We start from the raw sequence: 67,240 nt of genomic DNA, 5'->3' as shown, positions 1-67,240 counted from the left end.
AAAAAGTATATTATAAATATGCATTTAAGTATATTGAATAAAAATCATTATTATGATCTCATGAATGTTTATCGAAATACAACATATATATTAAATATAATTATAAAGAAATTTATACAAATAAATAAAAAAAATCTCAAAGTTGGAGCAATAAACACATTTTATTTATTTTGAAATACTCGTACTATCTGTACAAGGATGAAGTAGAAAGTTACCGTGAATAAGTAATACGGAAAAAATTACTTGAGATCTTGAAGAAATGAAAGAAAAAAGGATAAAATGGACTCGCTCATGTATTAGCTGCTGGAGTAGATATACATTTTAAGAACTTCTCTTTCTCATAGCGGCTTTCATCGGCAACTCTGTTGAAATGTGGTCTACTCTAACATTGGCTATTTAATATATAGCACTGGTGGATATCGCCGACAGATGTACAGTACTGTATGTATCACTGCAAAGGCCGCTATAAAGTTTAGAGAAGTTGAGTATATGAAGGAGTTCAGACAGGCTTATGCTCAAAGTAAATCAAGAAGTGTCTTTTCTCACTATAAATAGCATCATTCCAATTAATCATAGGACTCGTTAGGGTGTCTGGTCACTGCAGAATCGCTAAGAACTGCAAAGCCAATGAGCTAGCAAGACAGAGCACCATACTCACATCGGAGTAGGAAGGAGCCGGTTCGCCGTAGCAACGTACGAGTATGTAATGAACGTAAGAAATGTGCTTAACTGTTAGACTTAGCAAAGTTCATCTTGCAGCAGTCTTAGGAGGATTTCCTCAACATTGTCCAATAGGAATAAGTGCTGTAATACTAAAAATTAAGGCTAATGAAAATGATCAAATTTGCATGGAAAAAGATGAGGTGGAAACATCCAAGCAGTTTCCACGCCATTATCCAGCCTTTGCAAAACTGAGGCGAAAAGAACTCGGCTGTCATACCTTCGGCGAACCAGCAGACATAGCCGAAATGGTCATTGGCAACCTCTTCCAAATTTGGTTCAAAGCGCTTTGTTTATTTATGAGTGCTTATGACAAATTTTTATAGGAGTTCTAGTTACCACAAAGGACCGGCGTTATAATCTGTCCAATTTGACTTAAAATAATCTCTTTATCATAACGGATATTGTCAACAAGCTTATATGGATATAAAGGAATATGTGAGCAGAAAACTCATCGAGTTATCACCACTATAATGAGCCGTATCATTCTAACATAATTTTGTCTGCCTTTATGGCCGAAAACAAACAAGAGTCATCGCTCAGACACGAATTGTCAGATTTAGCTTACTATTTTTTGAAATTGAAAAATCAATTGAAGCATTTAAAAGTGATTCACTGACGGCGCTAAAAGTCATCTTACCTCGGGATTTTAATTAGAATTGTTATTTTGAAGGCTCAAACACGGTATTTACACTTTAATTCAAAATTCTTACCGGCACTACATAAGTATATCAATTTTCGTAATTAAGAACTTGTGTAGCCTAGAAAACTCTGGTACATATGTAATATTCCATATTCCCGTCACTTAACTCCGTCTGCATCAAATATGGCGAAAATAGTCTACATAACCTATTAATGGCTAAGTCTATAACAGGAGTCAAGAGATACTGCTAAAATTTCTAAGAAATCCACTCGAAACACTTGGGTTAGTCATCGGGTTATAAACTAAGACTCCAATGTACTGAAATATTTTATCTTTTTTTTAAGATCGATCTCAATAAAGCAGATGCTTACCAACAGAATAGAACCTAAAGTCACCGCTCAGCCTATAAATACATTTGATTTTGTAATCTGTAACATCATTTGTTCGAATAAATCAAATATCCGAAACTCCATGTAAAGTCATCTATAGGCGATGGAAAATTGATCAATTTGTGGCTTGTTTCTATTGTGTGGACGGCATGCTAAATGCGAGTATTTGGCTTAACCTTTGAGTTTTTCGTGAAAATATCAAGCAAGTCAAGGATTGTACTAAGTCTTAAAATTCTTTCGAAAAAGTGATGACTTTTATGAGAAAACTTTTCTATATAAAATGATAACCAGAGTACTAACATTGTCTGCTAGAGAACACCAATTATTAGAAAAATAATTTTCTACGCTTTATATTTGTTCTCCAATCTTCAATTCAGATCTTTTTAATATTTAGGCACTCAACCTATCTGATCACCAACCAAATAATTACAACAATAACAGATTAACCGAAACTTGAAGATATTTATGAAAATAGTATAAAAGCAGAAAATTGGTGAACCAAAATTTATAGAAAACCAATTAAGTGAGCATTTTCAGTACCGGAAAATGATGTGGAAACATGCAATGGGTTAACACGAGCGCTTCGCACAAGTGCATGTTAACACGAAAATATTACACGAATACGAATAAAATAAACCAAATGTTGTAGAACACAAATTGGGCAATTATGGCACAAAATCGTAAGTGGCAAAAGGACACGACAAGCGAAAGAAATAATAGTGCACAGTACAGGGATTAGATGTGCCGAAATCGCTATGGCTTGCATGCCGTGACTTATTACGTTTGCGTTTGCGGAGTTATGATTTTCCAGCAGCAATTATGCGCACACAAAACATAAATAGAGTTGAGGAAAGTAAAAAAAGTATTAAAAATGCCAGCAAAAGTATAATGGGCAGGCTAAAGGTCTACACCTAGAAGCCTAAGGCCATGAATAGAAGGCGAAAGTGTAATATGAGTCGCAACCCGCTGTCAAAGGATATGCAATGCACACACACACACGCACACATGCATATTACAAGAGTTAGGGGTGAGCAGGCCGGTAGCTCCTTCAGCCGTGTTGTGTTGTTATATTTTTTCTCAACTAGCAAAGGAAATGCCGGCGTTACCTTGCGTTATTAGCGCAAATTATGCCGTGATTATGTTAGCGCTTCGTGCTATTTACCGTTATGCTGCCCTCGAGCATTGTGTGTGATCTGGCAGCATATGTAAGTGGTTATTATTAAGATTTGTATTCTTTGTGCGCTTGTGCTTTTCGGCTTTGACGTATTTGCGGTCGCTGCGCTGATTAAATTGTCATAATTGCCTTTTTGCGGAAATTGTAGCGTGAACACGCGTACGCCCTCACCCTCTTCCGCACTAAACGGATGTCATGTGATATGAATTTCATGGCATTTTATTTTGCTAAGGCTTAAGTTCGCACAAAAAACATATAAATGGTGTGGTGTTTTGCTGTGTGGCATAGAATTTCAATCGAATTGTGGTTAGTTGTCAAACAATAATTTCATATTTCTTACTATTCAGGGTTTAAGCGGGTGCTGCAATTAAATTAACCCATCAAACGCGTGCGTTCTCGCGTCTCATTATTGTATATATAGTTACCATAAGTATACTTATCTAAATACCATTTTTGGCTGTACGAGGGTGCAATAAAAAGTAGTCGAATTCGGAATTTCTCTTATGAAAGTGAGGTATTTACATGTTTTATGAAATTTATGTAACCACAACATCACTTCTAAACGCATAAACTGAAATGAGATTAATAAAGTGATTTATATTATGGGAAATTTAATATAAACTCGAGCAAAAATGCGTTATGAAAGTGAAGGAACAAAAATTTGTGAACAAAACTCTAAATATATTTGTTAATTTTCAAATTTTTAAATCACTTGTTGGTCTCTTTCTTTCTTTCCTCTCCGATTCGTTGAATACCAGACGAGGTTTTAGACAGAGTGCTCCCCTCACCATAATGCTAGAAAAAGTGTTTCGCACCGCTATTCTGAACCGCAGTACCACTGTCCATTCTAACAGTACGAGTATAATGAAACTGAGGTACGCAGATCACATTGACATCGTAGGCCTTAATAACAGAGCCGTCATCACAGCTTATTCCTAAAAATTCATCAAATGCACTGGTTAGATGATGCTACAGCTACAGGAAAGCTCTTTCGATTGGAGATCCATACTTGAACATTGAAGGCAGGGCGCCCATGCATACAATAGAAATAGTCGCTGTCTGACGTTAAAGAAGAAGGAAAAGTTATGTGTTACAGGCCTAGATCAACACACTATTAGAAAGTAAAAAAGAAAGAAAAGGTTGGTCGGTTTGAAAGTACAATAGATGTGATTTGGGTGTAGTCAATGAAATCTAAATTACTCTTCTTGGGAGATATTTCGTATATAGAGACGAAAACTGACATAGAAAATTCCACTAGAAGGCGCAAATAATATAATATTGGTTAGAATTCTCTTAAGAGGCTATACCAGCATAACGCATGAAAAATTAAGGGGGTATTCTACTCTAGAATTTTGAAAAATTCGATTTTTTTTCATATATTTAAAGTTTAGACCCTTAAGAACATATCCTCCAAAGGATTTTTAAAAATTAAAATTATTTTAAGAGCTACAGTTACTTTAGTGACGCAGTACCTAGCCCGGTAGGTAGGTAGACTCACTTTTTTAAACGCGTTTTTCTCGAAACTACTTTTTTCCACACGGTACCGGCATTATCTCAAGTTCTATACAACCGATTTACTTGAAATTTTGTGTGAACCTTCTTTATCCTTTGTTTTTAATATTAAAAAAAATTCAGGAATTTCAAAAAAAAGCGTAAAAAATGATTTTTATTTTCAGGCAGTCGCCATTTTTCAAAAAAAAAATTTTCGTGTTCCCTGAGGTAGGGACTATAACAGCATCCTTACTGATTAAGAATTTCTTTTGATTTTTTTTTTCAGACCACCAGGAGAGTCAGGATCAATGTCACCAGGATGCGCCATTTTTTTACACCTTTCTCTCCCCACATCACCACCCTCTAATTATTTTAATTTTTAATATTTTTTGTAAAATTTTTTTTCTGTTTTCTTAAGATATTAACAAAAATACCAAAAAAATGGATAGTAAAAATATTTTTTGGTTTTCTTTTCTAAATAAAATTCAAAAAACTGCCCAAAACTGGATTTCTAGACTAGAATACCCCCTTAAGGTGGAAGTATGGTAGGGAAAAGCACTCAAAACCAAGCGATATCATGCTAATTTATGGAATACATATAATTAAAACAGCTGGTTGAAATAACAAGTGGTGTAAAATATGGAAAATATTACAAACATTTGTATAATTTTAAAAAATCAAGAAACCTTAACCAGCTTATTTCAGCTTAGCTTTACAAATTTTTTTGCTCATAGCATGATTCTTTTAACTCACCCTAGTCAAAGCCTCTTCAAAAGACCTGCTGTAATCATTTAACCGCAAAATGCGTGAAATATGCTTGATAGACAGTTACTGGTCCAGTTAGATATAATAATAATAATCGCATATACTTAAGTTATAGACGGATTTTGGTTTCTTTAAACCGACGCGTGTCACCACAGTGCGCTGTCAAATTTTTACAATTTAAGCGTGCCTAGCTGTCAATCAACTGTCTGATAGAAAATAAAAAATAATTCGAACCAAATCAAGAAAAAGGTGTGTGTAAGCAGCGAAATACAACAGCAGCAAATACTGCTTGAAAATCAAAGCACAAAAGAAGAAAATATCAACCACCCCCACTAACATTTGCATACCACACAAATTCCCAACACTTGATCGCGCATTGCCTAAACGTCCTTTCAAACTACTTTAGTAGATTTTCTTCAGAGTTATGCTTGACAACCGTGTCGTATTTGCCATAGGACACGCCTGCAGCCACCAGTAATTTGAATGCTCTGCTAATCTCTAATAACAAGTTTCGATTTATTATTTTATTCGTGTAGCCCGCAGCCGCTGTATTATTGAATCAAATCCTTTTGAGTATCTATTACTAATATTCATAATTCTCTTTGGGTGACACACTTCGGGTAAAGAATTTGATTTGACGATTTAGCAATATTTGTGGGTATTAATACAAAGAGGGTAGCATAATTTGCACTTCGTCATGTCAAATGTGACACTTAGACAATGGTAAATTGTGACACGCGTCCACGGCTGTCATGGTTGTTAATGATATCGTATTTAGAAAGGATTTAAGTGCAGTGAGTTGGGAAAAAACTTAAAAAGCGCAAATTTGCTGATGATCGATATAAAATTACGAGTTCTTGAAAGAGTGTGAAAAAAAGTCTCGTCATGACCGTTTCGAGAAAAACGCGTTTAAGTCCGCTTGATCCGATCTAGTTGCCAGGACACTTTAAAAATAATTTAAATTCGGGAAAACTAATTGATGGGAATATTATTTTTGGAATATCTGAAATATCCAAATTGAGAGAAAAAATCGGTTTTATCAAGTTTGAAGACTAAGATGCGTCCTTATAGGCCTGTGCTGGAGCACCAAAACTAAAAAAAAAAATTATTGTCGGTTGGAACCCATTGGAAAAGATAAAATAAGTGAAATGAAAGGAATAAGGTAAAAGAACTTAGTGCGGTCTATGGTTGGGAAGAGGAAGAAGGGGTTAGTGGTTAACATTTTAAATATTTTATTAACTTTTTTGAAAATGTTCTCTTTTAGAAATTTCCGATGCAAAAAATTTCATTTGTGTTAATGGTGAGTTTAAATATTGCTCAAATTCCCATCCTCCACAGCCCTTTCTAAATCAAGTCCTTTCACCACAGCGGGTATTCCGCCACCGATTAAAAAAAGCGACCAAATTACCACATTGCAACAACAACAAACAACAAATTAGCATGCTGACAGTTGCGCTAATGGGCTGCGTTGGAGGCTTAAGCTGCCGATCAGCATGCAAATCAGCTAAGCAAGTTACCAAATGAATGGAAAAAGATTTAAGCACCAACAACCAGAGGATTAGAGGTACGAAGGAGTAAATGTCATGCTTTAATAAGCAAATCACTTTGTAATGAATGCGCTTGTATTTATAGAAACAATTGGTATTTATATAACCGCAAAATAAACAAATAAGACTTAAGACGATAAAAACAAGCAACGAAAATAAATGAGAGCAACAACAATGGACACAACATGTCGCCGTTTAATTTTCTTCAACGTCGAAAAAATCTGTCGCTAAACGGATTAGCAACACCTGACAAATGCCGTCAAGTGGAAAATAATGTGCACAACTGTTGTAAATTTCTCTCCTAAAAATGAACATTAGTCACTTATACACGCATACATATATGATATGTACATATTAATTTATGTGTTGTTATCTATCAGGTGCAAGGCATGTCACGCATTTTTAAGCTCGTCTGCTTACTTGCTTTTGCACTTTCAACTTGATCGGTTTGAGTATTTGTGTAACAACAGCGCAACATTGTCGTGGCTTTAATTAATATGTTGCAATTTTTTTCCTAAATTTTTCTTATGTGTTACTTTACATGCTTCCGTTTCCGTTTTATAACGCAATGAGCTTATTGTCAAACCGCAAGCTTTTCATGTGCGTGAATATGTAGCTTTCACTCAATAAACCCAATAAGCACAAATTGAACAAAAAAAGTTGTGACGAATGTTGAAGTTTTTTGATTTTTAATATGAAAGGTTTCTCAGAAACAAGTAATACAAAGCTGTACATTCGAGTAAAAAAAAGGTTGGGGAACTAAAAGTTTCCATTGATATACCTATAGCGCTTGTGTAGTGCCTTAGCCTCAACAGTTGTAAGCACCATTTAAGTTAACCCTTATAATTATTCAGCTTAAAAGTTTGAGCAAGGCTATGTATTATTACTAAACTAAAAAATCAAAAGTTCCGGTTGACTGATATTTTCGTTTCTAATTATTAACACTAACAAGATGTGTAGTGCAAGTTGCCTCCCAGTTGGGACATCATCACTTAAGACAGAAACCTCACACGGTAAAATGCGGCGTACGAGAATTGCAACAATAGGAAGGTTGATGCAATGAATCGTAGATGAAGGTAGCTACAGCCATTACCATCGTCTTTATAAGGGTAGTCAGAAGGACCAACTCTTAGATGAAGATGTGCTGGGTTGCATCATGGGCTGCACAAGTTCGTAAGGGGTGCCGATGAGCGATCGCAGTAATCTTGTATGCCGAACTTTTCTCCTTGGACGCCAGTATGCCTATGCAAACCTTTTGAATGGCCTCTACGTCTGCTTCCTTTCATGGTCAAATGCATTTTTCCGAAAAGGAAGAAGTCGCACGATGCCATATCAGGTGAATACGAGGAGTGGTTAATGGTTAAAATGTGGTTTTTGGTCAAATAATCGGTCATAAGCGTCGATCGATGAGACGGCGCATAATCGTGCAACAAATGTCAACTTTCATCTTCGCGATATTCGAGCCGAACACGTCGAATACGTCGCACCAAACGCTTCAAAACTCCAAGGTAGTATACCGCATTAAGGTTTTGGCCGTTTCTTTGTGGACAATACCATTGGAATTATAAAAACAAATCAGCATTCTCTTCACTTTTGACTTCTCCATGCGCCATTTTTTGGGCTTCGGTTCGTCCCTTGGCTTCCATTCAACACTCTGGCGTTTCGTTTCGGGATCATATTAAAAACACCACGTTTTCTAATGAACCATCGTTTCGTAGATAGCAGTAAAGCCTTTTTGTAGATTTTTATCATTTTCTCGGCATTTAGGTTGTCAGTAAAGAGATACAAAGTGCCGAATCCCTGCTTTGAGAAGCAGCCCCAAAGATGCACCTTTATTCCATGTTTTACGGTCCGCTGAACAAACCTATTGGTGGAAGTTGACCAGGCTCGCGTGAGGACAGAACGTGCCCATATAGAACATTCATCAGTAAAAATTACATTTTCAAAATCTCTATCAATATTCTCATGCGCCCAAGCGAGTCGCTTTGTCACAAGTTTTTCAGTCAACAGAGGCTTCTTCATTGTGTTGCGCCATTTCAGATCATGAGTATGAAGAAGGGTTCGGATAGTTTCGTAGGATATATCTAAACCTTTTGCCATTAATTTTGCTTGTCCTTGCCGCAGTGTTAAAGCAGGATTCCGCGAAAGCAGATTCACTATTATTTTTTCATCTTTTTTGTTCACTTTTCCTATCGAACCACGTTCTGGTAAATCATCGACATTTTTAGCCACTATATATCGCTGTATCCACTTCTGTACAAATGTCTTCGACTTTCTCATATATTTAGCAGCCGCTAAACGCGACATTTTGGGACCTTTCGGGTGGATGCAAAAGAACACAGCTTCGTAGCGCGACGCGTACTTAGCACTTATGGCGTTTAACGTGATTCTCTTTCAAAAGATCAACGACAACTGGACTTTTGTTGACAATGCATCAAGGACAAAGCTTCATATCCTATCTATCCGCTCGCGAAGGAATTTGAGCGAAACCTTTCATTAACTGTCAGTAAAGTCGATCGCGCTCTTACTTGGCAGACTGTATGATTTTTCAAATTCTCTAGCAAACGCCGTCAGCCTCTGTATTACTGTATTATATGACATATTTAAATATTTGCAAGCAATATAATTATATTCATGCAAAATAACCTCATTAACAGCTATCAACTCTTCCTTGGTTTTATCAACACGCTGATATTAAAATTAGTTGTTTACTGATTTACGCCCCGAAAACACAAACTCTCCACAACACACCTCTGCAAATGAAAATTGTATAATTCATATGTAAAGGGTAATTTTTTAAGAGCTTGATAACTTTTTTAAAAAAAAAAACGCATAAAATTTGCAAAATCTCATCGGTTCTTTATTTGAAACGTTAGATTGGTTCATGACATTTACTTTTTGAAGATAATTTCATTTAAATGTTGACCGCGGCTGCGTCTTAGGTGGTCCATTCGGAAAGTCCAATTTTGGGCAACTTTTTCGAGCATTTCGGCCGGAATAGCCCGAATTTCTTCGGAAATGTTGTCTTCCAAAGCTGGAATAGTTGCTGGCTTATTTCTGTAGACTTTAGACTTGACGTAGCCCCACAAAAAATAGTCTAAAGGCGTTAAATCGCATGATCTTGGTGGCCAACTTACGGGTCCATTTCTTGAGATGAATTGTTGTCCGAAGTTTTCCCTCAAAATGGCCATAGAATCGCGAGCTGTGTGGCATGTAGCGCCATCTTGTTGAAACCACATGTCAACCAAGTTCAGTTCTTCCATTTTTGGCAACAAAAAGTTTGTTAGCATCGAACGATAGCGATCGCCATTCACCGTAACGTTGCGTCCAACAGCATCTTTGAAAAAATACGGTCCAATGATTCCACCAGCGTACAAACCACACCAAACAGTGCATTTTTCGGGATGCATGGGCAGTTCTTGAACGGCTTCTGGTTGCTCTTCACCCCAAATGCGGCAATTTTGCTTATTTACGTAGCAAAATTTGTCGATAAAAAAGCGCGAAACACATTTCGAACCGAACACTGATTTTGGTAATAAAATTCAATGATTTGCAAGCGTTGCTCGTTAGTAAGTCTATTCATGATGAAATGTCAAAGCATACTGAGCATCTTTCTCTTTGACACCATGTCTGAAATCCCACGTGATCTGTCAAATACTAATGCATGAAAATCCTAACCTCAAAAAAATCACCCGTTACATATATGACATATTTAAATATTTGCAAGCAATATAATTATATTCACTGGGAGATCGCCGCCTTCTACTGCAACCAAAATAACCTCATTAACAGCTATCAACTCTTCCTTGGTTTTATCAACACGCTGATATTAAAACTAGTTGTTTACTGATTTACGCCCCGAAAACACAAACTCTCCACAACACACCTCTGCAAATTCAAAGCATCTCTGTGGTTTTTACGCCACAACGCGGCGATAAATATTTACTATCTACTTACGTGTATATTCATGTATGTAGCTTATAAATACGGTCATTTAGTAAATGTAGATTATGTCGACATGACTGCGCAACCACAACAGTTAACCTCACAACAGTACCTTAACTCTCCACCTTCAAGATTCGGAGATTTAATTATTTTAAATTTTGTAAATTATGCAAACGAGCCGAGCTAATGATGTCGTACAAGCCACCCACCTGCTGTGTGGTGAAAATTGTATACTTACATACGCACGCACATATAAATTTAATCCATATATAATTCATTTAGTATATATAAATAAATATATACAGTACCGTAGTACTGAGTACAAAAGCATCATGCTACCCTTTAGTGCCATTTCTTCGCCCTTTTTTTGTATCTCTCTCTATCTCTCTCAGCCATATTAAGCTTCAACGCGAAACTAATTTCATTAACAGTTATTTTACATAGTTTGTTGCATATAAATATGTATGTATGTATATGGTTATACGTATATTTACATACGACGTGTGTTCAAAAAGTATCGCGAATTTTGTGTTTTTTGAAAAATTATTTATTTATTCATGAATATCTATTTTGTCCCCTTCAAAGTAATCCCCATGAGATATTATACACTTGTGCCAACGGTTCTTCCAATCTTCGAAGCACTTCAAAAAATCATTTTTTTTTGTCTTCTTCAGCTCCTCCTTCGATGCCGTCTTTACCTCGTTAAGAGAAGCGTAACGTCGTCTTTTCATGGGCCTCTTCCGTTTAGGGAACAAGAAAAAGTCACAGGGGGCCAGATCTGGGGAATACGGTGGCTACGGCATCATTAGTGTGTTGTTTTTGGCCAAAAAGTCGCGCACAAGCAACGATGTGTGAGCAGGGGCGTTATCGTGCTGCAATTTTTTTGATAGGTAAAAATCGAAGACGATCCAAACACGTGCAACCAAAGGAACTGTCAACAATTAAATGAACATTCAAAATGGCCGAGCTTGTCGGCATAAGTGAGAGACATGAGTACCAACATAACGCCACAAAAAATTCGAAATTCGAATATACGTAACCCGTGAAAATTCAAAATTTCGCGATACTTTTTGAACACACCTCGTACATTGATTTTTAAAGCTTCATGATTTGTAAGCATAATCATATAAAATATATACATACATATGTATATTAAATACTAGGGTTAGCCGAAACCCAAAACGAATTTATCGCTTAAAATGAGCTTATGGTATATATAAAAAAATATCTCTGCATGCCTAATGCTTCTATTATACGAGGTTTGGAATTTAAAAAATTTCCCTGTCATAGATTTTTTAGGAAATTTCATTCTCTACACGAATTAGTTTTTAAAGTTACGTATTTTTAATGAAAACAAAGTTCTGAGGTAGATTTTTTAGAAAATTTAGTGCTCTAGAAAAATTCGCAACTTTTCAATTAATTTTGAATGTAAAAAATGTTTACATGTTATTTATATGGGAAATTTTGAATGTTCACCGATATCATTTAAAACTAAGATAGACATAGTACTGTTCGAGGGTAGAAGAGTGGAAATGCACCTGACCGGAGAAACAAGCTTGCAAATATAAAATTTTTTATTTTAAAAAATCGGTAGTTTTTTAGGGAAATTTTTTATTCTACAAAAAAACTGTTACTTAAATGAGAAGGCATTCAAAGGCTCAACAACATTTTTAAAACAAAACTAAAACCACCTGCTTTCGAGTAATTTTTTTTCTGTTTTGTATACAAAAAATTCACCTGAGGGAGATTTTTTGGAAATTTCATGCTCTACAGGAAGCTGATTAAAAAATTATGTTTCTGTTTAATGACAAATATGAAGACAAATTTTAAATACAGCTAAATATCCTGTCTTCCAGGGATATTTCCACCCGTATATAGGTTAATTCTAACCGACAAATACACTAGCTTAGTTTTTTGGCTCACCCTAATATATAAATACATGTATAAGTTGTAACACATTGCCTTTATTGCGTGTTTATTTATTGGCCTCTAATGTCTATTTGCATAGATTTGCCGCTGGTGAGCAGTTAATATGGCACAAACTAAATTCTGTTGACCGCAAAAACTCATTTACATTTTTTTAGCGCTCAAAACTTTTATTTTAATATTATTATTTTTGTTTAATCTATTTTGCAGCATGCTAATCATTTACTGTGCAGTAATTAGCTGCAGTCAATTCATGCTACTTTTTCACACACATACATACAAGCATATGTAAATACATATTTATTTATTTTTTACTCTTTTGATAATCACCTTTTGACCCTCTTTTGCAGGTTGCTGGCGGTGTCGGTGTCGTAGTTCGAGTTGAATTGTCATTGCTTTTCACTAAATAAATTTTATTCTCTATGATTACGTTGGTTTTTGTTGTTCTTTTCTCACTGCAGCTGTGATTTTAATTTGCTTGCTAATTTTTAATTTGCATATTTATTGTTATAGCAATCTGGCAACGCTGTTTATGTGTTAATAAACTTATTCAATAATGGCTAATTCGGAGTTTATTTATACTCAACTATTTAATTAGCATTTCAATAAAACGCGCGATTACAACAAGCGCATTCATATGTGTATGTTTTTGTATATATGTATGTATGTATATTGTATGGAGTATATCAAAAACAGCTAAAATTTTAATAAACGCATGAGCTGCATTTGACTATTTAGTAATATCTCGTTGCATTAATATTTAATTTGCACAGATTTTTCGTCTCTAAATTCAATAAAAATATTTTGAGATTTTAGTGTTAAATTAAAAATTATCCACAGCAAAAAACAACATAATATAAATAAAATTTTGGTTGCTTAATAAAATATGACTATATTTACTCGTAGTTCAAGTAAATGTTTTTAAAAAATTTTCTTATTTTACACTCTTGCAACATGTTGTTACAGAGTATAACAGTGTTGCTCATCGGTGGTACGTATCATCTAAAACTAAGCGAGATAGATAAAGAGTTATTTATATGTATATATATATATATGTTTAAATGATCATGATGTCGAGAGAAATGGGTCAAATCGGTTCAATACTTCCCTGAGCTATGTACCTATATACCTAATATAAAGATTTTCGCACTTCCGAATGACTTTGTACAGCACATATCGGCCAATATCTGAGTTGTCTCAATGAAAATTAGAAAGTGTTTTATACTCATAACAGAGTATCTTAGTGCCTAAAATAGACAAATTTGAGCGAAAACTTGACCTAGCCACATATAACTAACATCAGGATTTTTGAACAACTGGGAGACTTTACTCTATATGATTAATTTTTGTTAATTGAAAAATATTTAAATCAAAAGTATTTTCTTAGATTTTATAATGCCTATCGATGGCCGACAGTTAACATTTTTTTATTTATTTAGAACTCACGTTTGGACGCCGTTTTTTGGCTCTAGAATTGCTGTAACTGCAGCTAATTTAACAAGGATGTGCCACTTCTCACTAAAATTAATATAAAATTGCTATAAAGACACAAAATTTCAGTCTTCTGATTTAGAACATTTTCATAAACACACATAGTGCCACAATGAAAATGAGTGCGCCTGTAACTATCCTGTAGAATCACTAAGTAAATTCCAACTGAGAAGATGTCCTCACCTATAATTGAACACCGATTAAAAAGCGCTAACGTACAAAAGCTCGTTTGTTCTAATATCTAGTTCATAAATTAATGGCTTGAGCCACAATGCGTCAGATATATCTTTTTCTCCCTCGTTGACGTTGCTAATGGATAGTAGGATGGGTGCAGTTTGAAATATGCATTGCAGATAATTTCATGATCACTTAATATTATATTGCATTTATAAGAGATAAAATGTTTCCGCGGAAATTCCAGATACTACTAGCTATGATCGCTGTAGGCATTTTCAGAGTTGGAGTGTCCTTACTCGTTAAGTAATGCTCAAGTCAGCTTTTAAAGTCACGATGAAACACTAATATACAAGTTTTATTATATTTTATACATACATATATTAACTTTGTTGTTTCGAAGCAAACCTTTGGTATGAGCTGTGTTAGGCTCTGATTTTCTACCTTAATGAAAAAATATTTTCTTATACCATCTGATCAAATTTGTCTCGGCCTGACAAAAAAAACTAAATTTTCATGCATTTTGATACACTCTGTATGATATTATCACTTTTAGCCAATATAGGCATTCCGATACTTAAATCAATTTTCCATAAGGTTGTTAAAAGCCCTAGTTGATATGACTGTCAGTTCTTCCGGATAACTTTGGTTTTCTCAATTTCGGCTTCTTTTGCTCTAGATTGTTGGACAATTTTGGCATCATAGTCATAAACATCAGCACCAGTAATGAAACTTTGATGAATGTAGCACCGTTACTCGACGCCGTTTTATAAAACATTCAAGTATTTTGGTACGAGAGAAGCAATGACATGCTTCATACCCAAAACGGTAAGCAATATGTGATAAATCGATCCATAACAGATGTAGAAATCATATGCTATTTCTTTGAAGGCAACATGACGATTTTAAAACACTTCATTCGAACATTAAAAGTTTTTGCCAATCTAGGAAATGTTTATCGATTTGGCTTGCGCAAGCAGTCTGGATCAAAGGACATAATCTTCCTCGAATAATTCACACATAGATATATAAATAATATATCAGATAATATTTTCTAAAGCTTTGCGTTGTGTGTTTTAACTTAATTATACGACTGATAATCCCTCCGTCAGGAAAAAAGCAAAGTTTCGAACAATAGTTACTTTAAGGTGTGAATACCCTCTAGACGTGACTGAAGGAGAGGATTAATAGGGGAGTAGGATGCTATTTTAACACCGACGGGTTCAAAATGGAGTAGGGAGAGGATATTCTCCGAAGATCTTGATATCTCTCTCTCTCAATCCACTTACCAAACTCAGATAGCATCTTCAAAGCGGAAGTACTAGGAGTATAAAAGGCCTGTCGGTTTCTAATTAATAACAACGGGTGGATATAGAAAGCTACAATATAGACACATAGCCAGGCGGCACTGCTAGTAATTTCATCGCCAAAGGTTAGTTCAAGAGCAAACGAAAAATGTAGGCTTTGATCTCACTGGCAGCTCGACATATTGGAATGCATCGGGTGCCACACTTTACATATATATCTACAAGTAGTAGATTTTAATAAGCTTGGAGCTGAACTTTATTTATTAATAAAAATGATTGCGAAGAAAAGAAAATGGAATAGTGATGTTGCAAATGTGAACTAGTATTCAATTTATTGTTATACCTCATCTTTCTCCTTAGCGAAAAAAACCTATAAAATTCCGAAATAATTTAAACCAAATATTTGTATAATATTTAGTATTTTGAATATATTCCTCTCTACTAAGTAAAAGTGCTTAAACTCTTCAATTTGATAACTTTAACTTCAAATTTCTTCTAACTCAAACACACTTTCCACTCTTCTCAACACTCCCATAAAAAAATATTTATACCAATGTCCTTTTTGAGACCTTTAAGTGCGCGCATTCTGCATCGGCAATCAAATCTGCAAGCAAACAATCAAATTCTGAATCATGACAGCATTAGACATACCAAAAAACTGCAGAACATACATAACAGCAGTGACATTAACAAGCAAATTCCAGCAGCAGCAACATAAAAGAAGAAGCCATTGAGTCCGTACTCTTAGCTCGAGCACCGCCTTTATTGACGACTGCGGAGCACTATACAATAAAAATTTCTACACCAAATGTAAGCGCCAGCAAATATAAGCTGGCAGCATCGGCTGCTTGAGGGAGGGGTGCGGGTTAAGGAATGGATTGAATGAATGGATGATAGATGAATGGCTTCGAAGGTATGGCAGCAGGGTCGATAGTCTGTCAAGCGAGCGAGCGACCCACCATAAAGCATATATTAAAATTCGGTTGCGCTGATATGAAGGTGATCAAGCTTCGTACCAACTGCAATTACAATCATGTAAGGATAGTCATGTACTGTTAGTACCTTCCAAAGCATCCCATGTAGTTGTTGCGTGTCGTTGTTGTAACTGCTATTTGATATGTATTCAAAAGGACATTATGGCACGATATGAGTAATTTGCTTTTGGCCTTAACGGTCAAGCGTAACTAAGATGATACAGGAGCTTGTGCCACAACCAACCAAAGTTGTGCAACAAAATTAGATGGTTTTGCAGGGCAGAGAACCCACTGCACAATGGCAGTGATGAGCAATTGGCAGTTGGCTGTTATGCCTTTATGACGTTGTTGATGTCCGTGCTGATGGGTGTCCACTTGCCATGTTATGAAGCTGTAGAAGTGTTGAGTACATGGTGGAATACAAAAGCAACGGCAAGCAAGGTGACAGTGTAGTCGGTAGCAGGACATGTGCAGGACATAAAAATTTCGCTGAAGTGACCCATATAAGAAATTATGTTGCTAGGAAGTTGCTGTAGAACGACTTTTTTGGAACTTTTATTCCACGTTTTCTTGGAATTTCGACAATGGTTTGATATATTTTCACTTAAAGTTAACAATACCAATAATTTTGTGTGAAAGAAAATATTTCTTCGTGCCAGTAAGACAAAGGAGCTACCGCATCTTAAGAAAGACCCAAATCAGTGTCTTACACGTCGTTCTCAAGCGGTGGGCATCTCTGTGACGTCGTTTTGGCAAATTTTGCGAAAAGAGCTTGACCTAAATCCCTTTAAGAACAAATTGACACAGGAACTGAAGCCGCTTGTCCACCAGAATCGTCGTATGTTCGTGTATTGCGCTGAGCAAAACTTGAAAATGATCCGGATTTTCATCGAAAAATCATCTGCTGCGACAGTGCTCATTTCTGGCTGAATGGCTTCGTCAATAAGCAAAATATTCGTTATTGGTCAGGCAGCAATCTACTCGTACTCTACGTTTCACCATTGTATCACAGAAAAATTACGGTTTGGTGCGGTTAATGGTCCTGCAACGTTTTTGGACTGTACTTCTTCCGTGACGATCAAGATCGGCATGTTATTGTTAACGGGAATTGCTACCGCTCAATGATAAACGAATATCATTGGCTCGATTTGGAAACTATGAGCTTGAACAATATGTGATTCCAACAAGACGGTGCCACAAGTCACACAGCGAATGTCACAATCGCTTTATTGAAAACCAAGTTTGGTGAACATGTTATCTCACGAAATGTCCCAGTCAATTGGCCGCCCGGTCGTGCGATGTGCGATTTGAAGCCGTTAGACTATTTCCTGTGCAGCCTATGACTTATGCTAAAAAACCAGTAACCATTGATGAACTTCGTACGAAAATCGAACATGAAATTGCAGCAGTATCGGTACTCTTGGTACAACTCACTGAGGAACTCAAAGACAGTTTTAACCTCTCTTTGCTTTACAGCCTAAAAGCATTATTTGACTACCTTAAAAAACTTAGTGTCCTATCAAATATCATTTTCTTCAATCAAGAGCAGGGTTTACCTACAGGGTTTTGTACATTTGATTCATACATTCGCTTAGGTACACCTTGGAGCCAAAAACAGAAACGTACGCTTGTATTTGTCTGTTGCTGTGTCGCCAAAGGATGCCTGCAATCTGTCATTACGCCAAAGCGAAAAGTAATAAATTCCTGCACAGAAACATAAAAGGATATTTCCACCATATATGTGGGTATATGCGCAGCTAAAAATGTTTGTATGTGTATGTAGCTGACCATTCATCAGGCGCTTAATATTGTATGTGCCTTCACTATTATATACGGCAATAATTTATTTATATAACATTGCCATACACACAAAGATAGTAAAGTATTTGGCAGGACAACATCAACGTTATAATCATCTAATAACGGAAATATCATGTGCGTTATAAAGGATTTTTGTGCGCTCTTATATGTATTATAGGCGTATGTATGTGATACTCATACAAATACTTCTTATTTTTGTATTATTGCATTTTCACTTATATAAAGCATAAAGCAAAAGTGATTCAACAGCCCATAATGTGGTCATATGTCCTGTTTATACCCTGAACAGGATGTGTTAAGTTTCCCACGAAGTTGTAACATCCATAAGAAAACTATGAAGTGTATATTTGAATGATCAGCATGTCGAGCTGATTTAGCGACATCCGTCGGTATATACGCGAACTAGAACATCAGATTTTGAAATATCGATCGGAAATTTTGCGAACCTTCCTTCTTTCCAAGAAACTGCTCATATCTTGACACTGATACCGCTCATAATCAAATATTTGTATGGAAACTTTTTTATTTGGTAAGATATCTTCACGAAATTCGGCTTGGCTTATTATCGAAGAATAAATGTTTGGGGTCGGACTACAGTAGCGTCTAGCTACCATACAAACTGTTCGAAAAACATATAAAAATATCTTTTCACACCCTTTTATGCCAAAAGAATAGCACCCATGAAGGGTATTGTAGCTTCGGTGCACCCGAATTTAGCATTTTCTCTTTTCGTTTTTTTCACTATATTTCATATTAGTATTAAATGCATGAGAGCAACTTTGTCAGAATGGTTATGTGTGGTTCCCAGTCTTTTCCATTTACTACATTTGACTTAGAATTTCCACATGCCAACAGGCTTTTAATAATAATTTAAATATCCTGCTCATCGTTCATGCCATGACATATCCTTCTTTCTCTGTAATATGTAGTAATACACGTATTAATAACACTTGCAGCGCATATTAAATGCCACAACATGCAGCTGAGAGAGCCCATTGCAGTGGACATGGTCGAACAAATGCATTCACTAGCGCTCATAAGCATGAGAAAAGCACTTAAGTTTATGTTGTGAGCAGGTGGCACTATAAAGCGCCAAGGACATGCACTTATGTACATAAGAGAATATCAAACTCATGCCACTAAATTTAATATTAAGCTACGAGTGTCGCAATCAAAGCGGTAATTCATAGACGAAAAACTGTTTAGGAGCATATACATACACACCAACATATAAGCTATGCACTCTATATATTCATATTGTCATAGCAGCAGCTCGGTGCATCCTTTCAGTGTCCAGTTATCGGTGTCAATTTAATGTGCAGCTGCTAAACGTCTGATATCTCTAGTACCGTTGCATTAAAATGCTCTTCTTCTTACTATTATTATTTTCCTACTCACATATCTTTATATTGATGCCCCTTTTGCTTTATTAAATCTCTAGTGTTTTCGCTCTTTGTGTCTACATACTCGCACATTAATTTTGTAATTGTAAAATATTCATGGTTTTTGTCATTTAAACACAAGTGTTTATGAGAAGCATGAAAATTTTATGTGTCAGTATAAAGCAGCATATTAAAATGTAAAACTTTTCCAAATTAAATTAACAAAAAAGCAAAAATTGGACCATTTGGTTCAAGGTATTGCCTATTTGTCCAGTGTTTAAGTTGCAAACAGACTCTAATGTGTTAGATCAGACATCAGATTACTGCTAAATTTGGGTTTTAGTATGCACAATTGCTTTTCTTCTTCAATAGTCTTTTCTCTAGACTTACAAGCCTTGCTGAAACGTTTCTCTCTATATCTCGAGAATGGCATTATTTCGCGGTCACTTTTGTAAGGTTCATCTTTTCGTATTTAAGATCCAAACCTTTGAATATGGTAATACGCTACAACCTGAAACTGATACCCGAATTATTAAAAATTGTAATGGGTGTTTTTTTACCGTAGAAAACTCGAAGCCTCTTGAATAGAGACCGAAAATTTGTCGGCTAATACATATATACACAATATGCTCTCGAACTCAAGATAAGCGAAGGCATAATAGTGAATGGTACGAGTAAAGTCCAGTATACAGAATTATTTGAGCGAGTCTAAGTACCAAGAAGAGAAACCACTATGAAGTAGACGATCATCTTCATAAATTACGAAAGCAGCAAAAATTACATAACTCAATGTTCAGTATCCTACTCGTATTTATACCCAGTCCTTATGCAATGATAAGTTGTGTTAGTCAAATTTTTGGAATTCTGATTAAGTTTACGAAAAATTGGACCAACGTGCAGTAATTCTGGGAAGGAATCTAACAAACACCAAGCTTGAGCGTTCTATCTGTAGCCACCATTCTGACCTAACCTGACATACCCAATACACGTTACAGGTTAGACCTTCTCTTGTGAACCGCATGCAGCTATACAAAGTGTACACTCAAGTTTCATATAAATAGCAAAGACAGACAGATAGATGAATTTTCGAATGTTTAGTTTTATAAAAGGAACCACCACACCAACCTAACCTAACATACCTAACTAAACATTACAGAACCCTCTTATATCAAATGCCCGCTACGGAGAAAGGTATGTTGATGTAAGTGGCACAAAGCAACATCAAAGTCTTCTCAAAAGATGATCTATGACGATCTATGAATTTGACTCTCACTGAAACATTTTAACTACGCACTTGAATATAATGGATTTATTTTTTTGCTAGAAGGACACAACTTCGCATCCGGGTGAAGTCTGAGTGAAGTTTAACAATTAGTGTGTATTGCTATATATTTATAAGCCTGCTCAAGAACCTCAGTAGCATCAAGAAGTCTTAGAAACATTATACTACGCCAGTAGTTCACCCAATTATGTTTCAGATTATAGCGAGGTCAAAGTAAATATATAATTTCCTTTGGATCGACTAATTATTTTTTGGTGAATGTTTTGTTTATGAAACGCGACGGCTGAGTCCGATCCGGTACTGAAAATTCTTTCAATATTTGGTGTCGGCTTAAAACTGCTCACCACCGAAACTCAAAAGAATATGCCATTTCTTTGGAAGAGTTCCTGCTAGCCTTTCTAGTTCTCAAAACTCAAACTACAGACCAGGAAACTTACAATAACTCGGTTAAAGTCATACTAAAAGACAAGTCGTTGGATGAACTAAGACCTTCTCAATTTAGCGTCGTAATAAGTGTTGTTTTCCGTAACAAAATTATATTCATATTTGAAAACTACAACAAAAATTTCAATGAAAATAATACTTTTAATTATTATTGATTAATATATTTTTCTCTAGCGATCTGCTTAAAAATTAATTACATACATAAATGATGTAACCGTCTTGAAAATGATCAGTGATTTAAGCAAAGCTTTTCACAATTACCGGCTATGCTTCCGTTGTTGAATAAAAATGTAGTGATATGAATAGCGAGATTTGAATTTTTTCCACTGATCATAAAAAAAAATAGAACTGCTAGACGGATACCTTCTTATAGCTGTCTAAGAATCTTTTTTTAAAAGACCGAATGCATTTTTTTACCCACCCTAATATGTTTACAATTCATGATATATGAAAACATACTTATGTCAACAAAAATGAGTAAGACTCAAAATAGCAAATCTGCCTCTCAGCTGAAAGTAGTTAAATTTGACAGTACAACTGCAAGTGCCTTTGACATTACTTCAACATATTTTAGAAAACATTTTAATATCCAATCTACAAATACTAACAACATATGTATAGTAAACACATTTGTAACATATTCGTATATACTAGTACACGATGTAAGTAGTGTATACAGTTAAGAGTCAGAGTGATTTTACAACATCTTATTTTATTTTCCATATGCCTCGCAACGGCAAAAAACATCAGCTTTATGAAGGGTATTCACAATGTTGTCAAAAAATAGTTGCAAGTACGTACTTACCTATGTATTTCTAGTTAGTACTAGTTACAGGTACAATATTTATAACTTGTAAGATTAACGCATCAACGAATCTAATTTTTTAACAACAGAATCGCATTCAAACCTTTTTTGGTAGCAGACATTTATTTTAATAGTGCTCTGATATATGTATCTCAAGATTTATTCAAGAAAGGTATTCGAAATTGCAGTCTTCGGAATCGACCAAGAGAAATATTTAAAATTCTATCATCTCAAGAAAAATTTATTTATACATAAGTACTTTATAAAAAATAAACTATTGAATGGTTTTAAAGCAACCTAAGATTTTTTCGAACACAATATGCCGAAACAATCTCCATGTAGAAAATACCCCTTGGTTCGAAAAAAATTACTTTCAACTAAAATTTTGCTATTTGAAAGTTGTTTCCAAATAACGCATCTCTTCTTCCACTCTACTTCTCAAAACGTATAAGTAATCTTTAGTGAATACCCCTACAAATTATAAATATACTTACTCACATAACTAGAGTACACTCTCTTTGTAATATTGTTATTAGCTGACCGCAATAACGCGGCAGAGTCAACAGCTGTTTGCGTGGAGAAAGTAAGCCGGTTCAAACTCAGTCAGAGCTATATACATAAATATGTATGTATGTGCATATATGTCTCTGAGCGCGTTTTCTTTGCTATCATTCGCTTAAAAGCCAATTTGTTGTGGCTTTTTGGCCTTCGGCGACGGCATGAATAAGCAAATAAACGCTTTAGACGTTATTATGCGAATTTTGAAAATTAAGTAATCCACTGTGAGAGCGAGAGTTTACTTATTTTTGCTCTCTTTAATAACGGCTTTCATTTGCATTTCGCTGCGAAGATGACTTTATAATATGATAAAAAAAAATTCAATTTGAATACAGCTGTCTGTTCATTGCTATTGTTTATTTGTAATAATTTGTTATGGGATTTCGATGTGCTAAATAATTTTAGTTTTATTTTAAATTATTTTATTTTTGAGTGATTTTTCATTATATATTTCGACTTAAATTTTTTATCCACTTAACGTTGCTTCAAATAAGGTAATTCCCTTTGTATATATTTTTTGCCGCACCAATTTTATCCCAAAAATTGGTTTCGTGTTCAAACAATAATAAATCACATCTTAAATATTTATATAGTTTATGTACGTGGGTTACCTTTTAGACTTCGGGATTTGGCTGCCGAATTTCGTGAAGATCATCCAAAATCAGTTGATGTACCGGAAATTATTGATGCTGTAAGCAAACTGATATGGCAAGATCGTCAGTGACCTATCACCTTTAAGAATTAATGGGATCAGCAGCCATTCAATACTGTCTGAATATTTGATTGCAGTAATTTTTTTGTCAAGTAACGGTTTTTCGAAACACGTCTATAACAACATGACAGGTGATAAACAGATAAACAGTAGTCGACTGTACGGGTGTTTTAAGCTTTGGCAAATCCAAAAAATGTTATTCTCGTACGAAGCAGCTCCAAGCAAAAGGTTCCTTGTGGGCTTGGAAAAACTGGACGCGTCGAAGCCAAATCACTGGAATTAGACATACAAGTAAGCTTGTTTGTCATTTGTCTTTCAATAAATCAGAAAAACCAACCGCTGGAGACGAATCACTCTTCACCAACACAATATGAGCTTTCACACATCGACTAAAACAACTGTATTTTTGAGTACTCAAAACGCCAATTTGATGGGTCATGCATTATATATTCCGGACTGGCACCCAATGACTTCTTTTTATTCCCGTTCGTAAAAAAACAGAGGTCGTCGTTTTTTCACACCTCAAGAGGCGTTTGATTCGTTCAAAATGTATGGTTTGGAGAAACCTTAATCAGAGTGGCAAATACGCTTCGACAATTCGTTCAAACGCATTCTAAAGTATATGTATAGATCTTAATGGACAATACTTTTAAAACCAATTTCTATTATTAACATTATTTGTTGTTATCTAAACCCGAAATAAAAAAATTAACCCTTGTATATACAAACACTAACCTATTTCAACTTTGGGTGCAGTTTTTTTATTTCACCTGAGAAACTTTTTGTTTTTTGCCATTTGTCGATTTTGTTTTCACTTTCTTTTTACCCAAACGTTAACCCAGCAATTGCTGTTGTTGGTTTTGTTGATTTTGTCATGAGTGTTATTACGTTAATCGTTTTTGCAAATTTACATTTTTTATTTGCACAAATTTATGGAATTGGCACATTGACTGCGCTTGGCTTTTTCGACGTTTCGTCATTTCTTCTTCTTTCTAAATATTCATTGAACACAGTGACATCGCTTGTTTTTGTGGGAATTTCACAAGCAGGGCAGCTTTGCGTTTTAGCCGATGTTGTTTTTGGTGTTTTGATTAGCTATTTTGTAATTTACACCAATCCGCCATCAATAAGTTCCGTTTCAATATGTGTTTTGGCTTTGCTTTCCTCTCTATTTCTCATCATACGATTTTTTTTATCTTAAAATTTGATTTTTGACTCTGCTGACCTACATAATTTCGGTGATTAAACTTATTTATTATATTTATTTTCTAACATTTTCTTTTTTGCAGTTTAGCATCGTTGAAATTTGCTCGACATAAAATATAACCCAAAACAGTTTTTCTTGAACAGGTGCTCTAAATATGAAAAAAAAGGATATCGAAAGCGTGGTAAATGTAGTACATATATCTGATATCTAACTGATACATCGACGACCCTTTCGATTTTGTTAACTTCTGAAATCTTGTGGCACCCAATAGGTATGAGAACGAATTTGTTCCAACATTTACTCTTTCAAAGCCTTCAATGAGGTTTCTTTTAGGCCAATATAGGAAAGTGAACGACTCTGATTTTCCATGTAGGCGTTTGAGCCTTTGGGCAGAGACTTTAGCTTTATTATCATATCGCAGAAAGCTGAAATTGATGGAAGCGATGTTAAGCGAATCATTTTATTTCGAATTCTCTAAAGCAAGTACGTTTGTTATATAAAAGGTCAACAGATAGATCGGTAAACCTCACTTTTATGATTTTTTCTTAACAATTCGTCGATAGTTTTACTCAAATGTAATGCAACGATGATTGTCATAATCTAAGCTTCAGACTAAATGTTCTATGTTAACCTAAAATTTAGTAATTTATGTTCTGTAATTTTAATCTTGGACTTTGAAATCTATAACAAAAGTCGGTTTAACAGGTCCTTAATTTAGTATATAATATCTATGATTGTAACTTCTTACTCTTCAAATAATATTTTAACACAGAAAATATCTAAGGCAAAGTAAAATTATTTGCATTCTGAAAAAGTTGTCGAATCCCAAACATACCGTACCTGGATATTTTCAAAGCAAATGCTTGAGAAAATCTTAAATTAATTTGCTTTCCAAAATTTTTATCGATTTTGGAACATCCAGAATTCTTAAAAAAAGGTATAAATAAATATGAAATTATTTCAATTTCCTAAAATTTTACTGAACCCAGAAAAAATCGGTAAATTTTGAAAAAAAAGTCTGAGGTAATATTAAATTATTTCGGTTCCTAAAACTTTTATAGAATCCAGAACATGGAAAGACAGGAAAAACTACTCCAATTATCCAGATGTCTTAAGATGCTCTCTGATGAATTATTATTTATTTCTTACCTTACAATTCAGCTTTAATTACATTTTAGCAAATTTAATTATATTTTAGTAAAACCCTCTCTCACTCATTTAATCACATTTCCACTCAAGTCGAAAGCTTTCGCGCTCAAATACCCACTAATTAAGCAGTAAGCGTTAAAAATTTCAGCTCACTTTCGATTTCGTTGGGAGCGCGTGTGCAAAGCAAATAAGGAAATGCTGGCTCACGCTCGACAGTCAAAACAAAATTGCCAACAAATTGCAACAGAGAAACCCGCACTCAAGCAAATTGAGAAAAAAGTGGGTAATTTTGCTGTGAGTCGCAGCAAAAGTGGCAACAACCTCGAGCCAGCAAGCGCAACCTGCTAACAAATGTAAACCAAACGTGTGGCGGCGCGGACGAACAACGCGGACCAGAGCGCATGCGCAACAACCATCACAAGAAAATCCAAGAAAATAAACGAATATTTTCTGTGCTTGCCAGCGAAAAAATAGCCGTGCAAAGGCACACGCGAAAAGTAAACAGCGACGAAACGAAAGCAAAAGTGAAATATTAATGAAATATAAAAGCAACAACAAGAGTCAACAACAATAAGCGCATTGTCTGTGAAGCGCGGTTACGTGAAAAACGTTTGCACGGTTCGCTTCCGGCACGCGGGATTTTTCGCTTTTGGGGCCACATGCTTAAATAAGTGCAGTTATTGTGTGGTACGTGTAAATGAAAGAAACCGAAGGTGTAGTATACGCTTCTTAATATCTAAAAATAAATAAGAGAAATTAAGTTGGAAGAAAGTGTTGTGGCGCGGAAAGTCGCAGTGTTGTAAACCGTTCCAGTGGGACGTTGTTTTAAACTTAATAAGCTCATAAAGCCCACATACAAGACATGGAAAAAAAGTGAAAGATTATGTATGGAAAATTGGTGCGTGAAGCAGTCAAACAGTGTAACGGTACAAAAATACCAAATTAGTTGTTGTAATGCTTTGACTCATACGTGGGTTTTGATGAAGTAATAATGCCATTTATGGCTATGAGATGTAACTTTGTCCAAAACGTCAACTCTATGGAGTTGTAGTCAACGAACCTATCACGTATATGATTTACAGTTTTTCGAAAAATAAGGCTTGTGACGAAATGCTTAAAAAGATTACATCATCAATACAATAAACCATAATTTGATTTATTGAATGTGTTTCAAAAAAAGAAGATTATTATATAGTTTTGATCTTTAGTAAATTGAAGTCAAGCTGATAGTTATAAAATAGATTGCAAAATCTATATATCAAAAGCGACACATACTCCTTATTCCAAACTTTGTTTTACTCTAAGACCTGAATCGAAGAGAGATTTTCCGCATAGTCTATATACTTTACATATCCCCACAAGAAAAAGTTTGACGGTGTGATATCACCGATTCAAAACGTGAAATTATCTGCTCACCGAAGTGTTCCCTCAATCAATCCATTGTCGCCGAGGTCACGAGCTTTAATTTCAGGCATCAAACACGATAACGGTCGCCATTGACTGTTTTGTTCTCACTGGCATCATTTTTGAAAAAAAACATGGATCGATGATTCCACCCACAAACCACACCAAACCGTTTTTTTCTCATTCTGATCTTGCAGGTAAAAAATAATCATCCGATGATTGAATCAAGATCAAAAGGAATAATTTTTTTCTGCCAGTTCAGTAACCCAACTTGCCACATTAATCACTGACTACTCCGCAGTTTGTGCTTCAGAATTTAAACGTTTATTTAAGGAACATGTAGAACAACAGACGTCTAAAGCAACAACATTTTTCCATCGTTTTGGCAATTTGTGGATACCATCACAAAATAACTGCACTGGTTTGGTGTTCAAGAATGAATCTAGTCTATTTTTGATACCCTGTTCTGATGGTAGTCATGGCCTAGGTCTGAACTACAAGGCATGTTGCATATTCCTTTCGGTTTTCTGCATTTCAGGTAGTTATAATGGATTCATTTTTCATCACATGTCCCAAATCGATAAAAGAACAACTATTTTTCTAGCTTTTAAGCAGCGTTTTTGTCCTTCAAAATCGTTTTTCATATCAGGTGACAACCAAAATGTGTGCTTTAAATGTAACCAGCTGCTTTCAAACATTTCTTCGTCTTCCTTGAGTGACTAAATTGGTAATGATTTTTTGACCGCCTAGTTGCAGCATAACCACCATTTTAATGATTTTTAATGTCGTTAAATTACAACATAATCACGACAAAATCCCACCGAAATGCGATGACTTTTAGCTGAGCTTTTCTTCATATTAAAGTATTTAGGCAAAAATTCTGCTCCTTCGAGCTCAATTAGCGTTAAATGCGCAATTTTGATACACTGTCGTAAGGCCTTTAAATCTTTTTATTACGTTTCATCGTTGCGTTTGACAGACAGTTTTATGTCTGATGGGTTCCAAGTTTTAATTGTCGGGTTGGTTTCTGATACAGCTTGACACTCACAGAGTAAGTGGAGAACCATTTCTTTACTCTTTTCGAGTTTGGAGCTGCGGCAAATATTGTTATAGAACATTCTCTGTTTTAAAGCATGATCTTCAGATGGTCAATGTCTCGTTATGGTAGCTGTAAGTCTGTATATTTCTTCAATTTTACTGAGCTCCCTGACTCTCGATTCGTCTACAGTGGCTTCTGATTTGCCCAAATCGTCTGCTTATTCTTCGCCGAATATGCTCCTGTGACCAAAATTATGGGCAAATGCAGTCGACCTGTCAGTAAGCTTAAAGCCTTTCCATATTTGTTGACTACTCAGAAACTAATCTTTTGCAACAACAAGGCTAATACCGCCTGCCTATATGAATATACAGTAGCTTACTCTATCCTCCCATAATTATTCAATAGAGCTTCAAAGGCCTTCATTGTGCCTAATATTTTCACCTGGAAGATGCTAGCTGTTTTGTAAACGGATAGTGAGAGAGAGAGAGAGCGATAACGAGATCTTCGAAGTATACTCCCGCCCTATTCCGCAGTCCATTTTGTACTCGTCATTATAAATTGAGATAGTATCCTTCTCCCTTATTTCGCCAGTCACGTCTAGATGCTATTTTCACCTAAAAGCAATTCTTGGTAATCCAACCTTAGGAGGATAAAGTCTGATCCATTTAGATTTATTTTGAACTGGTTCCAAATACCATTATCTTCTTAACTCTCTGGTACCAATCACCAACATTATTGATTCTTATAGCAGAAGTTGTTGCTACTTTCCGTATGAGAGCGTTTATGGTCAGTTTATGCAGGAGCATATTATGACTTAATAGCTCCTGTAACCCCTGCAAGGCTGCCCTTTTTATTCTATTTAATTTTCTGATATTATATTCTTTAATGCCTTTAACCTGTGCTCCGAATGTAAGGATTGGTTTAATGACAACCGTATATGTACATCACCATAACCATATTCAGTTTTAGGCCACAGTTCTTGTTGAGTATCTACTCTGGACGGTTCTAGGCACGTCTTCAGTTTGGTATCGATCTCTAACCCTACATATTTTTATAGTATTTAAAGTAAAAAACAATCAAGCTGCGATTTGCAAATCTGCAAGCTTTCAAAAACTTATGAAAAAGATTCCAAAATTATATATGTATATATATATTTCTGATTTCGCAAAAAACTTTGGATAATGCCAAATTATCATCATAAAGAAAATTTACGTAATTTTAATCCATATAAAGTCATGCTCATATACTTTCGCGTTTTAACGAAAAAATCTGCAAATTAAAACTAAAATCACTATACTAGCAGTATCTCGAGCAGTTTCGCTTTCCCCACAGCAATAACGCACCGTACATTAGTCATGCTTAAAACACCGAAAAATTGCCCTAAAACAATGCGAGAGTCTCAACTCATTGCGCACGCAAGCCGCAACCTGCACAATAAACTTGAACTTGAGTGGCACCACTCAAGTTGCTGCGACCCTCGGAGGGGCACTGCGAGTGCTTAGCAAGCAAACAGCTTACTTGCTTAACCTAGTATGGGTGAGAGTACGCGTAAGTGCAATAAACACACGCGTGGCTTAAATGAGTGATATTAACGGTGTTTTGTAATGCAAGCTAACGGCGCGAAACGAGTTGCGACGCAGCGACTGCCGCGTAAGCGCGGCGAAAACTTTAACTCACAGTGGCAAATGTCACGTTTAAAATTTCGCCGCAGGTGGCAACGCCAAAACGTATAACGGCATGCACTGCAAAACCGGAATCACGTCTTCCAGTGGGTGTAATAAAATTTTAAATGCCCCTTTTACATTGATACTTCTTCACGGTGAATTGACAAGTGCGCGCCAACACACACATACACACAAACAAGCTTGACGCTTGAGTTGCCACCGAGCTGCCACGGAGCTTACTATGCGTTGCACGTACGCAGTTTACATTAACAAACGAAATGCATTCGTTACTAGTCAATTTCCGGCTGCGACATGTCGTGCAACAAGCGGCAAATACACTGGCTACAGTGCCCCAGCAGCTGTGCATCCTCCTTGTTGCATCCTTTTTAACGATTATGGTCGAAAGCGGTATGTGCGTGTGTGTGCGTGTTGCGACAAATGTGCATATTTGAGTTGAGTTCTATGGCTGTGACACTCCTTTGCACTCTAAAATCTCTTGCCATGCTATGTTTGGCAAGCAGTAATTGTTGCAACAACAAGTGCAACTCGACGCTTGGGCGGTTGCAGCTGGCCGGGCAATAACAACGCTTGCTGACGTGATTGCTTCGCAGCGCTTTGTAATCGTTCTGCTTTTATTGCTGCAACATTACACGCCCTAGTGTTGCTATTTGCAACCAATATCAACAGAAGTAAGAAAACATGCTTTACAACAACAACAAAATCTTTTTGCTGCAACAAGTTCAATAATAAGTTCATTCAGTGTGTGTGTGTCGTATTTCTACTTGCAACCATTAAATTTTCTGCTCACTTTTCAAATGCTCCGTTACTCAAATTGTACTTGTAAATCTTCTGGTGTTGCAAGTTTTGTTACTTTGCCACATGCTGACTGCTTGGCTAATAATTCTTGAGCTACTGTTACTGTAACTGTACTAATAATGATGTTCGGAGTGAAGTTACATATTATTGTTGTTGTAATTGAATATGAGAAGTCCTATAAGCTTTCTAGGTCTATATAATCATATTATTCTATTTACATTTTTTAAATATTTAGTTGAAAACATTTTAAGGGGTCAGTAGTGTAATCTGGCCTGTTTTTTAACATTTTTTTTCATAGAAATTTTTATTCTACAATAGAACTTTCTTCACATATCATGAGGTATATCGTGGAGTGTATAAACAAATTTTTTTCAGAATTTTTCGATGACATCTGTCGGAGAAATGGCTGGGTGAATGAGATGCGTTTTTTCATTGGCGGATACGATTTCTCATGTTTGTATCAACTGAAATACAAAAATCCTATTTATTCTTAATCATGAAAAATCATGAATCATGAAAAAATGTTGATAAAAAAAAGTATTTAACGTTTTTTTTTTTAATTTTTCCCCAGGTTTTTTTACATAAATTTTGTCATAATATTTTCAATAAATTATAAAAAATATAGGGACGATAACCAGGCGCAGGTGCTAGTTTAAAAAAGTGTGTGTTTGAGAAAGTTTGAGGTGTGCACTGCTAGCGCTCCGAAAGTAGAGCGGTATTATTATTATTGGGCCTTTTTCGAAACCTTCCAATGCTAAAGTGGGTTTCTACACTAATTCTAAGGGTATAAGGTAACAGAAAATGCGAAAAAAAAAACATTTTTTTTTTTTAAAGATTAACCTACTGACCCCTTAATTTTCTTTTCGAAACAGATCAAAATACAAGATTTTTTTCGAAAACGAACAGTGCTTTTTAGAATTTTTTTCTAAAACCAACTGTATGTAAGTTAAAGGATTTGAAGACCGATTTCTTTCATATTTTCTTTTATTTAGGCTTTCCATATATTCCATTGGTTCTCAAAACACGAAAGATGACAAAGAATAAAGCCTACATTATGGCGCAATTTTTATTCGTGTACTCAACCTCATATTTATGGAAACTATATATAAATTTTTCTCAATAGTAGAAAATCTTCAAGTTATAAGGCCACTCTAAAGCGCTTAAACAATGCCCAACTTTAAAATTTTTTTTTCAGAAATAATCCTTTTTTAGCTTTATATATAGTGTATTCAAACCTCAGCCGCACTTTTCTTGGAATTAAAAAAGAAAAGTAGAAATTCCCGCAAATGTCGAGAATTCGGCTCAAAAAGTGACATTTTCAGTTGAGAATAAGTTTGGGATGCAAACAGATCTCTACAAATATTTTGTTGGGTTAATGTTGACACAAATGTCCAAGATCGATATAAAACGATTTAATCGATTTAATCGACCAGTGCTTGACCCTAGAGACATCTATTGGAAAACAGCGGAAGCAAAGTTGTAGACCTAATAATACAATTTTAAATTTCCAGTTGATTTTTTTACTTTCCCAGTGCGCAAATCAAGAAACAATGAGCATAATGAGAGAAACTTTTGCATCAATATTGAATTTAAAGTATGTCACGTTATGACAAAAAATTGTTCAAATTCAATTAAAACTAAATCAAGCCGCCAGGAATACTTGGACTCCACAGCCATTATCCTTTCCTGACAACAGAATTTCTTTATGTCAAAAATGAGTTGAATCGGGTCAATACTTCCCTTAGCTCGCATGTACCTAATATAAAGGTTTCCTAACTTCCGGGTGACTTTATACCGAGTTACATGTGCGTTATCTCAATGAAAATAAGAGATCATGTTTCACTCAAACTAAGTGTGTTTTTATGCCTAGAAGGGGTAAAATGGGTGAAAACTCGACCTAGCCCCATATAAACTAATATTAAAATTGTGGAGTATCCGGCTGACTTCACTCCATATGAAGGGTGATGGTATGTGAGTTAACCGGGAAACATTTTATTAGTATGTGGAGTGATAATAGTATATTGTATTAATAAAAATAGATAAAATCATGCGGTTACTACCCCTCACTCCATATACATATATATAAAATGATTTTCAATTTTTCTAACAAAAAATAACCTTTATGAAGAATAAGACGATCTGTGTGTGAGTTATTTATTTAAAAAAGTCCTTATGAAAATATGTTTCCAAGAATATCTGAACAATATCCAAATTAATGAAATCAGTCCGTCCTTTTCTCTGCCCCAATATCGCCCATAAAATGATGTCTCCCCATTCCCCATATAATGATATCAGGTTTTCCTTTGACACAGCCCCATTTTTTGAGAATGCCTTGGAATCGACAAATTGCGGTCTTCAGCAACACTTGCCTGAAGAGCATCAATATATTCAATACCTCGAGCGGTTCTTTTTCTTATTCGCAGTTCAATAAATTGAATAATTTGTAAACGTTGCTATTGCGTATATCTTTCCATGATGAAATTATAAACATTACTGAATACAATGAAAAGAATTACAGATCATGACATATTAAAAAAGCCGAAACGACAATTAGAAATCATATCATCCCTATTGGAAACCGGTAAAATGTGAAAGTTACAAAGACGTATATATAGTTCCTTGACTCTTACATCATAATGGAGAGTAATTAATTCAGTATAAGCTTCGTATTTGAAAAATTTATTTTTTACTAGATTACACAAAACAACTAGCTTTAAGATTCATATCCAAAATGTTATTTCTCAATTCGAACGCGCTTAGATGCGCTTTTGAAGCGGATAAGCAGGTGCTTATGTAAGCGGTTGTTTGTTGACAAATATTTACCACTTACTGTAGAGTTGTTGTTGTGTGTTAACGAAAAACGGTATTTAGGAAGGTTATTGTTTTATAACCGTTCCAAAAAGTGAAATAGGCGTATAATTTCTTTAAATTAATCAAGTTTATATGTATATATTAAGCTATAGTATGTATGATTTGTATATGTTACTCATACGCCACGGAGCTCCCATACCAAACGCCATTTCAGCAGTAAATACATAGTTGTTTGCATTCGAATTGCATAATATATTTTTAATTTACTAAAATTAGTAGAAAATTAAGTACTAATGTCTATGGATTGAAAATAAAATTGTTTCGAAATACACTTTTACGAACAAATACAGTAAAAATTCGATTAAACTAACACAACAAAAATATTTAGTTGATAGAAGAGGCACTCTCTTGCTTACGAAAATTGTGATCTCCACCATTTTCATTAGAAACAACTCACGTACAGTCAGTCACAGCACTCATAACGCAACTCAATCAACATAATTTGAATAATTTGCATGCAATAATTTCTATGATACTAGCTGTCACACACACACGCACGCACAAACACACTTAAACACCCCTACTTATTTTAGGCTCCATGACTTTCATAATACTCGCATAATATTTCCACTACTTAACGGACTTCTTCATTTATTATAGCGACAACTTTACAGGCAACAACCCACACCTACAGCCGCTGTAGAAGACCGAATCAACACAATCCGCTAAGGACGCTAAAGACGCCGCGACGGCAGCCAAGGAATGCTGTGACGTTGCATAATCAGGAAAAATTAAATTTGCGCTAAAAGCGGAGGTTGGTGAAAACCTCCCGATATCCATAAAGCAGTGTTAGCAGCGAGCAATGCAAATACGCGGCAAGCAGACAAATAAGAGTCGGTGCAAATACGTAGCTTGCGGGTGAATTGACTAAAGTATTTATTGTCGCCGATGAGCACGTGAGAATTGTCAAGTAGCTGCCGGAGAAGGAAAGAAAGAAATCATAAAATTAAAAAGGTTGTCACAGGCGAGTAGTAGAGTAAGACTGAGTAAAAGTGCGAGTAGTACATAGATCTAGTGTTGAGACGAGCGGAGAAGTGTGAGTTAAAGCGACCATCGAGTGGAGACACGGGTACTGAAACAAGCAAAGAAGCAAGTAGAGGAGCGACTAGTGACAATCGCTGCAACTTAAACATTAGAGCTAAATACATATCTGTGTTTGTATATATGTATGTGCAAGGATCCCCAAGGACTGCACGCGGAAAATAAGAAAAATTGCAATTTTTCCGCATTTCTAGATATAATATACTCAAGGAGACCAAATCAAGTGCGAGGTGACAAGTCGCAACGCATTGCAGACATACCTAAACCTAAACTCACAACCGACTTACCTCTACAATCCCTCTCGTCTGAACGGAGTCAGCTTATAAGCACATTAGTTAAAGACTATCAACGCTTGTCGCAGCAGCAATTGCTGCTGGCTTATGTTTATGAATTGCTGACGTCGGCAACGTTGACATTTGCTGCAACATTTTTGCAACAACAACAGTAACAAAATATTAGCAGAGAAAGAAGCTCGAGTATAACTATAGCATATGCGCAGACTGCTGACAGACAACGAAGTGTGAATTGCTTTGGCGCGTGCTGCGCCGCCTCTCAAGTGTGTGAGTGGGCAGCGGTTGCTGTCTGATTGCCTGAAATAATTCAAAGTCAAGTAGCACCAAGTGTTGCCTGAGTATGTGTCTAATTTTTTATATAATATAACTTCTTTTCATATTTTTTTCTTCTACTTTCTTTTCTCAGCGCAGCAATTCTACACGTCTGCCTAGCCTAACACAGCCAAGTAGCGCACCATTTTCGCTATAATGTTGCACTCACCACCAAAATGTATGCAACAAATTGCAATTCTAATTATAACGTTTGCCGTCTACGTGGCGGGCATACGTAACACCGGCAGCACGGGCGATGGTGACGGCAAAACGCAAACAGCGAGTGGCGGTGGCAATGTGGGTGCAATCGCAGATTATGAGAGGTAAGTGTTTGTTGTGTGTGTGTACATGCAATAAGACGTGATGAGCGCATAATGAGTAATGGCAAAAGTTGCATTTTGAGGAATTTATTGCTGATATTTAGTGATGATTAGGGTACAGAAAGCTTTTGGGTTGAATTTGAAGTTGCAAAAACACAAGAGATTATTAGTTGAAAGTAGATAGTTGAAGAAACGTCGGAAGGAACATGTATACCATATTAAATGATATACAATATTAAACAGCGCTACAAAACTTTTTTGTTGCCTTGGATATCTTAATAAGTTTTCCTGCTTTCAAGTGTCTAAATCACGACTTAATTCATGAAAATACGGAATGTGATCTTGTTTTAAAGGGTTAGGGGTAGTCAAAATTTTCAAAAGGTTAACTTCTTTTCATTTTCGTTAAGCGTAATATCTTAGAAATATTCTTTGAAAATTTCACGTTGATCCGATAATTAGTTTTTGAGTTATTCGATAAATAACAAAGAGAGCTCGGGCACTTCAAAGCGCTAGTGTGAAACTTTAAACGCGTTTTTCTCAAAACTATGTTTTTTGAACTGGTGACAACTGTAACTCGAAAACCGCTCAGCAGATTTTAATGACATGTATGTAGCTTTTAGAATACATAATAAACTCGGGCCTGATCGAAGAATTTTTTTTTTCAAAAATTTCGATTTTTTAAGACCAATTAACTGTTGATTTTTTCCCAAAAATTTAGAAAAAAATTTTCTGAGGCCGCCATTTTGTTAATTAAAAAAAAAAAATAAAATCCTTCTGTCAAAGTTAACGAGATTGTCACATGATGATGATTACTGCTAGTTCTTAAAAAATAATTGTCGATTTTATTGAAATACTATATATGTTTTGCCTATCTGTTTACTGCGAGACACCTTTATTTTACATAATAAAAGTAACCTTACAAAGATTTTTGATTTTTGTAAAGCAAAGTGAAAGTAATCCGAGGTTGGTTGTTACTATTCGCTGGGGGTGTTTTTTTACGTGGCGGGCCCCAAACCCAGCGCACAACCCTATGTAGGGGATATTTCGCCTTCTCACTTTAGTTCGTTTGAAGGATGTTCTTAGGCTACCCAGAGGATACTTGGTCAAAGACCGGAAGTCGTGAGCTGCTTGAATCATATGTAAAAGAATCGTTTCTGGCAACTCCCAAGTGAATGGCGATCAGAGAACTTTCCTCACTTGCGTGAACTTCTACACATGACTCCATCCTCCTAAGCAAAGTGAAAATAAAATTTAAAATACCATTGATAATTTCAAGAACTGTAGACACTAAAATAATAAAAAGCGATCTTATACCTAACCCAACAAAACCATTATAGACCATTATAGATCCGAATAAGATCAATTTTAGACTTGGTGCTTGATTTGTATATGGTAAAGTGGAAGAATAAGGAATAAAAAATGTTATACATAGAAAGTATGCTTGTGGTCATATTTCGTCCGAATTTAGCTCAAGTTGCTCGACCAGTTCTTAAGGTGTGGGATTTCATTAAAGATGGGCAGTGTTATGCCTATTTTCCAATATTGATACCGATACCATTGTAGCCTTTTCATACCTTTTTAGATATTTTATGTTTTCGAACCATTTTTTTGTGAGTTTAGTTTTTGTTTAGCGTGGTAACCTTCCGATTACGCCCACCTTCACTTTTTTAATATTTTAATATTTTGAAGAGGTCGAAGGTCATCTAGAACGAGGCATATCTTCAACGATCTCTCGACCATTGCACTACAAAATTATTATTTAAAGGAGAACCTATATTTTTCAACACTATAATGGTTATTTTTAAATCAATAAAACTTTATTAATCACTCAAATTATTATCCACACTCCACTTCCAGTTATTCGGCGCCCTACAATGAAGACTTTCGACCGTCTCAACTGTTATCCGAGGTAACAGAGGTAATATCAACTGCCACCGACAAGATTGAGCGTCGCCAATCCAACACTGATAACACCAACTTTCGACCCTCACAAATAATCTCGTTTACGCCCTCCGACGCACAATCAACACTCAAGCAATATCCGCCCAGTTACCTCGAACCCAACTACCATGCACAGCATATCAGTAAAGGTGGACCTTATGGTTTGGCCACTTACAATAAAGACGATAAGCAATTCGCATTTCCACGTGAAACAGAGCAGGCGCCTTTTGCCGCCGCGTTAGTCAGTAACAATGCGAATATCGAAAAGTATCTTTACAGCGGCGCTAAACAACAACAAACGACCACGCAGCAAACGCTTGTGCCCGCGCAATTACACACTACACCCATACTGATCTATCGTGACCCTTACACTAATAAGATCAACACCAGCCAAAGACAACAACAACAGCAGCACTATCGGCCACCGCCACCAGAGCCGATATACCAACAAGCGCAGTATGCCGAGGCGAGCAGACCGCAAGAGTACACCGTACAATCTATGTTGGTTGTGGGTGCCGAGCACTCCTCGCCCATATACAATCAACAGCGACCACAATTTGCCTTAGAGGGTGGCGAAACTAAACGACCAGGATATGTATTCGACGAGCAAGTGAGGCCGTCTTACAATCGGCCGGTGTATACTGGCAATCGTTTTGAAGTTGGCGTAACCTCACCGCCGACCAGCGTCGACTACAATCGACGTGATGGTGAAACACAAACCGAACGTTCGTTCGAGGGTAAATTGGGTGTATCGCCAAGTGAAGGTACAAAGATTTCCTACGATTCGCATGATTACCCACCGCCCAGTTACTATAAACAGCAAACATCGAATTTCCAATCACCGCAACGACAAGACAACCCACCAAATTACCAACAGCAATCAACATATGTAACGGAGACGACCCCAACAGCGACAGCCATTAAGACGGGCAGACCAGAGTTGACGTCTTCTAATTATGCAAACAAGTTTGGTAATTATTTGCAAGGTGGTAAAGGTGGTGATGGTGGCTATTACAAGCGTCCACCGCCACATTACAGCAATGACATCTTGTATGTAACGCCAGCGCCACCAACAGCACCCGCACGGCCACCAACACCTGTACGACAAGGCGCAACTTACTACCCGCAAGGCAATGAGCCGATAAGACGTCCACCAACCTACGACAACAATTACAATCAGTATCAATTGGGTGAAATACCGCCACCACAAACATTGCAGTCAGCTTTGAGTGGTGGACAAAGACCACCACAGCTCTACCCCTCTGGACCAAATTACCAGCAGCCACAGAGCTTCCCGCCTTCACAGAGTTTCCCGCCTTCACAGAGCTTCCCACCTTCACAGAGCTATGCACCTTCCGATAACTATGCACCTTCGCAGAGCTACCCACCTCCTCAGCAATACCCACCACCACCAAGCTATCGTCCACCACCACCGCAGTTTCAGCGTCCGCAACAGCCTTCAACTGGCAGTGCTGGTATGGGCGGTTTGGCCACCTTGGCCTCATTCTTCACCGGCACACAACAGTATGCACCACAGTTCACTAATCTGCTTTTGGGTGGCAATGGTGGTGGTGGCGGACTGTTACATGCATTAACTGGTACTAGGCCGCTCGGTGGAGGTGGACGTCCACCGAACATGCAACTCATAAAAGCTTTAGAGAATATTGCACGCAATGATGACTTGGAATGTGTGCCGAAGGTGCTGTGCAATATGATTGCTAGTCAAACACAACGTGGACAATTGCCCGGCTTCGTCACGTCGCCGGCAATAACGAAGTAAGTAAATATATGTATGTATGAAGAGGCAGAAGGCACGTGAGTTGGAGAGACATGTGCAGGTATTACAGCATACTTGTAAGAAATTTGTGCCTGTGGTAAGAGTAATTCAATTTTAATGTTACGGGGTATTAACACTAATGCCGTGCAGTGATTGCTTTTGAATTCAAAGCTTACCGGGGTCCGAATTGAACTACCCGAAATATTGTTCCATTTAAAATTTACATTAAATTGCTGGATTTTCTCGCCTACCATAAATTTATGTACTTAATGAAATGCCTTGTCTTCTGCTCGCAGCTTCCTTGCCGGTTTTCCTGCTCAATCACCTGCGCTCATTTATGGGCGTGCGGCTTTGCTGGGCATCAGCGGTGGTGAGCGCAGTTGTACGCAGACCTATGCGAAGTGTCCGAAGAATGAGGTAAGTTCGATATAGTATTGGTTTGTTCAAAGGTTTCTACACACATATTTTATAAAGGGATGCTAAGTCTGTTAGGGTATCAGGCATAGAGCCTTAACTGACATTTTGATATTTGCAAATTTCCAACGTGACTGCAAATAAAACTTCTAGAATAAGACTCGAATTTAGTAAAATTGTATACTTGAGACATACCGAACAGATTGTAGATCAGTTCATTACTAGCAGTTCGGCGTCCACACATCAATTTTCCTATAACCGACTAGCTTTAGAAGTCTAACTGAAGTTAATAAATAGTGTTAAAAATGTTATCAACCGCCTAGATATGAAGTGAAAGAAAAAAAATATTCAATGCAATAAGATCCATAAGTTGCGGTCCCATAGGGACAAGCAGAGACATGACCCTTTCGACAACCCAAAATACATCAAAATTTACATTATTTTTCTCAGATGTTAAATACTTACTATTTCCAATTCACCTCTAGTACGAGATACTCTATTACCTGAACAATCATCGTGGTGGTTTCTTCAAATTCTTCAGCGAAGCGGAAGAGCAAAAACCCAGCGTTGCACAGCAAACGCAAAGCTCAAGTAGTTCGGGTGGTACCTCACTTTTCAGCCTGCTGTCAGCACTAACTGGCGCCGATCCACCAGTGACCACAACAACACCACGTCCCACACCACCACCAACCGTCGCCAGTTTCGATATTACACAAGGCATTGGCAATTTCTTCAGTAACATACTTTCCGAATATATCAGTGGTGTGGAATATCAGCGTAGAAGCAGTCGTGCTAAGCGCGCCATTAAGTTTGAGGACGAAAACCAGAAAACTGAAGAAGGACGCTTAAAATTTCCAACAGATGTTGATACGGAAGACTTTCATGATGAAGAGGATGATGAGGATACGCAAGATGGTGTGGACTTTGACGATGATGAGCATACGAATGAAGCAAATGAGAGCGCAGAGTATGGTGATACGCAAGGACGCGTAGTGTTCAAAAGTGGCGAACACGAAACACATTTCTTTCCAGAAAATGAAGCGCGTGAAATTGACGAACGCCTGAAAGATATATATTTGCAGGAAGTGATCAACAAATTTAATGCGGCCAAATCAGAGAGAAAACTCAAATTTCCCGCTGAAACAGATTCCAAAGTCGAAGCTAGTGAGGCATACGATGAGGCTGTGAAGGCAGGCGTTGAAAATTACGCTTATGAAAACGGGAGACCCGATAGCGTCGTACATTTTCGTGACGATGAGAACCCAAATGGTTCAGTGTACTACAATGTAGAGCAAACTAGACCAACGCGACGTGGTAAAGCTGTGGTTTTCGAAAACAACAACGAAAACCTAAATTACACGCCGTTACGTCAACCACGTGAGGAGTTTGATGTTGCTTACGAACCCCAAAGCGGTAAACGCATAATATTTCCCGATCACTACGAGAAACACATACGCAAGGGTAAAATTTTGAACCGGCCCATATTGTATGCCTCCAACTACGACGACTATATGCAAAATGCAGAGGCAGATCGTTTCGTGGTATCCGATAGCCATCGGCCGGAGTATAATAGTATCCCCGATAATGCAGATAACAGCATCAACTATGATGATAAACCCTTGGGGCCAATCTATATTAGTGCTACCTCATCGCAGCAGCAAAATACGGTCAGTAGCACCAACGTGCACGTGTACAACGATAATAGATTACACTACAATCGTGGCGCCGATACTTACACGCCCTCAAGACCTACCAGCTACTATGACACACACACTTCGGCAGCCGATTACAATAGCAATCGTTACTCGGCGGCCAACAGTTCTGCCAATCGTAAAAGACGTCCCTACTATAGTTCTTCTTCCTCGTCCTCCTCGAGTAATCAGTATGATTACCCAAATAAAAATTATGTTAGCAATAACCGTTATGGCAGTCGGTACCAGACGACACGCTATACAACAACAACCCGTTCACCACGTGGCAGCGATAATGACCACAATATTTATGTAACAAATGCTCAGGGTGTCACTACGCATTACATAACACCAGATGGTCGCAAAGTGTATATATAAATATTAAATAGAATTAATTAGGAATTTAAAGCTTTGCTTGTTAGCTTAACCAATAAGAGGCATAATTAATTATATAAATTATATTTTAAGCATTTCGAAATTGTTTTTGTTATGTAAATAACGAAATTTTAAACGAATATAATCTTTGAATTATATCCCAAGCACTCAGGTGGGGTTGCTCTTTTTACTATGGGCTTTACTTGTAATAGTTTTGTAAAAACCGTATCTGTATAATAACACTATACTATTTATTTAACACAATAAAAAATTTTAAAAACATAATATCAATTATTTTTTTAACTTTTTGCATTAGTACTATACCTACACTATTGACAAGACATCCATAATTCTTTCATTGAAGGTTTTATTTTGTTTAAAACTTACTGCATTTCGTTCATAAAAACCTTCGTCTCTATTGATAAATACTAGAATAGTCGATTTTCACAAGCTTTTTTGGAGTCAAATTTTTCACCACAAAATTCATTCGGATTCAGAATCGGATAGCAATCACTTGGTGTCAGGTCAGTACTGTAATATAAATGTACACAAACGTTCCAACCAAGCTACCGGAGCTTCTGGCGAGTCACTATCGATGAATGTGGGCACGCGTTGGAAGACAATATGTCTCCTAATGGCCAAATCTAGCTGCTGCTGACGGATTACTTCTTTCAGCGGTCAAATTTTTAATAGTACAGATCCGAATTAAAAATTTGCACCACAAGGATTCAGCTCATATCCCAATCCCACCAAATTCATACCAAAACCTACCTCACATTGACTTGGCCATAACACATCGGGCTCCATTCATAACAATTTTAAAAAGTACATAAAAATAGCTGTTAAAAAAGTGCTTTTTCAACGATCGATCTTGCCAATTCCCATTGTTTTACCGGCATTTTAACGCTATTCACCTTTTCAGCCGCATAGCATGCGTTTTCGCCTTTACCGAAGAAAACCCAAAAATATGGCTTACTTACTCTTCATGCTCTTAACACAAGTAATCACAAATACTGTTACATATTGGTAATAAAATTAATGGTTTTTTCTAAACACGACTGAATGAACTCAGTGTCGAAAAGATTAAGCACCAAAATGCACACAAACTAAAGATACATTTGCAATTTTTCATAGACGCCTAAAAATATGTAGTATAGATGGCTCTTTTACTTTCGGTGGAATTCTATTGATCGCCGTAGTATACCTTTAGGCGGTTACTTCACGATCACAGTTGTGTCGCAAAACTTAAGCAGAAAATAAATAAATAGTAAAAAAATATATAATCGCTCTATTTAGATTAAAAGTTATAAATAAACGTCTTTTATGTTTTCCCCTATCAATCAAATCTATTAATTAGACCTTAGATTTTAAACCTTGGCTTTGTAAACTTCATCTTTATGACACAAAACATGGACAATATTATTTGATAACGCTACTTTTTTTTAGCTACTCTGCGAGTCGATGAGTTCTATTAAGTTACATTATTTATACATTTATTAATGCAATATGAATTCAACAAGTTAAAATACGTTTGGTAAGAGTTTTTTTATATTTTTTTATTCCTCAATAACCCACTTGTTTTTGTTAAAAAATAATAATTTTGTTGACGTTTTCAGTTTTAATGCTGCAGATTCTAACAACGCTAAACATTCTCTTCGGCTCTGAAAAATTCAATTTAATTAATGTTTCATTAATGCACCCTGTAAACAAACCAATGTCTATGGGCACTAGTTGCTGGGATCTTATACAAAATTAGACTTTAGATTTGATATTAATAGACTATATCATTACGAGTATGTAGCTTTATTCAGTGAAAGCAATTTTATGAAAATTCTTGGTAAATCTAATTAAAGTATAAACCATCGATAGGGAGACGAGACTAGAAATATTGTTAGTCCCATCGCAGCTCTAATGTTCACATTTTCCTTATAATGCAATCTAAGAAAATATTACAAGAAAATTTCGAAGATGATTTGCTTTAATCATTTAAAGATTACGTTAAATTTTTACTATAACATATATGTTATATATTTTTCATTTAATATCTAACACATTAATATATAAGTTATATCTAACTGTAGTTTGTATCACCTAAAACTAATTAAGATAGATATAGGGTTATTTATATATACATATATACATATATCAGGATGACGAGACGAATTGAATACCGAATGAATATCTGTTCATCCGTCTGCCTTTGCAAGCTGTAACTTGAGAATCGTAATGAAACCTAGTAAATATGTTCCTTGGCAAATATGAGAGTCTCTTAAACCATTCAAACTAAAGCCAAAAATTTTGCTCAAAATACGAGATTCCATATAACTACAAGTATAAAACCTCTTGTATGTACATGAAGGTATTACCTCGACTTTAAACATTGAAAGTTGCAAGAGGAATGTTCGGTTATACTCGAAATACACATATATAAAAGATAATTGGAGCCTGAAAAATTTAGATTTCTCTTTCAAAGATATCTGGTAAGAGGTTGAGGCTGCATAAATCTAATATAAAAGTTCCTCCTTTCTTACAAGTAAAGAACGCCTTTTTACAAGTTACTCATCTTACTTACCTCTTCTTCTTCTTAATTGGCGTAGACACCGCTTACGCGATTATAGCCGAGTCAACAACAGCGCGCCAGTCGTTTCTTCTTTTCGCTACGTGGCGCCAATTGGATATTCCAAGCGAAGCCAGGTCCTTCTCCACTTGGTCCTTCCAACGGAGTGGAGGTCTTCCTCTTCCTCTGCTTCCCCCGGCGGGTACTGCGTCGAATACTTTCAGAGCTGGAGTGTTTTCGTCCATCCAGACAACATGACCTAGCCAGCGTAGCCGCTGTCTTTTAATTCGCTGAACTATGTCAATGTCGTCGTATATCTCGTTCGCCGTGGCCAACGCGCAAAGGACCATAAATCTTTCGCAGAACTTTTCTCTCGAAAACTTGCAACGTCGACTCATCCGTTGTTGACATTGTCCAAGCCTCTGCACCATATAGCAGGACGGGAATTATGAGTGACTTATAGAGTTTGGTTTTCGTTTGTCGAGAGAGGACTTTGCTTCTCAATTGCCTATTTAGTCCGAAGTAGCACCTGTTGGCAAGAGTAATCCAACATGCTGACATTGTTGGTGTTGTTTACGCTGGTTCCTAAACAGACGAAATTATCTACAACTTCAAAGTTATGACTGTCAACAGTGACGTGAGTGCCAAGTCGCGAGTGCGACGACTGTTTGTTTGATGACAGGAGATATTTCGTCTTACCCTCGTTTACTGCCAGACCCATTTCTTTTGCCTCCTTGTCTAGTCTGGAGAAAGCAGAACTAACGGCGCGGGTGTTGAGGCCGATGATATCAATATCGTCGGCATACGCCAGCAGTTGTACACTCTTATAGAAGATGGTACCTTCTCTGTTGAGTTCTGCAGCTCGAACTATTTCTCCAGAAGCAGGTTGAAAAAGTCGCACGATAAGGAATCGCCTTGTTTGAAACCACGTTTGGTATCGAACGGCTCGGCGAGGTCCTTCCGAATTCTGACGGAGCTTTTAGTGTTGCTCAACGTCAACTTACAGAGCCGTATTAGTTTTGCATCTTACTTACCACTGACGACCAAAAATTGCTCAGAATCCAACATTCGAAGAACATCATTGTGGTCGATTATTTGACAAAAAATCACATTTTAACCATTAACCACACCTCGTATTGACCTGAAATGGCACCGTGCGACTTCTTTCTTTTCGGGGACCGTGCAAAAAGATGAAGCGGAAGGAGACTATTTTGAATAAAATAAATTAATGTTGCCGAAAAAAGTTTATTTTTTAAAGTCCTGTTTACTTTGCAACGCACTTTTTATATCCACAATTACAACTAAAAATCGATCGGTATGTGGTATTTATATGTATATCGGTCAATAAATTTATAAATAACTTTATTTCGTAATATTTAGTACAATGGAATTGACTTAGTTTAAACAATTAACACTATAAATTATTTCATAAAAGAGTAAAATGAAAATTAATGAAATATTTACTAACTTTACTAGGTACATTTGTATAGATTTTTGTATGTGTTCTCACAAGTTCTGAATTAAAGATAAAATTCGATAAATATACTTGTACTATACTAGTATGTCTGTTAAATGAAAATGAGAGTAATAAAGTAGTGCCTAAATACACATATAGTATATAAAACCAGCGCTTAATAACAATTAATTTTCTTAAATTAGTTTTTATAAATCTTGATTTTTCAAAACCATAAAACAAAAAAAATTGCAGCAAACACTTCAGGTGAGAGTTAAGAAGCAAGGGTTTAAATAAGGGTTTCCTGAATATTTTAAGATTTAAGAGATTAAGATTTTAAAACTCTCAATGGTGCTTCTGTATTTGAAGTAACGAAATATGTTTATATATTTAAATGAAGGAAAAGAAATAGATGCCCAAATATCAAATCGAAGTGTTCAGGTAGATGAAATTGTGACTTATGTTTATGTGACATGATCATGCCATTTTACCTATTTGAACTCAAACGTCAATTTATCAGTGTACAAAAAGGCTGCTGACGTATTAATTTTAACTGACTTTGTTAAGAGCCTTTTCGAGAAAGAATTACTTCTTTTTTGATTATGCAACAAAATAACATAATATGATTTATGGCAACTATGTCTGCATGAAATAGCATAATATATAACGTTGCAATATTATAACCGCTCTAGTAATACGTTAATCCATATACACTGCGACACTACCTGTACTAAACACATACAATGATGAAGTACTACTACTACGAATATATGTAAGTATGTATTTACATATATAGATATATATATATACATATGTATATATACCTATATACTATGTATATATGTCCTATATACTATTTATACGTATCTTGCACAAAAAGTATTGTTTTAAGTGCATACATGCATTTACTTTGCATCACTGCCCATCCGCCTCCTTGCCACTCACTTTTGTATGCGCACACATTTGTTTAATTTATTCGCCATAATTATTTACATTCCACTTTTGAAGACTACACATGTTGTAATGAATATATGCACATACATACACATAACTGTATAAGTATATATATTCAGCTTGTAACCGCTCCAGTGACAGCAGCAGCAGAAATGAAGTGCAAGTGCACTCCATTAAAGCTGCCACAAAAGCGACGCAATGAGCGAACTTCTGTTGCCACACACCTCAATCACAGCTAGATTTTGGAAGCATGAGGTTCGGGTCGATGTAAAAGTGTTATGCTGACCAATGCTTGCGGCAAGCGGCTACCCAGTAGGAAAAGTAAAATGTATGTAAAAATAAAAAGGAATAAACTTAAGCTTACAATTTCTGTTGTTGTTGGTTTGGACATCATGCTGTCATTATCCTTATGAGAGTATAGAACTTTAGAAATGTGAACTGTTGCATTTTATGAATAAAATTTTGTGGTTAAATTACTCCAGAAAGCTTGATCTTGCCTAATTATGGGAAGCAAATCCTCTACCAATTCTTATATTGGTATTTTATTAATTTTTGTATACGGTTCTACTCCAGAACTCTAACACTGGTACAAAATATATTTCAACCACACATATACGACTGTCAAAAACATTGCCCGATTTATAGTATATTATCATATATTCCTTAAGCCGAGGACTACTGAGTATGCGTTTTATTTTTTAATTGAGTTAAGTAATTTTGGCGATAAAGCGGTAGAAGGTCCATAAAGTAAATGAAAATATCATACTTTCAGGCACCAAGATGATAACCCAGGCAAGGAAAATCCTATCAACACATCATCACGTCTCAGTGAGTGTTGTTCTAAAGGCATCCGAAAATAATTCATTTGAGTACATGAGTAGGGAACCCTAATTCCCTGAACCTCTGGGGCGCTGAGATGGTGGGTATTTTATTGGGTACTGAAATGGTCTCAGCTTCTTTTAAGCTTTCCTACAGGGTAACAACTTATAGATAAATATGTGCCTGTCGCTTGCATTTCGTTCTCTCAACGCTCCAGCGCTTCGTTGATTGCTGCAATTTTTCCTCCGATATATGCATACATACATATGTAGATATTTAAGTCTAGAAATACAACGCGCTTGTCATGACAATTGCGTTGGCATGAAAATTAAAAACTTTGGTAAACATGCCAAACAAATGCGCTGAATGCGAAAAGGTAATAATAAAAAGCAGAAAGGATAGAGGTAAAAGGAAGTAAAAAAAGCAAAAGAATGAAAAAGGAGCACAGCCGAGCTGTGTCTCCTCACATGATGCCACAATGACTGTAAGTAGTAATAAGTATGTATGTGATGTACCGTTATGCGCTGACTTTCGTTTGGCAGTAAGTAATGCAAAGAAATATATAAATATGTAAAATGTTTTGTGTGTATGAACTTGTTAGCTATTGTGTGCCACGGCCGAGGTTTGTGGCACAACCGCCGCACCAAAGCGCAGCCAACCTGCCGCCGACGTTGCAAGTACTAGCTCGGCGCGCACTAGAACGCTGTGCTGTTTTGACATTACTTAGGTCTGTGCTTGGCCACTGGGACGCGCTTGGCGCTTAACGTGGCTGTGGTGGCGGCAATGGTCCAACGCCTGGACATGGCAGCCGCTTGGCCAGGTGCCGGCAGAGTGGCACATCGCGTACGGCGTCGCCGATGAAGAGTGAGAGCAGGTACCATTGTTTCATGCCGGTTGATTGAACTCTGTAGTTTCTGCAAAAGGGAGAGAAGACGAGTAAAGAAAGAGCGTTAAAAAAATTAAATACAGTAATATATACATAGATATATATATACATAGAAAGAGAGAGAATGAGTGGGTGAATAAAGTATTACAAAAGCACGGCAATGAGCATAAAAGCAAATAAATGTTGAAACAAAAGGAAATTAAGCAGCACAACGCTTTTTAAGCGCACAAACGCAATAAAGTGGGCAAACATATTTATATAGAGCACAAAAAAAAAATAAAATATTTAAATGCAAAAACACAAAAACACAAAAGCTCTCTATTTAAATGGCAAACATTCACTCAGCAAACAAAATGGCATGGCAATGAAAATGTACAGCGCAGATTTTAAAAGCGCTAAAAAAATGGCGGAGATTAAAAAATAATAACTCCTGAGTAGCAGCTAAGGCCATAATAATAAAACAGTAGCAAAAACGCAAAAACACAAAAAACACCACGCGCATCATAGTTACATAAGTGACTGACGACAGCGAATGCAGTGCAGTTTTTGCCGTTAAAAGATGAAGTGTAGAGAAAAATGCCAGTGACTCATAAAAGGCCGCAGCACAATACAAAGGGAGTAGCTTACACAGGCTAACGGCACAAATGTAAAGCTGCTGGAGTGCCTTTGGCGTTTTAGCTACTTATGGAAAAATTAAAAAATAAGGCTTTTTACTTATATATAAATTATCAAACCAAGGAGCGCTTTGCGTATAGGCGGCTACAACAAAGAAAATGGAATGCATGCTTTTTTTCGTTTTTCTGGAAATTTAATTTTTGATAATTTTTATATAGTAATTGAATTTCAAGGTAACTGATAGTTTATGAAAGCCTTTATGTTGCAATTAAAATATTTTTTTAATATATACTTTTCGAATCGAACTATCACCTTAAATGTAGTAATACTACTATGTGAAAATAAAAAAGACTTTGTTAATAATTTTAAAATCGTCCTCCTCAAGTAATCCAACTTGGCCCCAATACACGTGGCATCGTTTTTTCGAATCCTCAAAACAGCTGTTAAAGTCACTTTCCGGAATAGACTTCAAGACCTTGATTATGGCCTCCTTTTAAGAATAGCTTCGCGCTAACGACGAAGACACTCAAATTCCTTGTTGATGGTTTGGCTGGTCGGGAGGATTTGGAGGGTACTACACCTCGATAATCGAAAAAGGCTGTCAACATAATCTTTATTTTTGACCTGCTTTGATGTATTTTTTTCGGCTTCGGCTCACCTTTGCCTCGGTATTCGGGCAACTGGTCATTTGTTTCCGGATTGTAAAAATCGCAAAGCGCTAGTAAGGCGTACAAACTTAAGTAGCTACTGTAAACAAACTGGTTGCCAGATCGCGTTCATATTTGGCATAATAATTAAAAATAGTCTTACCAATTCCACAAGATTCAGTTTTTTGAAATGTTGTTAGAATGTCGGGGAATTTAAATTAAAATTTCCGGGTACTTTTTTGTCACAATGTATTAAATGAAAGAAGACATGTTGCATTTACCTGAATTTCTTAAACGGTAATGTGTTTTAGGCAAATTGGCATCCTCGCCTTTAAGTTATCATTTTCTCGAGGTTTTAGGGCAGGGAAGGATTTTCAAAAATCGGAATTATTGTTTGGCTTAAAATAAAATTTAAGGTCCCAAAAATATTATTCATTTGTTAGAAAAATGAAAATATATGAGTCAGACTAATCTAGGTTTTGCTCGAAACTGCATTTTTCTGATGAGCCACTGATGGTCAGAGTTTATTGCACGTACACCTATTTTAACTGTGGCTTCATAGGAATATTATATATTTAGTAACTTACTTACAATTTTACTGTTGATACTGCTAACTTTATCGTAATAAATATATAAAATAAACTAAAATTGCCTAAAACCTATTAAATGTCGTGCCCATTACTAATCTCTCTCTAACATACAGATATACATATTACAATGGTAGACAGTGGTTTTGTTGATATATAAACGGTTTTGGATACTTTTATGCCCACAGTTCATGAAACTATGCATGGTTTTGTAAGATTTACTCCCTTTTATTTTTAAATTTTTTTCTATTTTACATTGCAAAAATCGGAAAACATCAAACAAAACAACCGAAATCTTGCAATGTAAGTCTTGTTCTGAAACATATGGATTCATCGAAGTGAAGAAAAAACCAAAATGTCAAAAATATATGTGTGTCGTTATTGGACGTCTTTTATGAGCTCTTCCTTTATAGTTTTTTAGTTAACAATATATTTTTAAGGATCAGCAGTACCTTGCCATAATGGCAGGATCCAATGAGCCTAGATACACTTCTTTCATCACTTTTAGATCCTAGAGGAACAGTTCTCTCAGTTTCTAAACATAATGGTCCAAATTAACCGAAAATATATCTAAATGATTGCGAATATAATCTAAATTGATACTCATATTTGCTCTTCGAATCTTAAAGTATGTCGGCATGTTTAGATAATTTCCTCCAGATTTGCTGCCTTATGGTTACCTAGGATAATTGCGACTAGCAACACAAATTATTACCGAGCTACACTTTCCGGAGCAATCATAGTTTTGATAAAATTTATATCTTTCATGACTTGCCACATTTGAGGACCAACAAAGTGTTCACCTCTAAGCTTTGCCAAGTTCGGGAATTTTCTACAAATGTCACTAAAACAATATCCTCATACCTAACTTGATCATGAATTAAATCACTGGGTTCATTTAGAGAAAGTAACACCGTACTCACATCCACTATACCGATCTCTGGACACTTTAACACATCAAAATTTGCTAACATATACAGGGCAAAAAAAAAAAAATTTTTGTGAAGCTTGTGTTATAGTTCAAGGCAAAATTTTTAGAGCTCCCAATTCTTAGAGCAGTCATGGCTGTCCCTCTTAATTTTAAATGGTTAATAGAAGATTAGTTAATATTAGCTAATAAATCAGAAATATATATAACAAATATTATTTTTGCAAAATAATAACCATTATTAGGTCTATTCTTTCACATAAAATTGAAGCCAAATTATAAAATAAGCAAATTTCAGTATTAAGAAGGAAATTTCATACAGTACCAGTGTAAGTTTGGCGCTTTGTGTATCTCTCTGCAAAGAAGTTGATAATTTTATAAAAACTACTGTCTTTTGCAATAAACGAATTTCGAAATTCGAAGGCAAATAAAATAGTTCGACTTTGGACTCATGACTGAAATACTCTAAAAAAATAAGTTTGATTGAATACTCAGAAAAAGTAATATTTTTCGTACAGTGTAAGTGCCTTGTGAGCATTTGAATGCAAATATGGCGCCTAAATGTAGGTATCAATATCAAATATATACATTTGAAAAACAAATGCTGTTTACTAAACAAATATGTATGTATGTATGTTTATTAAATTGGAATATTGTATATTTTAGATAAATAGTTGGCAGTAATTTGACAAGCCTACATCTATGCTAGTGTTCATGACGCCAATTCAAGATATCAGAGTGATCATGGTAAGAAGTAACACTCTACCTATTCTAACAGGGTTCGATAGCACATTTACTAATAGTGAATAACAAGAAGATGTGTTTAAAAAGTATAAGAATGCATGACATTAATGAATAATTATTGATTCTTGTTTAAAAACTAATGAATATACTCACTAGTCTAGAAACAGAGTGCTGTTGGGAAACTTTTCAGATTCTTTTTCAGACATGTAGACCTATCAATTATATGATAATGCTACCAGTGTTCAAAAGATTAAAAAATATTTAGTGTCTAACAATAGTTCGCAATATTTTTCTTAAATTTCTGTTAACTTTTCGTGCCCAAAAGCAGAAGCACTCTCAGTACTGATGATTCACTGCACAAAAAGGTCAATTGGGTTATATTAGCACACAAATTATTTCGCCACAAAATGACCACAAGTGGACTACAGAGATGGCAGTTACAAAAAATTTCCAAAATATTCAAAAGAATACGCTGCAAAGCAATGTATAATGTAATGGTGCAAACCCGCCACAAAAGTGTGCACAACTGTCGTAAATTTGCGCAAAGTAGCAACTATGCACACACACACACAACCAAACATATATATGTAGCCAGCAACGCATATCTATTTTTAATTTCATACAACGAGCTTGGCAGCGCGGCAGCCTGGTGTGAGACTGGCGCTTTAATTTCGCTGGTCAAATGGAATTTATTTGCGCAAACTTTTACAATCACAAATTTGCTACAATGAAATTATGCAAAAGACGAAGTGATGTGCTTGAGTATTCCTTTATGTGTGTATTTGTATGGTGAATAGTTGCAATGCAAGACAAATTGCAAAAGTTGTAGAGAAGTTCAAGCAAGTACAATTTGTGTGCGGCCAAGTGCTTGACAAATTTATGCACAGCGACAGGAAGTGTTTAACAACGCTGTTTTTGTGTAGTTTTACAAAAAACTAAAAAAATATTTTAATACAAAATAATTTCCTTTTATACAAATGTTACTATTTTCCATTTTATTTTTTTTTTTTTGTTCATTTACTATTTAAATTTTTTTGTCAAATTAATTCGTCCATTTTGCACCCCTCCCTACCACCCTGTGCGCATGACTAAGAAAAATACACTGTCGTTCCGTTATTGTTTGGTTTTTATTATGTCATTTGTTTGTTTATCGACTGGGAAAATCTCGCAGGAAAAGTTACTAATTTATTCCGTACACAAAAACACACGCACATACTCGTAAAGCAATCCCAACACATACACACCCACAAAAACCAACGCGGTTACGCACTGCACCACCGCCGAACGTGTTGACAAAGGTCAGTGGCGTTTGCTATTATTGTCCACAATGCTAGCATACTTTTAGGGTAACAAAGCAACAATACGCAATGGTGTTTACTACAAGTAGCTCATTGCAGCGGCGACATGGCGTATGAGTGACGCACATTCGGTAAACATTGCGTCTGCGAAATTTTACGAGCGCTGGCGTCATTAGTGCAACAGACAGCGTTTGAGAAAGTAAAAACAAAAAAAAGGTAAGAAAGTAAAAAGAATTTTTGAGTCTCAAAGAAAGAAAAATAAAACAAGAATTAATGCTAATAATAAAAACAAGCACCTACAACGCAACTTTTCCGCACTTAATTTCTACGTAGAATTTATTTTTCTGGTTTCTTTTTCGTTTTTCTTCTTTTTTCCTTTCTCATTGCGCTGCAACAACTTGCAACATTATGAAAAGTCATTTAGCTTTTCTGCGCAGATTTTATTTGCGAATTTTCAATGACTTCAACTTGCCATTTTTAGCATTATTTGCTCTTTCACTTGCAAATGAATTGAATGTGTTGTAATGAATAACAGTAAAAGTTGATTTTAGCAGTGCAAAGTACTTTTACAAAAGTCAATTACCGGAAAGTTGAGATTACGCGTTGTGTTAGAGTTGCCAAGTTTAGGGAGTAAAGCAAAATGAACTGAAGTTAGTGAAGTTAGAGAGAAAAGCAAAGGAAACTGAAGTAGAATAAAATTTAAGCAAAATTAATATTTTTGTGGAGGTTTTATACCTCTTAGGCAAACTAAAAGCCTGACCACTGATGGAGGATGTTGTTATTTTTTTTTGCAATTACTGAAGCTTTTCACGAAATCGTATTATTGTAATTGATACTAAATTATCCACTGGATTTCGCAAAAATAAGAAAAAAATGTTAAGTGAGTAAACTTGAAATTCTATTTATGTAGTGTATAGTGGTATATATGGCGCGAAAAGGCTCTTTCACTTGCCTGACTTTATCGAAGGCATTGATTCTGAGCAATAGTAGGCAAAACTTTAACCTACAATCATATTCAAACATTTCATGGGCATGTTAAAGACCTTCTGCGGTTGGAGTTCGGTTCTGTTAGTATACAAAACTGCGTACTCAGCCAAAATATAAACGTAAGAGATCACTTTCCAATATAAGTGGGACACAGAAGGTATTGCAATTTATCTTATTTATGATACAGAAGCAAAAAAGAAGGTATTCTGCATTTTCTTTATAATATAGATAAGGCTTAGAAGCCTTAAGAAATAATCCTTTCTTCATTCTATACAAATAAATCTCAGTTGGAAACAGAAACCACCTTATTACTCTTTATCAAACTAAGATTTGCAGAAAAGGTTTCTTAACTGTATTCTAGACTATGGCGACCATATTTAAACTACACTTATCACTACCTTTTCCAAAATTTTATATATTATTTTTAACTGACACTGTGGCAACCCTAAACGTCTTATATTGAACTCCTCTAATTCTTCCCATTCAAGTATTATGCTGCTGCGGCAGCCACTTCAATTTGGCGCATGAGAATTCCGCCCATTTAGAGTTCAATCAAGTTTGCGCAAATTGAAATAACCGATTTCGGTTAGTGACGCAATGACATGCACTTTGCCAATTTATAACATGTTTCATTTGCGTCTTATTCTTGTTCCTGCAATGAGCGTGTATTTTTTTCTGTTCCTGCTCTTGCTGCTTGACTAGAACGCTTGGGTTGTTGTTGCTGTTGACGTCGTCAGCATTGCTGGAAAAGGTAACAAAAACGATTACGTTTTGCGAACAAGACATTAAATTATGCACAGATGAGTTAGCAATTCGCAAATAAAAACTTGATTTCGTGTCTGATTGGATTGGAAGACACGCATTTGCCTCAGATGGCGCTGCACTAACAGAGTCATTTAGACAAAATGACAAGTGCAGAAAACTTAATTTGGCAAAGCAAGGAGCTGGTACGGAAAAGTGGCTAAGAGCTCGGAAAATATTTAAAAAAAAAAACAAAAAAGTTAGAAAGAATGTTTGGAGAGCGGGGTGGCGGTAAGTTACTAAAGCGAAGCTCTCAATTAATGCAATAAAAATTACATATTTTTGGATGTAAGAGGTGAGATAAGAGTGTGAAAGGAAAACAATTAAGATATACGATTTTCGAATAGAAATTACTTAAGAATTTTTCGGGACAAAACAAAAACATTTTCATTCAATTAATGATTTTTAATTATTATTATCTTGTTTTTAACGAGATGAAAAATGGAGACTATTTTGAAGACAAAAATATTAATGTAGGCGATTGAATCATTTTTTTTTTTTTTTTGAAAATTCCCGTTATTTCTTGAAAACACTTAAAATATTTACAACGACTCTCCAGATCACAAAAAATTATTTTACGAAATATTTTCTATATATAAAGTGACTCAATTTGTAATTAAATATAGTATAATATAATTTTGTCGATTCCTTGCTCTTAAGGCGGTCACTAAGGAATTCAAAGTCAAATCTAATTCTCTCTTATTCACTCACTAATGATAGTCCTCAAGCAAATTTTACTTCAGAAAAGACGCTACGAGAAAGTATGAAAGCTTTTGAGTTATATCCTTATAAACATTGGCAGAGAAAAGCAGAAACCTATTGTGTAGATGCTAGGCCGTTCTCTAAAAGTGAAGAAAGAACCTGCATTTTTGTCAGCCAAAGACTGTCAGCTCAGCAGCTGTTTTCTAATTATTCATAGAATCCTTTCTGGTGCTTCAAATATAACATCAATAGGTAGAATACAGTTAAATACCAAGTTTTCATATTAAATTCTTGCAAATCATTATAATATTCTGGTCCTAAAATATATCCGAACCGAAGCAATGCTGAACAGTTAAAAATAGCCTAAATGTCACTATCTTGAATACCTAATTTTAATTCTTTAATATGCAGACAATAATGCCTCCGGAAGAATAATGTTGTCATATACTCATTTCACTGATAAAGCTTACAAAAACCTTCAATGAAATCACCAAAGCCACTCATTCACATACTTACTCAATACGCAAACAAATATTTGGCACATACCTCAAAATTTCATTCCATGCTGGATGCTGTTGCGCACCGAAACGACCTGGCCGTGAAGCATGCAGCCGGCAAGGTTCCTCCAATATGCAAGCGCGTGGTCCAAACTCACGTAAGATCTCTTTTTGTGCCAATTCAGCATCGTAAGCGGCCGATGTAGTGGCATCACGTTTGCTGCGCGCACGATAGGTATCTGGAGGAAAGAAAAGATGAAAATAAATAAAGCAAATAAAATTGTTAAATGTTGGTGAAGAAGTGATTGAAGTACGAAATGTGAATATGAAAGAAATAGGTATAGTAACGGGTGGAGTTGGCAGCCTTGGTTGGTGATAATGCTTTTTTTGACGGAAATTCCTCAACTAATGTTATTATAAACGCTTGCTTATGTATAATATTTTTTGATTTCGCAAGTATTTTAAATAAATTGTTCATCATTAGTGATGTGCCAAACTATTTTTTAAGATTTTTTAAAGAAATTCTGATATATTATTAATTATTTGAGCATGAATATGAGCGTACATAATTTTTTTTAACTAACACCTATTTTTATTAACAGTTCGGGATATATTATGTTTAACGCTGAGTGTTTTAAGCCCGGAAGGAATGATCAAAATGATATCATTATAGCAAAACTTTCTTATTTGCCAATATATCTTCACGAAAATTGACATAGATTATTGAATATACCATATTGTGCAGATTGCACCACTGTAGTCAATAATAGAAAACATTTTTTACCCTTTTGGGATATATGAAATGTACATAAGAGTGGTATCATGGCTTCGATGCAACCAAATTTAATGTTTTACTTGTTTTACATACATAAATATATCCAAAAACACAACAAGTCATGTATACACACAAGCATTTGGATATAACTATTAGAATGGCTAATCAAACTACGACCAAAGCGTCAAGCCAAAGCTTCAAATCAAATCTCCAAAATAGTCATCAGCAACAGAAAAAACTTCAAAGCAACTAATTTTTTATTCAACCAGTTGACTGCCCCTTAATAGTGTCAACCAACACGCTTGCGCGCAATGCGGTCTAAACTCGTAAAACCAGAGCAAACTTCGTCAGCGTCAGCGCGCATACGAAATCAGTTCACACTTCACCTGCAAAATGTTTAATCAAACTACATACTTGCGGCTGACTTTAGTATTTGGCCAGTCATGCACTGCAGCGCACTTGCCTTGACCTCATTCCAAACTACTAAGCATTTTACTCAACAACTCAGTCAATGTACGCATGCGCAATACCGCCTACTACAACAACAGCAACGATAGTTGATCATAAGTGAACAATTATATTGTAGTAATGTAACTATTGTAATTGCACAAACAAGCGCCGTCGACGTGCTACTCGCCATGTCTTCATTTTGGTGACATTATGTTGTTTGTTTGTATATGAGATATGTATGTACGGTAATTACTTAATTTTTGAAGTCAAAAATGTGCGTTAACTCCGTTTAAAAATTACTAATTTTTACAGAAGTTATTTATTTTTAAATATGAGAATATTAAGTTTCCAAATTTTCTTGAAAACTTAACGCAGTTTCTACAAATTAAAGTAGAAATCCCACAGCGTGAGGAAACTCTGACGCTTCACAGCAGATTTCTTTGATGAAAGTCAACTTAAGTTTTGCAAAAATCAGAAGTGAAGCTTTCAAAGAAAAAATAAAGCAATTTTAAGATTTCAATACTTCACTAAAAAGCAAAAACTATCTACCCTTCAGTTAATAGAAGGGACATGAAGTCGACATTCCTTCATACTCCTTTCGAACGTTTTGAACAAAATGTATACTATGATGAGAAAAAATTGGAATATTTCCAAATTTCCGGTTTTCCCATGTAAGGTAACTATCGGGTCTTTTCATAGAAAAGCTACAAATGTAGACCAACAGGGACAGCAAACTACGTCATATTCTTTCCCGTTCTTTTGACATTTTTCTACAGTCTTCAGGCATTTTATCATGGAAAGAAATAAGTACAATCCAACAACGAGTCGAAACTAGTGGCCTTAACTTTAGGAGCGATACTTCCCATTTATAATCCTCATAATCGTCCTGCCAGATCAACAATTGGGCGTCTAGTGGAAAAATTTTAATCCACGGGCACAGTACAAAATGTTCCCGTGATAATGACGCAAAGAAGTGCCCGTAGTATCAAGAATATTGCTATCGCTAGCGCCTCAATTGAGGAAGACCTAAATCAGTCTTTAACACGTCGTTTTCAAGCGATGCGCATCTCTGTGACGGCGTTGTGGCAAATTTTGCAAAAAGATCTTGGCGTACATCCTTACAAGATCAAATTGACGCAGGAAATGAAGCCGCTTTACCACCAGAATCGTCGTATGGTTGACAATTGGGCTGAGTAACAACTTGAAAATGATCCGGGTTTTCATTGAAAAATCATCATCAATGATGAGGCTCTTTTCTGGCTGAATGGCTTCGTCAATAAGAGAAATATGCGTTATTAATTAGTCAATATTTCCCGTGGGGCTACATCAAGTCTATCAAGTCTATGGTCTATACTAACAAGCCGGTGACGATTGATGAACTTCGTATGCTTCAAAATCGTCGGAAATTGGGTTCAGCGTCTGGATTTCTGCCATGCCCGTGGTGGCCATTCAAAAAAACTCGAGTTACATATGTATATGTATAATGGCATCGAATATACTTTCATAGGAATAAATAATTTTATTGACATCCCGAACCGTTTTATTAAAAAAAAAAAAACAAAAATCCTTTGTAGCGCTCTTATTGAAAAACCTGTCAGATATCTGACCACATCTTCTATACTATACCTCGATTGTGAAACTAATGAGAACATAATAAAAACAATTAGTGACAATTTGACGCTGGCACCACCTAGTGAAATTTTATCGAGTCTGGCCACTACTCCTAATATTATTTTAAAGATTATTATTAAAATTTAATAATTTTATGTTGCTGATAAGCTATTTATGAATTTTTTGAATATTTTTAAATTTTTTTGAAAAAAAATAAAATAAAAAAAATTAAAAAAAAAAATGATATAAAAATGAAAAATTTAAAAATTAAATTAAATTTTTTTTAAATATTTTAAAATTTTTTATAACTATCAATAAAAACCCCTTGGTCTATATTGTGCTCTAACCAGAGATCACTTTCACACTAACTATAGTCATAATCATAACTCCAGACAACAATTATTAACAACAAATATTACACACTACTTTGGCTGAGTTGGAAATCCACTTAAATGCAACTTGCATGCTTTATTTTCTGCACAACCATAACATGGTTGCATAATAACTTCACAATAGCAACAACTTACTTGGATTCAACGAGTAGGCCAGCTTTTTGGCGAATTGCGATAAGCGTACGGACAATACGATAACCGGAAAGCCCACCAACTGCACGGGCAGCTGGAAAAGTGGGTCAGGATTTTGTGCCACAGCATCTTCCACGAATTCCAACAATAACACAAACAACACATACAACGTTGGTATGAGCGATAGTGAGATGATTTGGCTTAACTTCATGTTCGCGCTTATTTTATTTAGTTATTTTCTTTTAATAATTTTTAATTTCTTCTTTAGACACCACAACACTTCCGCAATTGCAGCGAAAAAATTGTAATTAAAGCGAACCGCCAAGCGACACTGGGTTTATATACCGCGGACACACTAGGTGAAATGCGACAAGACAAATATATGCCTCACTTCCGCGTCACTTTACTTTTATGTTTTTTAGGTGTTGTTGTAAATTTACAAGAGCGCTAGAAAATTCCAAAAGCGCAACAACAAAAATATATTTTCAGCTAATTTGCAATTAATAAAGCTTTGTAGAGCTGCTTGTGCCGTGTGGAGCCACGAACGAGACGCGACTTGTCTTGTACTAGCCAACTGACTGACTGACTTTGGCGCGAGTAGGCTAAGCGCACACCGGCTGGCTTGAAAGACACAGCAATGCAAGCCAAAGTAGCGACAAAAAGTGGCACAAGCCAAAACGAAAGAGTTAAGCGAGAAACCCCGAAAATATTTTTGAGTAAAGTGTTGAAGACAAAGGCAAAAAAAACCTAGAAGTGGTGCGGCAGGAGAAGGTGGGGCAAAGTTTAACACGAAAAAAGCATTGTGTAAGCAGTTAAAAATATTACAACAACAACAGGTGCAGTAGTTTTGGTAAATAGTTGGACAAAAGCGTCAAAAAGCTGTTGGTTGTTCATACATAGTGAAGAGCTGTCGTAAGAAAACATGTTTGACTTCGCAAGCAAAGAAGACTGATGATAACGCGACGTCGGAATTCCCAAAATAAAAATTAAGACAGAAGACAGAAGAACGCTTAACAATGCAGCGCCAAACCGCAGCGAGGGTGTGAAGGCCTCCAGCTACCGAAGTTGGCAAGCCAATTGACTTACATTGTTTGCAAATCGACATATATTTTATACCATCAAAATTGTATATCAAAATGTTTGTTGTAATTTTTCCAACTCTTTTGGCACTGCAAATGCGCCTTGGCACTCGTAGCCCAAAACAAAAACCGCAAAGAAAGACCGCACAGGCAGCCCAAAGAGCAAAGTAACTAAGCAAAGACACACATCGCGGAAGCTTCGGTGCAACTTGTACCGCGAAATCCAAGCAAACTCAAAGCAAAATTAAAGAGCGAGCAGCTGACTGATACGAATAATTAAAAAATAAGAAATAAAACAACAATCAATAGCAAACAATAACAACAAGTGCCACGCTCATCAACGAACTCATTTGGTTGATCAAGCCACGCCGTAGATCGAAGAAGCGCCAAAGCACGCGGGCCAGCCAGCTAGCTGTCTAGCGGTCTGACGTCCAACAAGTGAAAGTGTTTTTGGCGCTTACGGCTCGCCTTCGGGCTATTTACACACGTATTATTGCCGCATATTTGTTAGTAGGTTGCTTAGTTCGTTTGTTTTGCTTGCCTTTACGGCCTCAGCTCATGGCATTATTATCACTGATACGCTTTGTGCTCGTTTCTTACGCCCAGACCTACCTTAAAGTAATGCCGCTGCGGGCTGTTATTGATATTCAAATGCGTGATTTGCAAATCGTTAGAGGTGAAGCGTGAGCAAAGCCAATATGTGTAGTTCAATAAAACTGCTTGCATGTTTCTGCACAGGGTTGTTCGCATGCAAGTTTCTTTTGATACTAAACAAAAGATGTTTCCAAAGAGTATTAGGGATTAGTTGATTTGAGATATTTTTTATAAGGTCTATGCCCGATTTGATACATGGATATATAGGATTCAGAACTTATCATAAACCCGGAAAATAATTTTGAATGGCATTTCAACTCGTTTCATTATTACTTACGCCCATTAAATGAATGCTTGGGGATCAGGGCAGGTCTTGAAATACCACTAACAAAGGGTGTCTCATAAAATTACTGTGAAGACCATACCAAAGTAGTTTTAATTTTATGTAGAGAAACTAGAGTTCATCACAGGGCATTTACGTCTGAAATATGATAGTGAAATATCAGAATATTATTTAGGCGTAAACGAAATATATATCAAAGTGTGAAGTTCTATAATCTATTACACATTTTGCTGATAGAATGAAAGAAACTAAAGACACTAAGCGCAAAGATTTATAATGATGCGTTGGACTTGCTTGAATACAAAAATTATTAGAGATTAAGTGCGCCTGCTAAGGTTGGACACGGTTAGATGCCTTTGCAATCTGAATTTTTGACAAACTGACCAAAGTTATGTATATGCAATCAATTTGTATACTGGAATTTGAAGAGATTTGGATACAATATAAATTGACTACTTTCTAATAGATTTACTAATAACAAACCCGACGGATATGCTATAATATTGTATTAGTAGCAGTCACACTTCTCGGCTATGGTGACTACCGAGCCACAGAGACTATATAAAGAGCGATTATTTCGAGATTTTTTTTAAAGAAAATACAAAACTTCAAATTTAATGGGGAATTTTATTATAATTCGAAAGAACAATCTTTAGCAATTTTGAAGATTATATCTTTCAAAAGTGCCACCCTTTAACCGGTCTACGCAAATAAAAAATATTATATTTTTGTGAATTTTTTTTTTGGAAATTCAGCCATTGGCAGCTGGTTTCGGAAGCATCGTGCAAAAATCTTTCCTCAGTATAGACGAAGGATTTATCTAAAATCTAAAAATCAAATTTCATCGGCGAGTAGAAGAGCATAGCACGTGATTAATCGCAGAACTTGAAAAAAAATAATTTTTGGAAAATTTGGATACAAAACAGTATGGTTTCAAGTCTAATTTTTATCGCAAATTGCTTTGCAAAAATTAGTTGTAACCGAATAAAACAAATACATACTTTCATGAATCCCGAGGTCATCCTATTAAGAAGAAGTGTGATGCTATTGCGTCACTAGTTTCTGAAAAATCATGACCATCGACTTTAAAAACGATTTTTCGAAAAAAACACAATCAAATGTTGAAGTAGCCGATTGGTCTAGCCTAGGCAATCGCAATAAAAGTACAGTAGATTGAGTCTTTTGGAGAGCAATAGGCCGCTATTTACTCAATATCCAGAAAGTAAACAGTTTTTTACCCTTTTATGGTATACGAGATATACATGTAAGAGGTGCAACCGAAATCCGCTTTCCAAAAGATACTATCTTCTACACTTTTATTCCGATTTCCTTGAAACTTTGAGAATCGGCATATCGAAGCGTAAAAATAAAAATATAAATTTTTTTAAAGTCCAAAACTCACTTAACTCCTTAAGTAAGATGGGCAAATACAATACACTAAGTAGTTCTCTATCAATAAATTAAATTGTTGGATCAGAATCCTGCTGAAAGATCCAGTGCTATTCACGGAAAATAGTATCATGCAACCCTTAACACGATATAACAGTAATACAATTCAATTTTTTTTGTATCAAAGAAGCTCCACAAAGCCTGTATAGGTATATATAAAACTTCACGTAATTTATGCTATTAAAAGTTAATCTTTTTTTGCTTATTATTAATAATAACTTTCTAAAGTTATATAATCACATAGAAAAGCAGCAAACCATAAAACAATTATGATTTTTGGAAACACAAGCGGACGTGCGCAGACCGTCACACAATATTTGCTGCTAGCTTATCGAATAATCGATCCATCAATTTATTTAATTATTAATAACTATTGCCGAATGTTGTCACTTTTGGATAGAGAAATTCAACTTAAACATATACTATATACATATACACTAGAAGGGGTTTAGGGAAGGTGTACGAAGTTCGCATCAACTTGCGTATGAGGAATGCCAAATTATTTTGCATTAACTTTAATAAAGCAAAAGTGAAAATGTTTTCTTATTTAAGTATTTCTCTGATTATTTAATTTTATTATTATTTTTGCATAATTTTTCTAAACTAAGCACACTTTGTACGAACAAATTGGCCCCCTTATACGGTACGAATATGCTGCCAAAACGCAAACTCGCCAGTTCAACTGACAGCTGGGAGTTGTTTCGTTTTTTTAGTTTTTGCATGCACTCATGCAAACATAGAAATTATATAATTCATATATACATACATATTTACTACATATACATGTATACAATAAACATTTGCTTGTAGATATGCAAATTATAGTAAGTGTTATGACCAGCTTAACTCAATAAGGCAGAGTACTTAGTACGTTTGTGAGTGTATGTATAGTGATATGTTATAACGCCAACAGCAATTGCGTACTTAAAGGTGCCAGGTTGCAATCGTTTGGCCTTTTTCGTGAGCAGACATTAAACTATGCGGTTAAGGAGGGTAAGTACATTGAGTAACGCAACCCAAAATCAAGCAACAATAACAAATCGTTATAAAATTGTTTGCAAAATCAAAACACAGGTGATAAGTGTCGGTTTTTGAGACAGCCAATACTGCCAAATATTGAAAAATGTGAAATTTCCGTTTTTAATTTTTTTATTTTTTTTAATTAGTTTTAATATAAATATAAATATAAATATAAATATGAATATAAATATAAATATAAATATAAATATAAATATAAATATAAATATAAATATAAATATAAATATAAATATAAATATAAATATAAATATAAATATAAATATAAATATAAATATAAATATAAATATAAATATAAATATAAAAAAAATAGTTAACCCTATCCAGGTTTCATATTTCTTTAAAGAAAAAACATTGAAAAAAAATGTGAAATTATTTGCTCACCCAAGTGTTCTTTCAATAAATCCATTGATTGATGCGTTGGGAGGGAAGTGACGCCGTCTTGTTGAAACCAAATATCGCCGTGATCACGAGCTTAAATTTCAGGCAACAAATAATCGGTTATCATTTTTGAAGAAATATGTATCGATGATTCCACCGGCCACAAGTCACACCAAACCGTTGCTCTTTCTGTATGAAATGACAGCTTTTAAATCTTTTAGCTTGATCTTCGTCCCAAATGCGGCAATTTTGATTGATTACATACTCATTGAGCCAGAAATGGGCCTCATTGCTGAACAATATTTGACTCAAAAACGTCGGATCTACTTGGAAGATCCCGCAGAGCAAAGCGTTATCGCATGGGAAGGTCAAGCGGTTTCAGTTCTGTAACTTGTACACTTTTAACTTAAGATCTCGACGTAAAATGCGCCAAGTCCTTCCATACATCATTCCGAGTTGCTGCGAACGGCGCCGAATCAACTCTCAACGGCCTTCACACTCTCAGCTGCGGCTGCTATATTTTCTTCACTGCGTGTAAGACGTGGTTGAATAATGAATGCTGGGTCTCAAGATGGGTGATGGTGGTGCGAATAGGACGCTCAGAAGGCCGGTTATGTTTAGCATAAGTTTAGCGAAGCGCGCTTTTGAAAATTCTCTTGTTCAATTATTCTTTAATCAAAATAATTTTTCGCCTATTCTGTCGTTTTTCGTTCATTTTGAAAAATTTTCTTTATTTTATTAGTTTTTTATTACATAAATAAGAAAGAAAACGTAAACAATTAATTATTTACTACAAAATATTTTAATAATGGACAGTTGGCAACCCTAACTGGCAATAAAAGCACATCACTAGATTTATAATTTATTTGGTCGTCACTAAAACTGGTTGATTACTTCAGTTGAAATCCAAAATAATATACATATATAAAAATATGAAATAACGAAAAATATAATAAAAAGTTGGCAACCCTGTTAAGCTGCGACAAATATTCATAAATGACAATTGCCTACACCTTGGTATGCATAAACCGGCATAGTTGTTCATGCTACACTCGCTTGTTATGTTATTTACAGAGTGTCAAACTCACTGTGCGCTCCCGCACTCAATCTCTCACTTTTCTCTCTCACTATCTCTGTTTTGCTTTATCTGTTAACAGCATTTTTCATTGAAGTTATTTCTATTGAACAGACACACTTCTCTGTACTCTACCGTCATGATCACCTATGGTAGCGCGCAGTTAAGCGTCATAATCAGATTTTTGTTTTGAGATTTATGTAAGTATGTATAGAGGATAAACAAGTGTATTTACTATTCGTGTGTAGCGTTTTAAATTGCACATATTCATTTAAATATTTTTGGTAACATTTAGCAATAACATTTTATGACGCGTCATTTATGGAATGTTAATTTAGTTTACCAAAACAGCAAGTACATGCAAGGTGAAGACCACCCACTGAATCGCGCTAAAACTACAATCGCTATGTCTAAATAATCGATAAAATAATGAGTTTGTTTTGATATCATTATGGAATACTAAATCTATAAGTGATTTACGAGTAAATGAATTTCGCTTTCCGTATTTTATTTCTCAGAACTGCACTGGAAAATGCCGCCTACGATTTCAGTGGAACTATTCCGGTGTTCTGGTTGATTATGTTTTGAGGTATAAAACAAGTCAACTTACAAGTATAATACTTACGCATTTGCAGTCTTATAAACCCAGCTTGACCCGGACTGACATTTTCCTCTCATGACTCAAAATAGTTTGAAAACTACTGGAAGTTATTGAGCGGACTAAGGAATTCAGATAAGATGGTAACGATTCTGACAAGCGAAAAAGGCGAAATAACAGCCGAATGTGTATGTATTTATACTACTAAAGTTAAAATTTTTTACAATTTAAAGAATAAGACGCAATGACGAATGAAACTATGTTCCTACATTAAGCAAAATCCATACTCGTTTGCATTCATATTCGGGTGCTCTTTAATTTATAGATTTATATACCAAACCTCTATTAACATTTTAAGTTATGATTTCCATTATAAGATGTTTCAATTTTTTAAACAAGTACAAAACACACATTTTAATAATCTTGTGGCAACTACAAAAGTCGTAAAACTCAACAACATTGATCGCTGTAAACTAAAAATATTTAAAAGCATCACACTCTACACAGTAACATTGAGTGAAACATTTGTACATATTCCCCGGCCATCTAACAGCACATGTAATAAGGAAGCACTACCATAACATAAACAGAGAGTGTGTTACACTACAATTGACAATTGACTACCCAACAGTAAAGTAACAGTCGAAACAGATATACATAACAGCATACCTTAACATAGAATTTAACAGCATTAGGGCCTGGCTACAGAAAATTTCAAACTGATCCTGTTAAATACTTAACTGAGATTGTAATATGTATATGCTGCTAAGTGCACGCTCTATAAATAAAATAAAGCCGGGTTCATTATACCATTTGTCAAGCAAGACTAGACCGATTTTTATTTGAAGAGTTTCCTTTGTTTTTCACATAAAGAAAATAGTCTCTTGATGACCGAAGATATTATCTTTTAACTTTTTTTCTGTTTACAGTGCTTCAAAACAGGTTTTGCTTGGTCCAAAAGGATGTCGTACGAGTGTTTTAGCTCGT

At 35.7% G+C, this 67,240-nt stretch overlaps 2 protein-coding genes across 2 annotated transcripts; one reads left to right on the top strand and one right to left on the bottom strand.

The window, feature by feature from the left end:
• Positions 1-34,754: 34,754 nt before the first annotated feature.
• On the top strand, positions 34,755-42,103 carry LOC105224186 (uncharacterized). Its single transcript, XM_029549392.2, has 5 exons — positions 34,755-35,372; positions 35,441-35,669; positions 37,524-39,383; positions 39,681-39,801; positions 40,284-42,103. The coding sequence occupies exons 2-5, from the start codon at positions 35,503-35,505 to the stop codon at positions 41,865-41,867; spliced, it is 3,732 nt and encodes a 1,243-aa protein (XP_029405252.2). The 5' UTR covers positions 34,755-35,372; positions 35,441-35,502; the 3' UTR covers positions 41,868-42,103.
• A 5,652-nt stretch (positions 42,104-47,755) lies between these two features.
• On the bottom strand, positions 47,756-60,298 carry LOC105224181 (uncharacterized). The gene is made up of 3 exons (XM_049457168.1): positions 59,703-60,298; positions 56,389-56,578; positions 47,756-48,561 (listed from the first exon to the last, which is right to left on the bottom strand). Exons 1-3 carry the CDS (start codon positions 59,908-59,910, stop codon positions 48,408-48,410), a joined length of 552 nt encoding a protein of 183 aa, XP_049313125.1. The 5' UTR covers positions 59,911-60,298; the 3' UTR covers positions 47,756-48,407.
• Between the last annotated feature and the right edge of the window lie 6,942 nt (positions 60,299-67,240).

This window comes from Bactrocera dorsalis, chromosome 5 (assembly GCF_023373825.1).
Source record: "Bactrocera dorsalis isolate Fly_Bdor chromosome 5, ASM2337382v1, whole genome shotgun sequence".
NCBI classification, from domain to species: domain Eukaryota; kingdom Metazoa; phylum Arthropoda; class Insecta; order Diptera; family Tephritidae; genus Bactrocera; species Bactrocera dorsalis.
Note: the sequence above shows the minus strand (reverse complement) of the source record. Positions and strands in the feature narration are given on the sequence as shown.

What these genes read in the sequence shown, in the direction of transcription:
- LOC105224186 (XM_029549392.2), top strand. Translation starts at nt 35,503, where the DNA reads ATGTTGCACTCACCACCAAAATGTATGCAACAAATTGCAATTCTAATT. An exon ending in GCAATCGCAGATTATGAGAG is followed by an intron (nt 35,670 to 37,523) that starts GTAAGTGTTTGT and finishes CTCCACTTCCAG; the next exon opens with TTATTCGGCGCCCTACAATG. An exon ending in ACGTCGCCGGCAATAACGAA is followed by an intron (nt 39,384 to 39,680) that starts GTAAGTAAATAT and finishes TTCTGCTCGCAG; the next exon opens with CTTCCTTGCCGGTTTTCCTG.
- LOC105224181 (XM_049457168.1), bottom strand. Translation starts at nt 59,910, where the DNA reads ATGAAGTTAAGCCAAATCATCTCACTATCGCTCATACCAACGTTGTAT. An exon ending in GGCCTACTCGTTGAATCCAA is followed by an intron (nt 56,579 to 59,702) that starts GTAAGTTGTTGC and finishes TCTTTCCTCCAG; the next exon opens with ATACCTATCGTGCGCGCAGC. An exon ending in GCATGGAATGAAATTTTGAG is followed by an intron (nt 48,562 to 56,388) that starts GTATGTGCCAAA and finishes TCCCTTTTGCAG; the next exon opens with AAACTACAGAGTTCAATCAA.